Source organism: Macaca mulatta, chromosome 4, assembly GCF_049350105.2.
Source record: "Macaca mulatta isolate MMU2019108-1 chromosome 4, T2T-MMU8v2.0, whole genome shotgun sequence".
NCBI classification, from domain to species: Eukaryota; Metazoa; Chordata; class Mammalia; order Primates; family Cercopithecidae; genus Macaca; species Macaca mulatta.
This window is the reverse complement of record NC_133409.1, coordinates 131,400,067-131,461,014: the sequence shown is the minus strand read 5'-3', so window position 1 is coordinate 131,461,014 and position 60,948 is coordinate 131,400,067. Positions and strand designations below refer to the sequence as shown.

General features: G+C 41.1%; 1 protein-coding gene and 1 pseudogene across 2 annotated transcripts; one reads left to right on the top strand and one right to left on the bottom strand.

The window, feature by feature from the left end:
- Window positions 1-3,745: 3,745 nt before the first annotated feature.
- TFAP2B (transcription factor AP-2 beta) lies at window positions 3,746-28,398 on the top strand. 2 transcript variants are annotated; one of them, XM_001106196.5, is made up of 7 exons: window positions 3,746-3,952; window positions 8,352-8,810; window positions 13,525-13,585; window positions 20,955-21,174; window positions 22,887-23,005; window positions 25,104-25,245; window positions 28,039-28,398. In XM_001106196.5, the coding sequence occupies exons 1-7, from the start codon at window positions 3,872-3,874 to the stop codon at window positions 28,337-28,339; spliced, it is 1,383 nt and encodes a 460-aa protein (XP_001106196.2). In that variant the 5' UTR covers window positions 3,746-3,871; the 3' UTR covers window positions 28,340-28,398. The 2 variants fall into 2 exon arrangements, with proteins under 2 accessions (XP_001106196.2, XP_014992012.1); XM_015136526.3 differs by lacking the exon at window positions 3,746-3,952 and adding an exon at window positions 6,940-7,118.
- Window positions 28,399-42,225: 13,827 nt separating this feature from the next.
- On the bottom strand, window positions 42,226-42,634 carry LOC144340669 (small ribosomal subunit protein eS17 pseudogene; annotated as a pseudogene).
- Window positions 42,635-60,948: the final 18,314 nt, after the last annotated feature.

Sequence of the window (60,948 nt, the reverse complement as noted above, 5' to 3'; positions counted from 1 at the left end):
TGTTTCCCACCTCCACTTTCTAACCAGGAGCTTATTGCAAAGCCCTAGTTGTTAGAAGCCTCCACTTTCCTGACCCCCTCCTAAGTGTTTTGAGACAATGATAACAAGTTAAATTGCTTACGAAGCAATAGTACCACATGTATTTTTCCCCTGGTATTATTTTAATAAATTTTCACAATCATTTCCATTTTGTAGTTCAGTGCACTGAACCTCAGGCTATTAAATAGCTTGCCCCACCACCTAGAATGAGAAAGTCCAGGGTGCGAACTTGACACAATAATTCTAATTCTTGACTTTTCTAACTTTATTATTTTTGTGCTTTGGGTAGATGGAAAGGGGACACCCAGGGAGATTGTGTAATAGAAAAAGAAAAGGTGGTACAGTGGGCATCTGCAAAGGAAGATAGCTCATGGAGTCTTAACCCATGGGTGCAAAGGTGAGGACTAGTGGAAGGAAGAAAATCAAATAAATTTAGATAATTCATAATTAGATTTTTAGAAGAAAGATGAAAGAAGACATGAAAGTGCTCCTAGTTGACCTTGATTTAATAATGATATTTTTCTGTTACATTTTTAAAAAAACAGTCCTAAACCTACTTCGAAAATCACCAGCAGAGGGCTTCATGCTGGGTGCATTTGCTTTTAATTATACTCCGACACTTACTGAATACTATTCCCTCTATTTGAGGCTGAAAAAAGAGGGTAGAATGAAATATCTTTGCTGTTTTAAACTGAAATAAATATAAATGAAAGAGGAAAGCACGAGTGTTAACTATCTGGGATGTCTCCAGCGCCGTTCCACCTAGGCGAGCATATGCGTATCCTGAAAAAGAAATACGGACATAAAGCAAGATAAAATAACGAGGAAAATGCATATTCTACTCATTTAATTTCCTTCAAATCCAGAGTTTGTTTTGCCTTTGTGTTTCCATTTACTGAGTTCTTGCGGGAATCTTTTCCCTACGTCAAGTGATTGGGTGATAACTCGAAAGGCAATAGAAAGTAAAAGCAACAGAGGTAGGTTCAAGTTAGGAAAAATTATCTCCGTAGTGGCTGAGCTTTTATTGTTCGTTTGGCGTTTGAACTTTTTAGACGCTGGAACGATCGTTTTTAAAATTAGTAAATATCATAAGAAGTCAACTTTAACAATGTTCCTCTCGAGAAATCACAGGTTTTCAAGAACGGAAAGAAACCTTTGCCGAAAAAAAATCAAGGGGCCTTGCAGGGTTTGCGTCTACAAAATTCCGACAGAGGGCGCTGTTGCCCGTTCAATGACGGAACGCTCCGTGGGAACGGTTTACCTTGCAATGTAACGTCTAGAATTTTTCGAATAACGCCCACGTTAAAAAATTAACTAGGATTTTAATTATGATTATGTATTTTGAAGGCTATTCTCTATATGTGTATATTTTTAGGTTTATACCTCATTATTAATAAAACCAGATTTCTTATTTTTCAGGTTTCCTAAATAACTTAAATTTTAACCAAATATCTCAAGATTATTTCCACTTTAAAAAATACCTAATACTAGCATAAAATAAAATTACATATGAAAAGTTTGAAATTATTCATATATAAGGCTATAAAATAGTTATACTAACACAATACATTATATATTTTTAAATTTATATATAAAATTATCTCTTGCAGGTTTTGTTTTGTTAAATCTCAGAGTTTATTTATTTTACACTAGGCAATAATATACCAAAAAGATATTAAAAGCTGTTAAAAGCATTTAGAGAAAAAAAAGTAAGATTTTTCCAAATGCATTTTATTTGGGTTGTAATGATCTTTAGGTAATAACAATGATAGAATTATTGATTTGAAAGGGAGAAAACAATTATTTCCATTAATGAAATGTCTTGTGTCTGGAGAATCTGGATTTCCAAGTCTATAATATTTATCTTTCAGAGTATTGATCTCGCACTGATTTTAGTTCTAGAAGTCAGGGGGTGTGGAACCCGTTTCTAGTCTCAACACACAATAATATCAGGAAGAATCCCTTCCCATCTCCTAACTAGCTCCGAGAGCAAAGAAGAATATCTTTGCTGATGCTCCTAGTGAAAAATCTGTATAGATTGTGTATGATTTAAGGTTAACATTTAAAGGGGAAGAAAGGAATGGAGAAAGGAAGGAAGGAAAAGGAAAATGAAGGAAAGAAAAAAGGAAAACAAAAAGGAGGGAGGAAGAGGAGAAACAGAAAGACAAAACATAAAAAAATTCAACCGGAAATAAAGGGTTTATTTCTGAAGTTCCTTCTGAAGCACCTTCTTTGTGTTCTTTTCCTTTGACTTATCTTTAAAAATTAAATTAAAAATCTGCAGAATTGATTATCCTGCACTTCGTGAAGCTTCTCCTTGGTTTTGATGGAATCGACGTCCAACACGGTTGTCCGGAGCCCTCTACTCAAAGAGCGTCCATCTCTGTTCGCGCAGAGCTGCACACAGCAGTCCTGGATTTAAAGACAATCACCCTTTGCAGATTCACTCTCACCACGCTTAATAACTTCCACCCCAAATTGCCCCATCCCTCCTGGGTCCCTCCTGGCATTTCTCTTCTGTCCCAGGGGCAAAGATCCTCTTGTGGGCGTCTGTTCCCGGCTGTGAGGAGCTTTCTGAACCCTGAAAGGGAGTAGAAAAACAGAGGGGATGGGAAAGGGGGGAACAGATGAGTATTCATTTCATTACAAAATTCAGAATCCCTGCGCCTTAAAAGGTGCCCATTTTTGAAGTCTGGTTAATATTGTTCTTGTTGCTGATGATGTTTTCTTTTTTAAAAAAACTATATGAATCACCTTAGTAAGAAAAATTATACAAAAAAAAAAAAAACTCCACACGCCTGAAAATATTTTTCACTATCTCTTTGAAGACATTCTGCTTAAACCTTTTCAAAGATTCGGGTGGCCATTTCGTGACTCTCCATGATTAAAACCACTTACAAGTCATACACAACAGATGCAAATATAAAATGTCCTTTGCCTCTGCAAAGAAGGCTCAGAATTAACCTTTTGTGTATGTGTGCATATGTTGCCTCTAACATCTGAAAAAAACTTGATAAAATGGAGACTCCAGCCAAGAGGAATGGTGCATGGAATCCCTTGAAAATGCACACAAACAACACCTAAAATAACAAGCAGGACAAACTGAGGTGTATTTAAGTTTCCAAAGGTTTTAGGCAAAACGACCAGAAAATATTAGAAATGGTCACCAATGGTGGCTAGCTTTTTTGTTCTACGGTGACAGAGATAAAGTTAAAAAAAAAAAAAAAAAAAAGTTGTGTAGCCATCAACACAGAGAGATAGTCCTTCAAACCTCCCGTATCCAGTCTTTCAAAATACTCTCCTCCGGAACATACATGAATAGGAAGGAGCTTTTGTGTTTTAAAATCTTGGTAATGGTCCCCCTTTAAAATCTACATAGAAAATAGGGGACTGATGGCCCCTAGTTTCTCATTATGAATTGCAAAGACTTCAGTTAGTGGCTACAATGATTTGTCATTTTCGATATAGAGGTTTTAAAATGTATATATTATATTAATCACCCTGAACAACTCTCTGTTAAATGCACATTTGGAGTCTGCAGACTGTGTGACCCAGAGGTGCTTATATAACTATATGTGGGTGTCTGGGTGTAAATACGGGTTTATGATTTTTATAATATATATGTCTGTGGGTTGCATCTAACTCCTGTGTGTGCAATAATGTTTTTTCTCTTTACTGAGGCTTACTTGTCCAGCCTATTGTTTGAGACAACAGATATAAGTTGCGATGGGAGAGGAGCGTCGGATTTGGTGTGTATCCCCCATTTCCAATTATAGATGGATCATTACAGACAGCGGAGTCCTGAGAAGCCAGACATCTGCTCCTCACATGAATGCACTCACCTCCTAGAGACCAGGCTGCCATCATGCTCTGGAAGCTCGTGGAGAATGTCAAGTACGAAGATATCTATGAGGTGAGTCGACATCCCCAGATGCATCTTAGAGCTTTGCAGACAGAGAATTTGAGCTTCTTGATACCCCAACTGATATGTATTTTAAAGCTATTTACTCGTAGGTTTCCGGTCGGTTTTCTCATCTTTCTTTAACTTTTAGAAAAGCTGGCTAGGGGAGGCTTCGCTGTTCTGAAAAGGGACTTTAAGGTTGGAATCTGACAACTTTAATTTAGGAATTTTTAAATTTATTTTATTTTTCTTTCTCTTTTCTTCGCCTCCCCCCACCCCACCCCACCCTTTTGAGCTCTGATGGGGAATGTGGTGCTACTGAATGGGGGCATGCTGTCAGAGAAAATCGAGATTCTGATAAAGGCAGGGACTTTTCTCGTTTTAAGTGTGGAAGAGAATTGGGTTTTCAAGCCTCATTTGTAACAGACTCGGGCTTTTAATTTTTATTTTCAATAAAATTTCTGAAATTGATAATAAATGGTTCCAAGTAGAGGACAGAGAATTAGCGGGAAAGAGGTAGATAGACGGATGGAGATATGGATGGATAGAGCAAAATCGAAGGAGTCGTAGCAGTTTATTATTTTCTATTTTCTTGTGTTTTGCTTCCTTGAGGGTCAGTGCGTCCAAACAGAGAACGCAGCCGCCCCCTGTTTGGGCATCTTTCACAGAAATTTCTGCCCACGTTCAATGTGCACGGGTCTCTAGCGCTGAGTCTCGCTCAACTCTTCCGCGACAGGAGAAGTTGCGCCCAGCCGGGAGAACGCCAGCCGCCTCCGAGGCCGGGGCCGCGCTCGCCAATGCCCTTTTCTGGCTCGGGCGAGGGCTGAAGCGGAGGCCGGGCGGCTCCGCTACTCGAGGGCCAGGCGGGCTAGGCGCGGGGCGCGCGGCTGGCCGGGCTGGGGACCGGGAAGCCCGCGGAGCCTCGCTCTTGAGCGGAATGGCCTGGGACAGCCCTATGTGGTTGCCAGGGTAAGGGAGGAAGCGAAGGCTTTGCGGAGACGTCGAGGGAGGAAATAAAAACTTTAGAAAGGCGAAAGGAAAGGCGAAGCGTAGTTAGAAAAGGGGAGAAGTCGAGACGGGCGAAGCGGGCCATGGAGATTGCTAAGAGGAAAAGTTGGAGAGAAAAGGGAGGAAGACAAGCACACTCCCGGGTGGCGGGCGTGGGCCACTTGGTCGGACGAAAGGTGGAGGGACGCAGAGGCTCCTCAAAGAGCCGAGAAAGACACGCGACTCCTCCGGATCGGGACAGCTCCTGAAAGCCCAGCGGGGAGCCGCCTCGAAGATCCTAAGAGTGGGCGACTCACAGGAGCGGCCGGCAAGCTCCTGCGGGACTCGGGCTCCGACGAGCGCCCACAGGCAGCGCCCGGCGCCCACACCTCCCGCCCTCCCTGAATCCTAAAGTTGGGGTGTATGTATGGAGGTGTGTAGGAGAGAGGAGGAGGAGAGGAGAAGAGAGGAGAGGGAGAAAAGCAAGAGAGCGCGAGAGCGCAGAGTAGAGAGATTCGTCTTGTTGCTGAATGATGCTTGGGGTTTTCCTTTCCTCTTTGTGGTTGTGTATCGACTGTAACCAAGAGCCGCGCCTACGCGCCTGGTGGGGATTGTTTCGGTTCGGCCTCCTTTTCTTTCCTTAACAGACGGGATAATGGTAGAGTCGAAGGCGCTAGAACTGTCCTAAAGAATATTGGCACCCAAAGTGGGCATGACATTAGCAGCCATGGGGCCATGGTGAAAACAGCTCAAGGTATATGTATGTAGAGGCATTTCAGTGGGTTCTAAAAAGTAACCAGGGTAACGCTCGTTCTTTACAGAAAGTAAAGTAGCTAAATGGCAAAGGAGGGAGGGAGAGAAGAAAGGAGGGAGGGAGAGAAGAAAGGAGGGAGGGAGAGAGGAAGAGGGAGGGGTGGAGTGGAAGGGAGGGAAGAGAGAAGAGAAAAGGGGGGAGGGAGACAGAGAGGAGAGAGAGAGAGAGAAAGAAACAGGGAGAGAGGGAATATTACAGGTAGTCCTGTCTGCCTAAATTTTCTGCTCAAAAAACAGAATCCGCAGCTTGGTGGAAGGAGCCTATTTAAGTCTGGACTAAGGTTGAACTTTAACAGAAATGGCAGTCAGGCCAGTTGAACGGGTTCCTGAAACATCCAAAAAGGTTTTCTGTTGCCCCTGGCTTTGCCTGGAAAGGATAAGTTTAGTGTATTTGAAGATTGATGGCTTATGTTTTAAATTGAGGTAAAAATCGCAAACTATGTGAGCACTGAACAGGAAAAGGCAGCACAAGGAATGAAAAACCTACATCTCGCGTCTGTCCTTTAACAAATGAGCATAATCTTCCACATTTAGCAAAAGTCTGCAAAAGTCACTGTAAATAACCAGGCCCACCAATTTTCTTTTCTCTCGCCTCCAAATGATGAAGCAATCCTTTTTATTTTGTTTTTGTAATCCGCACACAAAGCGCCCAGGGCAATCAATTCCTCCGATTAGGAAAGTCTCTCTCCAGGTAGGAGGACACCTCCATTCTATACAACCTCCCGGCACTGTTCTCCCTCACTGCCTTGTCCAAAGGAGCAGGGGCTGCTTTACTCGTGTCCCCGGCACAGTTAATTGAAGTTCTGCCTCTTTTCTGCTAAACTTTTTCCCCAGTCTGCCTTTGCCAGCCCCCTCGTCTGATTACATCTAGTAATTCTCCACTGAATGAACGTCATTTACAATAGTAGGGGAGCTCTGCGCTCGCTGCTGCTTCACGCTCCATTTGTCCTCCATTCTCCCTTTAAAGTACTCGTGTAATATTAATAGTCATGAATATCAATTATTATGAGGCGGTGTAGGCAAGCGGAGGGAGGAAGGGGCGCCCGAGCAGTCTGAGCCCAGCTTCGGGTGGAAGAGGACTGCATCTGGAGCCCCGAAGAACGACAGAAGAAAAGAGGCCAAAAAGACAGCAAAGAGACAGATGAATAGTTCTGTCTGTGTGTGATAGGCATCGCCAATCTTGTTGGGGTGGGGGGGGGGAGTGAAATTTTTTTTTTTTTTTTTTTTTGATGGCTTGTCCTGGAAACACATCAAGCTCAGCTCCTGTGTCCAGCTCGCTTCTCTGCTGGACTCCTTGATTTTTTTGAAATCATTGTTTGATTTTGAGCAGTAACCAGGCTTTTTTTTCCAGATGTTAGTCCACACCTATTCATCCATGGTGAGTTTGGATTCACGTGTTACCAGAATTGCATGCTCCCTCCTCTCACTGTCTCTCTGTCTCTGCGTCTCTGTGTGTGTGTGTCTCACACTCTCTGTCTCTCTCTGTCTTCCTTTGAGCGCCTTTGGCTTGGTAATTTAGCACCATAATTGGACGAGGCTGCAGCTGCTTCTCTCTGCATTGTGTGTTCTCCGTCTGAGCTCCATGAGTCAGCTGGGAGGGGAGAGGTCAAAAAGAAAAACTTTTTATTTGCCATTGCAGTTTGGAAATTTAGGTGACTATTTCTGCAAAAAGAACCATGGGGAGTTCCACAGAAGAGAGGGAGAAACAAAGTCCACCCCCCGTATACACACCTCCCCCTTCTTCTTTCACTTAGTTCACACTCCAGATAGGACCAGGAATAAGTTGTCTGGGCTTTTATTTCCCCCCACCCCAACTTTAGGTCCTTCATTTTCACACCCTGAGTATAACAGCATTAGATATAGAAAAACAGCCTTAGAAATAACTCCTGTGAACCACAACTCAACTTAATTCAACATGGGCTTAGGATATGATTTCGAATGAGATCCATTTCAGTGAAATACTATTTAAGTTCTTTAATTTCTCCTGGGGAGGGAGGAGTGACGGGGAACTCAGACCAGGCTGATTCCTTGGAGCTCGCGGAATGATCGGGTTGTGTGGAAAGCTCCTCTTGATCAGCCAGCTGCATTTCCAGCGAAGGCAGAAGTTGGTTTTTAATCAGGGGGAGTAGCACAGCAAATACTATGAAGTTTTATTTGTTGTGATTTGGACCTCTGGAAGAGTTAGAAAAAAGTAATTAAAAACACCCAGAGGAGCAAGCACCTTATGTAAGACTCCTACAATTTTAGTTAAGGCATTTAGAATCTCCCTCCATACAAACTGTTCCTGTACCCCTGCCTTTTGCCTGCTTTGCACTCCCCAAAAGGCGGCTAAAATGTTAAAGTGGGTGATTCCTTTCCCATTTTCTCCCCAAGCCTCGGGTTTGAAATTGCTGAAATCATGTGGCCCTCTGAGTCAACTTGGGGGGGGTCTAAGTTTCAGATCCTTGCTTCCCTTGTCCCGGGAAGAGCGTACAAAAGCCGGGCTCTTCCATTTGTCACTTGTATTTTTTTTTCTTCCTCTCTGTCACTCTCTGTCTCTCTCTGCCTCTGTCTCTTTCTCTTTCTCTGTCTCCTTCTCTCGCTCTCTGTCCCTTCCTCTCTCCGCTCCCAGGACCGGCACGATGGTGTCCCGAGCCACAGCTCGCGGCTCTCCCAGCTGGGCTCGGTGTCCCAAGGACCCTACTCGAGCGCCCCGCCGCTGTCCCACACCCCGTCGTCGGACTTCCAGCCGCCCTACTTTCCACCCCCCTACCAGCCGCTCCCCTACCACCAGAGCCAGGACCCCTACTCCCACGTCAACGACCCCTACTCCCTGAACCCACTGCACCAGCCCCAGCAGCATCCCTGGGGGCAACGACAGCGGCAAGAAGTGGGTTCGGAAGCCGGATCTCTGCTGCCCCAGCCTCGGGCCGCCTTGCCCCAGCTCTCGGGCCTTGACCCCCGGAGGGACTACCACTCGGTCCGCCGGCCGGACGTGCTGCTGCATTCGGCGCACCACGGCCTGGACGCGGGCATGGGTGACAGCCTCTCGCTGCACGGCCTCGGCCATCCCGGCATGGAAGACGTCCAGGTAACCACAAACAAACAAACAAACAAGACCACGAATAAGGAATGCTCCAGGAGGGGGGAGGGCAGGAGAGGGCAGCTCTGTCTCTTTTTGGGGAGTTTGTTCCCATGTTTAGAACAGGACTAGACAGTGATATAGAACTGTTTATGTATGTCTGTATGTATGGCTCTATAGTGGCGATTTCCAGAGGTCTAATTATGGTAATCCAAACCATGAGAAATTAAATCTTGAAGAAGAGAAATATGTATTTGTTTTGGTACCTTAAGATTATTAGAATAAAGGCAAATGCTTTTGTCCTGCCTCAGCTACCATCTCCTGCATATTCTCTAGTGCTTTGTGGAAGCAAGCTTGGTACCCCTTCTTTACCAACACACACACCCCATAGTGGGGCTGTCCTGCTGACTTGACAGGTGAAGACCTGGCTGCCTAGAGGCTAGAGCTTCAGCCTGAAGGTCCAGGGGCCTCTGTAAGCTCCAGAGGTTGCTGCTGGATGTGCAAAGATTTTGCTAAGCATGACAATGAGCTATGATCATCTAAGCCAGGTTTTGCCTTGGATGTCTCATAAGCCACAGAGCTTTTTTTCCAAGATAGAGGTGCAGTCGTCATCTGAGAAATAGAACATATGTGAAGGAGAAACTTAGAAAGCCATACTTCGGGAGTAAATGACGGTAGATACCATTTTGGAAATTCTTTTCACTTTTTGGTTCATTAAGTGACTGTAGTCACCTAATATTCTCCACCTCCCTCTCCTGGCCTCCGCCTATATTAACACTCTTCTCTCCCCACTGCCATCATCCCAGTTGAGAGGCATCACGTGTTTATTTCTTAAAACAAAAGGCTCAAAACACTCCCCCTACCCACCCACTATCCCATCTGCAGTCTACACAATGGAGCCTGATTTGGTTGAGAATACTTGGTTAAACTAAACAAAGAAACATCAAAGAAATTATTCCTAAAAATTGTTTGGGTGATTCTGAGCAGGTCTGCTTTTTCACCCTAAGTTAAATAGTCTGCAGAAAAGATAAGTATAGTTTACAGGTATGTAATTGACACTTCAGTTTCATTGTCCTAGTTGTATTTATTATGCATCCTTTGACATACTTCTGAAGTAAAGGAAAATAAAATGGGAAAGAGAAAAGGGTGCATGAGTGATTCTTCTGTACCTTGCTGAAAAAAAAAATAGTTTTAAACAGTTAAAATGTGGTGACAGCATCAAATGCTGTCTGTGTGGTCTGTGATTGTTTATTATTTTAAAAGAAATTCAGTTATTTATTTTTTAGAAAAGATGGAATTACCTGATTTGTGGCTGGATTTACCGATAGTAATAAGAGTAATGATGGTTTTGTTGATTTAACTGAGCTTGACTGTCCCTGTCTAGAGATACTGCTCATTTCAGAATATCATATGAGAAAGGAAATATTTAATAGTTTTTTTTTTTAATGCATGGGGTAATATGTGTCTCGGGGGGAAAAGTTTTTAAATTAACCTTTCTGAGCATGGTTCAAAGTGCTGGATAATGAAAGTAGATCAACTCATCACCATTACTGTTGGTGATGCTAATGCCGGTCCTGTCACCACCACCCTGCAGGCTGAGTGACTCTAGCGAAGAACTCAGGAATTTTTCCCCCAAAACAAGGAGCAGATTTCTTTAGTTAAATGTTTTTAAAGAAATAATTGAGTGAGTTTATTGTGTTTGGTGAAATGCAAAGTCTGAGAGAAAAACAGGGCCAGATCAGTATTTGGGAGAATAGTCTTGTCAAAGCATCGGAAAGGATTTAGAGTGTTTGTGTGAACAGAGTACCTCAGGGCCAAGTTGTTGCTGTTGGGAATACAGACCACAGAGGTGGAGAGCTGAAAGGAGAAAAGCAGCAGGCAGCAGACCGGGGGCACTTGCAGGCTCCCCACTCACCCCACCCCACCCTGTTCCTCCCCTGCTTAATCACATCCCATCACCTGCCGGGAGGTCCTCAGGATCTTCTTGGGACGACCCCTGTAGTGCAAGGGACACACCCTGTTCCTGTCCCTAGAGGGAAACAGCAAAGACAGGGACGCTCTGTGTCTCCGCAGTGATGACAGACCTCCTGAGGCCAGGGTGAAGTTGACTGATGCAGGGCAGGTGACAAAGACCAGGGATTATGTTTCCATGACCACAGCCTCAAATCCAGAGGCTTCCACTCATCTGCTTAATACAGAAGGATCCCTTTCTGAGTTAGGGATCTGGGGTACGGGGGCTAAAGTTACACAAGCAGGTCGGGATTTCAACACTCCCTGCAGCTATAGAATGGGTAGCCTGTGCTGGTCCAGTCTTTAAAAAGACCAGAGAGTGCCTAGGCCTGGATCTTAAAGTCACTTGTTCTGATCTCAAGGACCTCGTGTGTGTTCCAGATCCCCCTGAGCCAGGGAGCAGGCAGACCCTGAGGGTGCTGCCCTGTCTATGGGTTGAGGGTTTTGTTGTGTGACCCAGATGCACACACTCAGGGCCACAGCCCCCACCATGAAAGAAGAGAAGGAGGAGAACTAATTAACCAAATGCTTCTAATATTTTTTTAAATGAAACTATAAAACCCTGTCAATTTCTATTTCAATTTACTCACAGGGGCTATTAAACTAGCAAATCGCTGTTTGGGTTCTGGGTATGCTACATTTCACCCATTGTGCATGCGCGCGCGTGCGTGTGTGTGTGTGTGTGTGTGTGTGTGTGTGTGGTGTTGGGGAGGGGGCTACAAGTGTTAAAAACTCAGGAAAACACCTACAGAGAGAGAGACAGAGGGAGTGAAATGACACCTAGTTTGGGATTTGTTTAGTTGCCATGTACACCTCTTTTCTTCTTCCCACCTTTGCTCTCTTACCTCCCATTACCTCTAGCACCCAAGAATATGAGCATATAAGGATGTTAAGTCAACTCCCCCCCAAACACATACACACACTCAAACACACCCGAGTGTCTTAAAGCAACCCCTGGTATCACTTTTAACTAAAGAAGTCTAGTAATTACGAGTCTGAGTTGTTTTTCTGCGCTTCCGCATGCAGTCCTAATTAAATCTTTACGATCCTCCCTGTGACGATTAAGCGCCAGCATGCTGCGTGAATATCCTGTACAAAAACCCAGCAGGCGGCCGTAATTAGATAGAAAATCAGACAAGAGCCTTCTCATTAACTACCACAACTACCCCACGTCGCTGATGAGGCGTTTATACATATTTACGTACAAGAGTGAGGGTAAGGTGTGGGGGTTCCCGGGTCCAGGTCAGTGTAAGTCAGGGTCTGGCTGCTCACGGCACAGGAGAATATTTCTGTCGTGCCTGGAAACATTGTCACTGTATACACATGATCATAGAAAGGTGTGAATCGTGTGTGTTTGTGTGTGGCAGGGTCCCCTGAGGATTTATGAACAACTTACATGAAATATTTTTAAAACACCTTTTTACTATTTCTTAAGATGTGCATGGCATGTTGCAGCAAGGAAAACAGTTCCTATAGAGAATAACAATTTTGCTCACCTTTCTGAGAACAAAAGAGTGACTATTAAAAATGAAAAGAAACAAATCAACATGCCCCCTCTACGATTAGATCATCTCATTTCTAAAGTGCTGCTTGTTTGGGGTAGACAGTCTTTTTCTTGTGATGAACTCACTCTCTGAGGATGCAGCATGGGTGGGTGTGAGTGCTGTGAAAACACCTCCTCACTCTCAAGCCCTTTGCTTTTTACTTCTCTATAAAGTGGGTAACAATTTGGTCCCAACTTAGGTTTTGAAGGATCAAGAAAGTAGTTGTAGATTTTAGAAAGACTTAGTATTTATTTTCTTGGTGGGAGAGAAAGGGAACTCACTGCTTTTGGACGCCCTGGGATGCACAGCCAGAACTGTTCATGTGTATTCTGACAGTAAGAAACTTGCTCCAACAGCTATTTCCTCTCAGAAGTGCTACCAGTGCTCAGAGTTAAAACTTTCCTTCTCTGGAATGAAACTGTGGCACGGAAGATGAACATTCCTTGCAATGACCTAGGCACTGACTGGGAGGATCTAGACCTTTGTGTGTGTCTGCTTGTCTGTAGTTACTGCCTTCATAGCAGGTGTGCTCCTTGCTGGGAAGCAGCATCAGCAGGGCTGGGAGGAAGGGTAAATTGTGAAGGTTCCTCCAAGAGATTGTCATTGTGCAGCAAGAAGCTCATAGTCTACAGGAACGTGTATGGACTGTAATGGGTGTGCAGTCCTAGAGGCTTGCAAACATGTTCCTATGTGTTGCTGTTTGCATTCCATTCCAAATTGCTCAGACTTTAATTAAAATCCCATAATGTAAACTATTATGTATTTGTAAAATGGCTCTGGGGTTAAGATGCACTGGGATAGAATGGAAAACACAAATTGCTCTTACTAATATTGGTGAAAATCTGTCAGCTGTTGCCAAATTTTTACGATTCATAAGAGCAAATAATGTAAAGGTTTATCTGTCTAATATCTATGTTTTATATAATAACTAAACCAATGTTGCATCCCAGATGTCTCTCAAAGTTTTCTTTCTCCACTTCTTCCATTGGAAAAATTTATAATTTGAGTAAATTTCATTTCTATGTCGATTTTATTAATAATAATAAAACAGCCCTTTGTGAATTAATATAAATGGAAATAACAGAAGTTCCAGTTTGGAATAACATGATTTATGTGTACAATTATTTAATATCCAGTCAATTTGAATAGTGATGTTTTTATATTCACAGTCAGTTGAAGATGCCAATAACAGCGGCATGAATCTATTGGACCAGTCTGTCATTAAAAAAGGTATGGATTATTCCCCCCAAAAGTAAGCAAAGTTTTCTCGTGCATTAATGTCTTTATGATGAGTTTTCACTTTGGGGGAATTCATTATTTGACAAGACATAAATGTTCACAATCATAGGACAATGGCTGTCAGACTAAGGGAAAGGGCATGTTGGGAAGATGGAAGTTGGGCAAGGGAGAATGAAAACCTCAGACACAAACTCAGATGAGTGAGACAGACTGTTGCAATTTTTCTTATGGCATATTTGGTAGCCATTCTCGATACATCTTAAATAATTGAGCTATTATCATGTGTGGAATTGGCTGGTAAACACTGGTTTCAAGAAGGTGCTACAATTATTTCAATGATAACTGGAGTTTGCTGAGTTAAATCCTACGTTATTGAGACAGCTCTTTCTTCGTTTTGTATTTGATTTTTTGGTGGTAATTTTGTTCCCAGTTCTCTATGTTTTATATGTTGTTTTTTATTTATTTATTTTTTCATTGTGCCAAATGTGTTGCTAAATATGCGCATCCTGAGAAGCTGAGACAGCCTATGCACATTTCTAAATCTTCCTACATATGCATTCATGATTTAGTGTGACTGTGGAATCACCCCATACTGTTAAAGGGCATGTGATATTAACAAATGTTTGCAGTCTCTTGTACAGCTGTAAGCAAAATAATTAACTAATTAAACTAATTAAATGTAATTACAATAACTCATTTTGGGCGTATTGCAGCTGCTTAATTTTTTTCTCCTCTTCTCTGACAGTCACTGAGAGAATTTCTGGCGATTAGTGTAGATGCTGAAAGGCCTGAATGTCACTCACATGCCACACATTTAGGAGCTTAAATGTGTAAACAGGGCAATCTTTAATTATCACAGGAACTGGCATTTGAAGATACAATTTTAATACTGTAACCGGTTCTTATGGATGCTGGAGAAATTCTGTCCCTATATTTAGTGTCAACAATCCCCAGCTTTCAATCATTTATGATTCACTTGAGCCACTTGACATTCAACAAAAACAATTAAAAGAAAAAATGCTTTGGGAAGTAATTCATCCAGACTCAAATGGGATAGTAGGAGGGTTGTGGAATAAGGATTCCAAACAGGGTGAGGTATTCTAAATTGTCTTCTTTTACAATGGCAGGAAGAGTAGCTTTGAAAGGTAGCTGGGTGAAGCTGTACTAAAGATGCCATTGGGCCTTGGAATGAATATCCCGAAGTATAGTAAGGTTTGGGGAAAAACTATTTATTTTAATGGTTGCTTCAAACATCTCTCTCTCTGTCTTTAAATAATATTGTTTTGGCTTTTAATGCCAGCTTTTGGGTTTGCTAGGATACCTAGGCTCGGTGCTTAAATTCGCAACTGTGCTGACAGCTCACTTTTCCCATTTTCTCTTGGGTCTCTTCTTTCTGTTAATTGCTGGTTGATTAGGGTGGGGTCGGGGAGGAGCTTCTCCATTGGCTTTTTTCGGTTTGTTTTAGTTCCTCCGCCCTTTTCATGGAAAGCTAGAACCACTTAGCTCAGTGTTCTGTATCCTAGCAACATCATTTGGGCTGGTAGGGGAACATGCCCAACAGATGACCAATCAGAAATGTTATTCATAGCCGGTCCAATAAAAATATTTGTAACTTAGCTTGCCTAGCAAAACAGAGCTGGAGATATTCTTAGATGTGGGATGCTTTGGTTTCAGAGCTTGTATATGTTTGTCAGTGAAATGTGAATATCGATGTGCAAGGTTGTCTCCAGGAATAAGAAAAGGAGAATGACGACTAAAGTTGATGGCTCTGTTTTTGGAAACACAAGAGTACATTTTATGTCCTCCCAAATGTGCAGATTTTTTAAAAATGTGCAGCTTAAAATATTTAAGTAGCATCCCAGTTACTTTAATTGATTCGGGGGTGTGGTATGAATATGATGAAATGGTAGGTCAATTCCATTATTTAATATTTGACATATTTGCTTTATTACATTAAGAAAAGATCCTAACGTCATTTTTTTTCTTTAGAGAGCCATAGGCAAAACAAGAATACAAGGTTGATTTACTTTTCTAACTCACTATAAGCCACTTAAAGTTGTGGTGGGTTCATTGGCCCCTTCCCTGCACCCTAGGCTCCCGTCTTTGCTCATCATCTCCCCAATTATGAGAGATGTTTCCAAGAGATTAATTCTGTAAAAGAGGTGAGAAAGTTTTGTGAACTAAACATTCCACATTTCAGCACCTGGAAGAAGGCATAGTTTCTTAATATATTTTCTAATGGGCTTTTAGGCAGATAAAAAAAATGCTACCTCATTAATAAAAGATTGGCAAGTGGTCTAGGTTTGGGGGTCTCTGACCCTGTGTTTATGAAGCTGGAAGACTTAGGCATAAATGATACATATTTCTATCTCTATATCTCTTTCTCCAATTATGGCAAGGCCCCTTCTAAAATTTAACCAGTCTAATTTTTCACCTGTGTTTATATCACCCCATAGATTATGGGCTCCCTCTCTTGTTATGTTTGCTATCTGGGCTTAGCTGACATTTCTGAAGTAATTTAGTTAAGAGGAAATGAGTTGTTCCCAGTAGAGAGAGCAAACGAGTGGAGTGAAGGTAGCCAGCGTGATAAATGGCTCTTTCATTTGAAGATCTCCAGAGCTCGTTTACGGCTAATTTTCTGTATTGGCCCCCTTTGAGCTATTAATGCAATCGGCAGGGACCGTGGCCCCTCTCCTCTTAGCTGCCCCATTAGAGCTCCCATTAAGCTGCCTAGTCTCAACTCCATGGCAGAAGTGGGCGGGGGGTGGGGGTGGGGGTGAGGGGGAGAGTAATGAAAGGTGCTTTTTAAACTCTCCTAATCTAAACCGGCAGAGGGTGGTTAATACGATTTGAAGGGGGCTGGTCAATGAGCAATCAATAAAGTAATAATGAGAAGGATTCGGTACATAAACAGTCTAAAAATCCAACGAGACATTAAAAAATCATTCTTAACTCTCAGTTCCATTGAGATTAGAAATCTGGGGGGAGGAAGAGGGTGTACCCAGCTAATAAAAATCATCACTGCCACCATCATATTGCTTAACTCAGAAAAAGGCTCACCTAAACTTTAAGAAAAAAGTTTTTGGTGCAATCAGAGGCCACTGTGCAATCTGTTTAACACCTTAGACAGCAGAAAATATGCTGGGATTTCTTGGAAAGGCTAGCGTGGCTGGAATCCAAGGTTCAAATGTTGTGACTGTGGGGCATTTTCATTGGTCTTAGGGATATCCTGTTTGGTTAGTTTCAGTTCAACCTCCATTCTCTTCCACTTTTTTTCCCGTTAGTTCTGGCCCCTTCCCCACATAAACACTTTGATTGGTGTGGATTTTCTTTCATGGGAAGTAAAGAAATTGCCAAATTTCTGTTACAATTGATTCTGTTGGGATTCTTCTGACCTAGAAGGTAAAATGCTCTGAGAGTCTGTCAGAGTTTCTGAATGGTATGAGTTTCCTCTCAAAAGGAAAAGGTTCACGTTTCCAGGGTGGACTTGGATCCCAATAGCTATTTATCAGCTAGAGACCCTGAGAAACACTGCAGCCACTCTTTCAAAGTCAGGCAGATTAGACATTCTTCTTCAACACTCCAAGTGCTGAAACTGAGAGAGACAATAAATGACTTTCTCATGGTCCTATACACCATGTAAGTGATGAGACCCAACTCAGTTTCCAGCCTCTTAGCCTTTTAGACTCTGTCCCTACAAGATGCCAATACTGGATGTTTGAGTTTTTTAATATCCCTGCTTTATTTGTGGAAATTATTTTTCTTTCCACAATTCCAGTCCGCACACTTACACACACGCTATAGCTGTGGAATAAAATTTTATGCTCAGGTACATGAGAAAGTGTTCAAATGTGAGGAAAGGGTGCTCTGCTGGAGAGAAAGAGTGCTAACTTTCAGGGGCCACTTTGAATCAATGCTAAGCCTCCTGGTTGTTTCCAGCATCATTTACATCTTTAGGTCAAGAGTGCCTTTCGGAGGGACTTACCCCATGAATCTATAAGATAGGGCCATTTCTTCCCTTCTCCTCACCAGCAGATCCAATCAAACACAAAAGTCTCAAAACTATAATTTCACGCTTAAGTTTAAAGAGTAGAGAATAAAAGCTAGCCTATTAACATTTTAGCTCTTCTAAAGAGCTATAGTCCACTAATGAATAAAATTTTCTCTAATCATTTTTCTTTCCTCTCTCTTAACTAAAACTCCAACTATGTTAATGAAATATTGATCTGCTTTTAGCCATTTTTTACTTCTCCCCAACATAATGCAGCAAAAAATGGGGGGAAATGAGTTTTGTGGGTGTTACATCCAGAACTTGGGCTTGACACCCAACTGGGAACTGAAGAGGAAAAAAAATACTTTTAATATATGCACAGAAAATTGTAAACATGTAAAGAACTGAAAGCTTCATGCTGAGTTTCGCCATGCCCCATTTCCTTACTATTTCCTGCTGTCGCTTTAAACCTATCTCAGTCATCTCTGGGTTCCATGAGCAGGAACAGTGTGCTCATAATTACTAACAAATCAACCGGGCCCTGTTGAGCGCTGGGTTTATTGATAAACTGGAAGAAAGCAAAAGGGAAAAGACAAAGAAAATAAAATATGGGGTTAATCAGGTGAGCTAAGCAGGTGTGAAAGTGGAAGGGAAAGTAGTTGATGATGGAGTTATGGACCTAAAGGAAAGCTGGGACAAGAAATGTGTCAGATCTAGTCTAGGGGACCAATACTAAGGAGAGAGGTTTAGAACATGAGGCTAGGAGGCTAGGAACACAATTGTGATACTTAAATTAGAAAATGGAAATATAGTCCAAAGCACATCTTCTGACATTGTCCATGCTTTGACTGCAGGGAGAAAAAAAAAAAAAAAAAAAAAACCCTTCCCAGAGAGGGCAGTGCACTAACAGAAGCTGATTGGATTGGGGATATGCAGGTGATAATGTATATGCAGAAAGGTATTCAACCCATGGCAGGGAGCAATATACATTCCCCAAAGGAAATAGCTCTTGTCAGGTGAATCAGGCAATTAACAATAGTGAAATTACAGGGTGGTTTATAACATTTCTTTAAAAGGTCCAGCTTTTCCAGAGGTTTAGCTTCTGGGATGGGGAGAAGCAGGTAAGAGTCCAATCCTCAGTGGGCATTTGGTTATCCACTGTAGGAAGCAGGAACTGAATTTGGTACTTTCAGCTTAGTGGAGTTGGTTGTTGTTATTTAAAAAAATATTCTAAATAGTATTTAGAGATAAATATGTTGCTGAGTATCGAGGTGAGATTTTTATATAATTTATTTCTATAATTCACACCATGTTAAAATTACAAAGGGTCATCTATATTTTGGAAAATGAACTTTTCCAAGTTTTCATAATGCTAATTCCCATGATTGTCAATTATTTGTTTATAATGCCTTCACTATGAGTCTGAATTATGGAAATCAGCACTGTTGTGAAGAATAAGACAGATGCCCCCACCAATCACCTATTAAGTGACTTTAAGTTCACATTTTACTCAAATTTGATTACCATTCACACTTCAACTTTTCATTGATTCATTCTTAAATGGGAAGCAGATTCACTGATGAGAAAATGAGGGAAATCAAAAAGAAGAAACCTCTCTATATCCCCTGTCCCCACCCCATGACAGTGCAGAATATTTACTCTGTTGCCAACATCATTCATCCATCTGGGACAAGGTCTTGGGCTCTGTGGACAGATCTATAGATCCTAAAATGCCTACCAGGGAAGGCTTTAGTCTCCTCATCCACTCCTGTAATAAAGCTTTTTTCCACAAGGTGTTTATAAAGGATCTAATGAAATTCATAGTAAATAAAAGATTTGGGACCAACCTGGCTTTTAGGAGTCTCTAAACAACTATGGAGGTTTGTATACTGGAATCTGTGGTAGAGAGAATAAACTGTTAGAGAAATACTCAGTATTGGTTAGTCTGTTCCATAGAAGGGAGGTTATGCATCTTGTTTGATATATAGGGTTCTAGGCTCCAGATGATAGAAACAGCATATCTTTCCCCCACACAATTACAGAGTGAGATAGACTTTATTAAATGGTAGTGTTGGAAACCTCTTTTTTTCCACACTAGATGCATGTTTCCATAGATTTTTTGGACTGGTGATCAACAAATACCATGAAGATTTGGAAGCGTCATATCCCAGTGGAAGAAGCAAAGTTACAGGGAAAGTCAGGAGGTATAGTCACCTGTTCAGGGGCCTGTAAAACCTACATAAAGAAAATGGGCTTAAGCAGTGAAATCCAAGGGGCAATACTGCCAGGGAACTGGGAGGTTGACTGTTCCTCATTCCCAGCCTTCTGGTTCCACTGAGCCTAGCCTCTTTCTGACATGCAGATGACACTGAAACACAATTAAGCAGAAATACAGGCTGGAGAGGCTGAATGCGCCAGGGTAGCAGTGGCAACCAGCTGTCAACTCTTATTAACTTCTGCATAAAACATACCTTGAGTGCGGTTTGTTATCAATTACTTGCCGAAATGAAACAACTGGGGCAAGGCAAGACCGCCGCTCATATGAATTAGAGTGATTGGTTGATTGATCAGGGCACCTGTTGTAAATCATAACTGCTCCAAACAATCACCAGCCGGTGCTTTAATTTGTAAACAAAATTCATGTCACTGCAGAATTGCTTTCACTGAAGATGAGCATTTGGGTTCCTTTCTAAATGAATCTGTTGTTATTATGTAGGGAAGAATGGGGCCCACTTTAAAGAGATGAGCAGCTCTTTTGGGCCCAACTCCCCAGCTCAATGGTATTATTTGTCTGTTCTTGGGCATAGTATCTGATGGGGTCCACCCTCATTATCCTTTCTAGTGATGACCATAGATCTGGGTCCAATAGGAAAGGAGGAAGGGGTTTCCGTTGGGATTACCATTTTCTATCACTGCATGGTGATAATCACCATCAGACTTCAGCACCAAATGAGATAGGCATTATTATCTTCAGGAGACAGACAAGGAAACTGAGGAGGTTCAGAGAGAGTCAATCAGGTGTCTAAGGTCACAGAGTTAGCACACGATGGAATAGGATTTGCCTGGTTCACAGCACAGTCCAAACTCTGGATTGTTTGATTTCTTGATTTGTGTAGTGAGCAGGACTGTAGCAAATGACACTCATATGTCTACACACGACGTAAGTTTCCAGAGGAGGTATGGCTTTGCCCTCTCTTTTTGCCGTCTTACAGCCCTCTGAACACACTGCAGCCCCACTGGAACGAACACTTCCTCCCTCAGCTTTCCACTTGGTGTCTGTCCAGTGGCCTCACACAGAGACTTATTCTATCAGCCTGTCACCAGGATCGAGACTTTGTCACCTTTATGGCAATTTTTCTCTCTTTCTAGTTCCGGTTCCTCCCAAATCGGTGACTTCTCTAATGATGAATAAAGATGGCTTCCTGGGAGGCATGTCTGTCAACACCGGCGAGGTGTTTTGCTCCGTTCCAGGCCGTTTGTCTCTGCTCAGTTCAACTTCGAAGTACAAAGTAACTGTGGGAGAAGTTCAGAGACGGCTGTCGCCCCCCGAATGCCTCAATGCATCTCTCCTCGGCGGAGTCCTCAGAAGGTAACCCCACCACCAAAAAAAAAAAAAAAAAAAAAAAAAACCCAACAAAACAAAACAAAACGAAAACGAAAAACAAAAAAACACCAGTTTTTATTGGACAGGGAGGAGAAGGTTCCAGCAAAACCCAATCTGCCGGCTGACGCGGTTGCCTAGCAACCAGGTGGCCCGCCGCGCTTGCGAGGATCCGTGGCCGCCACGTGCTCGCCCACAAACTCTGGTGCCCTTGCACCCAGGCCTGCCCGCGCCGCCACGTTCTACCGCAGATTTTGCCGCCCTGGAAATGTTTCACTTTCCTGGCCCTGCGCCTGGCGCCTCTCTCCCTCTCACCCCTAGGACATCTCAGGGGGCATTCTCTAGCCTGAGTACAACGCGGAACTAACACCTCCCCTTACCCCCCCATTCAAAAAACCCATAAGTTTCATGAAGCAACTCTCTTCATACCTCCAGGGTACTCTTTCTCTTTTGCGTGTTTTAAATGCAGTTGGCACCCAGTGAAATTGGTCTTTCAACCTGCTGATGCACCGTAACCCAGTTTAATAAACTCTTTTTCTAAATTTCTGATATCCCTCCTCCAATAACACCACCACCAGTAATAGCAATAATACCACTTTAGAAGTATTTATAGGTATTCCTTGGAGCCATTCAGGTGCTTCACAGTATTCCATAGCCCAGAGACTGACTCCTCCTCATGGAAATGGGAGAGAATGTGGCTTTTATGTTAAGATGTAATGCCTCCCTTAAAGTCCCTGCCAATGCCTGAACACTTTGGCAGTGTCCCTGATATGAAAGTGACTTTGTCTGAGGCAAAACTTTCTAAGATAACCCGTTTTGGGGGTTGACAGTCCTTTTCTTTCCTAAAAGTGACTGTATGTACAGCAAAAGAGATTATAGTAACTGAGGATTTTTACTTGTACTTTTGTCCATACTTTAGCACATACAAGGAGAATCTTGGGGGAAATTAAGAGTGTGACCCAGGAACTTTCTCATTTTGAATCCTCTTGCTCTGACCTCCTTTGATTCAGTTTTCAAGTGAGTGCGTTGAGCCTCAGAGTGTGGAAGTTTTCAATCACCCCTGAACATTAAGCCTGTGTATATAAACTTGCTGAGATGAAGTAAAATAATCAATATAAAGTGCTTATCACATAACTACACTTCCAAAAATGTTAGCCTTACTGTTATTATGATCATCACCATTTCATATTTCAGTCTGCCCTTTCCTTTTAACATAACACCATATACAGCAACTCTTGACCCCTTCCTCACAAAGCCCACCTGTTGCAGTAAGCGTGCTCCCCTCTCTGAGCCACCTGGCTCTTTCCCTCTTTTTAGCAAGGTTATGCTTGCCCAGTTTCTGCTCACCTCACTGACTCCTTGACAAGGAAGCAACATGCACGTGCGTGCATGTGCAGCTTCTACTTTCTCTAGACCCATAACCTACACCTAATTATTCCCATCTGGTATCCTTTTTTTTTTTTTTTTAATTTTCTTACAAGATAAAAAAAGAAAACTCAGTTTAAAAAAAAACTCTCTGTATTGCAGAAATTAAGCAAACCTCAGCAAACTATCAGCAAATAACCAAAAGGAAGGGGGAAAAATGTGCTAACCTCAAGTTAAAACCTCTTCAAGCTCCACTGGGCTTTAGATTGCTAAGTCTAAACTTTGTTTCAGGAACACTCTAAGGTTAATCAGAATGTTAATTCTTGCAATTTCAGAGCCAAATCGAAAAATGGGGGGAGATCTTTGCGAGAAAGGCTAGAAAAAATCGGTTTGAATTTACCCGCGGGCAGGCGCAAAGCAGCAAATGTCACGTTACTCACCTCCCTGGTGGAAGGTAAGCAAGACGTGTGGCCATTTCACGAAGTGGCTGAGCTTAACTGTCGGCTGGAGGCTGACATTTTACACATTTCATGATTAACTGGAAATCATTGTGATTGTTGTGCTCTTATGAGCTGGATGTCAAGCGTCTGCTTGAGAGAGGTTCAAAGGTCCTTTTAGTTAGAGGAAGCCAGCAGCTGTAGAGAGGACAAGGGAAGTGCTCTGAAAAGTGCTCAGGTCCAGCCTCCAAACCAAAGCAGGGGTCACTCCTGCTGCCATGTGCAGGACATCCTCTATGTGAACTCTTGCAAGAGTAACTCTTTAAGCAATAATTCAGTCTATACCCCTTCACCTTGCCAGATTTGAATTGTCAGTAGTAGAAAACACATTGCATTCATGACCCCTAATGGTTATTTAAAAACTTTTGTCACTCCTAGGGCCAAATCTGCAGATTACCTGGGACATATTGTTATTGAAATATTGATAGCTTAGTAAGGTCAATGATAGCTAGGGCTTCCCCTAGCTATCATTGGGGAGGAGGGGTGAGGAAATATGTAGGGGAGTCCGGTGTTATCTTCAATGTAGATTCATCAGTTGTGAATTAAAGGGTGATAATTGCAATAAGCACCTTATAATTTGCTCATCAGTTTGGGTTTCGGGATGATATTGATGGTATGTAATAAACAAAATCATCTACACAGTCTAGAACAAGAGGATCTGCAGTTAAATTTGTAGAAAGTAATATGAAATATAGTCAGATGGTCCTAATGGAGGAAGATGCAGAATTTTCTCTAGCATCTAGCTTGTAGGTCTTGTGTTTTAATTCCATTTGTATGGGTGCAATATTATGACGCTTCTGTAGAGAGTTGGTATTTACAAGATGGAATATTAAAATATTTAAGTAGCAACCATTAATAATTATAGTTATAGGCCTTATACTTGGCCATTTTTAAGGCAAAGTTGCTTGGCCTGAACACCCTCCAGAGGGAGGAGTCACTGAATTTCCAGACCACACTTACTAGTGATTGACTCTCAGCCTGGAAGTTTCACATTTTACCCTTCAGGGAATTGCTAATATCATAGTCCTCATGTTGAAAAGCAATCAAGGTAACCTTAGCTCAAGAGAGGGATTTTAGTGGAGAAGGGAGGAAACTGGAAACCCCACTAAAATTCCAATATTTGTTTGCCAGTTTTTAGTTTTGTGACTCCTTGTAAGCACCATGCTGGAAGTCTTTTGTTATTATGATGATAATAATGATTAAAAGTAAGTCATCCTCTTTAAAAATAATGTAGCTATGGGGTCTATGGTGTATTTCAACATATCTGTTTTTCATGTTTGGGATCTTTCCTTGAACCCCAACAGGCTGTGTTTTAAAGGGTAATAATGCTTTACTTGAAAGGGGCTTTCACATAAGCTGAGTAATACCTTAGATACCCCAGTTTTCTGTAGCTGCTGTGTCATCTTTGTGCAGTGAAAAGTCCTGAAGTAGGAGGATGATGACAGGAACCTCTGAAGTGGGGAAACCTGAAACTTGACTAGCAGGAAAAGTGACAAGGAGAATTATTATTTCATTGCAGATAGAAATACTCTTTCCATATACATTTTACATATAGTCTTTAATATATGTGGACATCTATACACATAGGCTTGTTTTTATATATTTGTTGTAATACAATTGTAGCAAGATGACGGTGACTTTTAAGTTTTATTTAAAGCAAGTGTAACAGATACTTTAAAAAGAAAGAGGGATCTGGCTTAAATGTCCAGCCAAATGTCCAGATTCAGTTGTAAGGTGGTTCTTGAATTTATCGGCACGTTTCCCTTAAGACAAAAAGAGTGGGATATAGGAGACCCCTTAGCTATTCAGGAGATGTCTACCTAGGACTTGGCTCAGGGAGAGGCAGGAAAAAGGGGCAGGAGCAAAGTTGGTCCCACCAATTTTAATTACAGCTTAAGAATCATTTTTTTTCTTTAGGCATCTCTCACCTTTGCTTTTGGCTCCAACAGCTGGCCTTCTCTGGAAATACTAACAAAGTTGACAAGGGAATGTCTCCTGCCCTGGGATATTTAGGGCCTGGGCGCTGAATGTTACCTTCACTGCTGTCTTTTTCAGGAGAAGCTGTTCACTTAGCTCGGGATTTTGGGTACATTTGCGAAACAGAGTTTCCCGCCAAAGCCGTCTCTGAGTATTTGAACCGGCAGCACACAGACCCGAGTGATCTGCACTCCCGAAAGAATATGCTGTTGGCCACCAAGTGAGTGATTAGACTCTGGGCCCTCATCTCACTCCCAGCTGGCTGGGCCACCCGACTTTGGAGTAGGTGGTGGGGAGGGGCAGAGAAAGAATCCAGAGGGTTGTCTAGAAGTAGCATTTGCAGTCTGTGGCAAGCAAGGTGGGCAGAGTTGATGGGCTACAGGTTTGTCTCAGGTCTCTTCTCTCTGGGGAAAATGGCTTTGTTAATCTGAATCCAGGCTTCTTACAATTCTCTTTTATCTCTCTGGGAATGTCAGGCAGATCTTTTCTGAGTAGTTCTTGTTCCAGCTCTTCCCTGGATCCGAAGGTGCATATTTCTGCCTGGGTTTCACATCTATCTCCCTGTCGTAGCCACATAGCCATGTGTGCTCGCTCAGGGTGTCTATAAAACCCACGTGTACCCATCTCTACACAGAGCTCTAATTACTCCGTTTCCAACGTTGCTGTTTGTCATCTTCCACAGACTTGTAAAATTTACTACAACTCCAGAGGGGAAAATAGTAAATCTCTGGCTAAATTTAGGTCTAGAGCTCATTTGAACTTTTACAGTGGGTTTTCTATTTATTTGATTTACTCCTGTCTTTGGCTTCGGTGTCATATTGTTGGTGTTTTATGGCCGGCTCAGGCCTGCAGTGGGCGGCACTGCGTGCGCCTGCACGTTTCTCTTGCAGCCGCGGCCCAAACAGCGGCGCTCATTTATTTAGTGCTCGAGGACGCGGTTTGTCCCGTTGACAGCGTAATTTAAAGAAATATATGGAAGGCTGAAAAATCATTTGCTCAAATTTGTCCAGATGTTTTTGAGACGTGATTGGAATTTGATTGCCCCTTTCCGCAGGGTCAAAAAATATTAATGTCCCAGAACTTTAATTGCTTACAGACTCTGGTTTGGGCTTTGAAGATTTAAAATGTTTGACTGTAAGCATTTGTTCTCCCCAGTTCAGAATATCTTTTTTGGCACTTTGGTAATGAGTACAAACTTAAGGAAAGACTTTACCCATCTCTCCCAATGATCAAAACCTGGCATCCACCCTCTTTTTAAAAGGTTTTCATCTGCTGTATCAACCAGCAATATAATAAATATTTGTCAGTAGATTGCCCTCCTACCCCTTGTGCTGGTGTCTGGTGTGTGTGTTGGGGGTGGGGGGTGGGGTGGGGGAATCAGTTGTGCTTTATAAAAGAGGAAGGGTATTTTAGGGAAAAAAATAAAACCAAACTGTATAAATCAGATAGGACCCACACATGACTCTCATTTCCCTAAGGTATGCATCTAACTGCCCCCTGTCCAAGCACTGTGGCTTCTCTTAGGCCAGCACTTCTGACCCTGGGGTATCGGAATTAGCTGGCGAGCTTTTCCAAGATATTTCTGTATGGGGCTATCCTCAAATCTTCTAAATTGGAATTACTGGAGGTGGGAGCCTGGGAGTGTGTGTTTGAACCCCACAGGTGTTTCTAAGGTGTACCTCTTAAGAGCTTAAAAACTGCTCCACTTTGGTTAGAACCCTTATCTATTTCTTCCTGGTTGTGAGGATGTATGTGTGTATTTCAAAGGGAGAATGGAGGGTGCCTGTTAGTGTTCTCTATCCACCTGCCTTAAAACCAGCAACTGTTTAGCTGCTGTGACTGGGTGGTATTCCTCATCAGATTTAGCCACTATCCCAAAGTGGCAGCACCCTAGGAAAGGATGCCTCAGGGTTCTTTGAGTCCAATCACCTGCCCTGTTTACCTGTTGGCTAGGCCAGGTGTGGCCAGGTATCTGTCAGGCCAACCCATTGGAGGTCTAGGACTGGAGTGCTGTGGGTTTGTTTTTTTCTAAACCCCACAGACCCATAGGCTGGGTAGAGGCAGGTGGACATGAGAAATCTGCCCATCTGGGAAAAGCTGTGGCCTTTGGGATGCTGTGTGTCTGCCTGCCAGCCATTTGACCTTCAGGGCTAAAACCATCCCATCCAGCTCCTATATTAAAATTTCTCAAATAAGCTCAATCCATTGATAGGAACGCAGACTTTCTAAGGCTGGGAGATTCCTCTAAATTGTAGGTAGCTTGAGGAAATAAAAACCTTCAACAAATAAAAATCTATTCTCCCTAGTGTCTTAACAGCCTACCTTTAAGTTTTATTTAAACTATATGGGAATCCTTTTATATTGACAAGTCCGGTTATACAAAGATTTTCAGTAGCCTACACTTAGAAGAAAGAAAAGGGGGAAGGCAGAAACTACCTCCCTCCCCCAATACTGCAGGTAAACAGGTTTTTGCTTTGAATGGAATCAGCATTCTCTAGAATAAACAGTTTCTTGCCCTGGGCCATGGAAGGCTCCAGCAATCTGCTTCAGTGCCTGGGACAGGCCTGTGGCCGAGGGGCCTAAATCTTTCAGGGCTTTTTGCGCCTGATCACCAAGAGGTTGGAGAGGTGGGAGGGACGCGGGGGAAATAGCTCAAAAGAAATGCCAGGTAAGAGCTCAACATTATGAAGTATTCAAAATCAACCGCTAAAGCCTAGCGAATGTCCCAAAGCAGAGTCCACGCGGTCCTGGAATGGAAGGGAAAAAGGCTGAAGTCGGGGGAAGGCAAGGCTTTGGGGTGGAAGGGGTGCATTACCTCCCCACCCCCGCTTTCCTTTCAGTCCCAGCTGCTCGAGAAGAGAGAGCGCTGGGAAAGGAAACAGAGCGGAATCGCCCACATTAGCCTCGCTCTTCGGTGACCCGGCGCCTCTGGGCTTGTATGAGCGTCTCCTTTCTAATGCCAATGACAACGACACTGAGGGTGATTTTCTGTGCCTCGCCCACCCCTTTGCAGGCAACTTTGTAAAGAATTTACGGATCTGCTGGCGCAGGACCGGACACCGATCGGGAACAGCCGACCCAGCCCCATCCTGGAGCCGGGGATCCAGAGCTGCCTCACGCACTTCAGCCTCATCACGCACGGCTTCGGCGCCCCGGCCATTTGCGCCGCGCTCACGGCCCTGCAGAACTATCTCACCGAGGCGCTCAAAGGCATGGACAAGATGTTCTTGAACAACACCACCAGTAACAGGCACACGTCTGGGGAAGGCCCAGGTAGTAAAACTGGCGACAAGGAGGAGAAACACAGGAAATGAAAAATTTTTAAAAAAAGAAGGAAAAATGTTTTAAATACAAAAGGAAAAACAGACAAAAATTTAATTTTAGCTTTAAAATGTTGGATTGGCTTTGGAAGAATTATATTAGGTAGAATACACATACAATCAAAATTTTAAAAAAGCTAAATAACTTAAAAAAAAAAAAAAACTGAGGCGTACAACGGAGCAACAATATCGGTTCTCAGTGTCTATTTCAAGATACACTTGGAGACAACCGTCCGGATTTTCCACTTCGGTTCTTTCGAGCTTAGTAATACTGATAATAAAAGAAAACTATGATTTCCCCTTCCCTTTGGAAAATAAACATAAGACTAAACATGAGAAAACGCTAACTTATTGGAAGAAAATCGGAGAAACGTTGGTGTCAATGCTTTGAGAGCTGGTTGACTGAGACGCACGAACTTTTTAATTTTAAATATATTTTTAGGAAACTCTCTCGCAGTGCCCGCCCTCCATCTCACTTCACCCCTCTTCCAGCCACCCTCATCCTCCCTTCCTCACGTTGTTACGGGAATCGTCTGGGATGAAAATGAGTGTGGTTGGCCCTTTTGCGTTGTTTCAGTCCTCTCGGTACACCCCCCCCTCCCCCGCCCTGCGATCTTAACTCACCGGGCCCGGCTCCCCTGCCGCTTGCATAATTAGGGAGGGCGAGGGCGGGGCGGGAGGCCTGCGGAGACCAGGCGGAGGCTGCAGTTTTTGGTGCAAGCCGGCCGAGCAGGTTCTGGCGGCTGAGGAAAATCCGGACCAATAAGTTGATTCAGACTCATCATCACTTCCTTTCAGAAATGTTACTAGCTCCCAGCTTTGACAGCATCTGCATAGAGAGAATCTCACATTTGTTATATTTGTGTCATCTACTAATTTTATGAACTATAGTAAAACACACACACACACAATATGAATACGTTGATTAGTATGTAATTCCTTCGGAGGGGTATGTACCATTTCATTCTCTTCTGTTTTCCAAAGCTTTGCCCGCATGGTTTATGAGCTTCTTCAAAGAGGACTTGGGCTTCCTACACAATCTATAAGGTACAGAGAAAAAAAAAATCCGATCCCTTTTTAATCAAAGCCTGTGTGTCAGAATTCTGCAGGTGCACTTCTTTAAAGAAGCTCAAAGGGAATAATTTAGAAAGTGGCCAACATGATGGAAGCAGCTTTGAATCTACATGCTAACATTCCTCAACACTCCAGTTCCGATGGGGGTGGCGGGGGAGGGCGTCTGCAAAATGAATTTTAAGGGAAAAGAGTAAAGATTCTTAGAGCCCTATATTCTAATAGTATTGCCCTGCATTTAAAATTGATTTGATTTCCCTGGGTTCTTTGGTGATTGCTGTTTAAGCGAGGAAAGCAGCAGCTTTGCGAGTGGACGTGGGGAGGAGGGCGGCACAAGCGCCCACATTTCTGTAACAATTGCTTTCTTACAAGATGCTTTATGAATGAGGCATTTTTCCCTCCCAGACGTGCACTTGTTTCGGCATATAATGGCAAAATAATGCAAAGTGAAGGGAGATGTATTTCAGCTTTGATTTTTACCGTCTGGATATACTGGGACTATTCCCAGTGGATAAAGTTTCATGCATTTAATATTTCTCACTTCTGGCAGCCCAGCTCCTTTCTTGGGCTCCATCTTAGCATTATCATGAAATAAGATCTGGAATCCATTGTCTGCACCTCCCCAAAAGCAGTGAGAAATTATCCCGTAATAGGGGTGAATGAGAGACGTCTCTAAATACAGTGTAGATACACTCACCTATTTAACAAAGTAGACAGGATCTTTGCAATACTCCTTGAAGATAACGATATAGATGTTGTTCTGCAGGATTTATAGTTAGGACCCACTCAATTCTCCAGGACTCTCAGTTTTGCTCCCCTCTCGGTTTGCCTTGGTGGGGGTGGGGATTGGGTGGGTGGGGATTGGGTTGGGGTTTTAGGAACCTGCTGAGAGCTTTGCCCATTTTTATTAAAAGAGGAAGGGGAAGTTAGGACACTGGTCTCAGGTCACCAAAAGGGCCCAAGCAACTGTTTGGGCCACACTGCAGCCCCTCTCCAACCCCTAGCTTCGCTTGGCACCTCTGATCTTCAGGGCCCAGCCCTAGAACTGTTGAGAGGAATACAATGGCCAAGAATCAGATGTTATGGAGAGTGTAGTCACTCTCTTTTCCCAGTCCAGAGGCCTGCGCCTTCGTCCTAGAGCCTGGCCGATCGCATTAGATGTGTTCTGATTGCACAAGGCCAGGAGAGACCACACTGAAAACGATCGTCTCCTTTCCTTGCAGGGCAACGCGCCCCACGCGTGTGACGTGCGAGAGACGCGATGGACGCGCCTTGCTCTTACTGTGCAGGTCCTGAGAGCCTGTGGGCCACAGGCGCCCAGTCGTGTTGAGGACATAGAATCAGCCGCTGGAGGGGCTGCCGACTGCGCGGGCCCTTCCCGCTCTCGGTCTCACCCTAAGGGCTAAGGCGACCGAGAAAGCCCCATTCACCAGTAGGTAATGGGGTGGCGCCCGGTGGGCTGCAGGTGGGGAGGGCTCCCAGCGCTGCCAGCGGCCTCCCCGGGCGCCTGCTCCTGGAGGGAGAGAGGCCTAGAAATATCCAAGGAATCCGAAGCTTCCCCTCCTCCACCTCAGCCAGTACGGAAACACCCCACCGTCACAATCCTAAAGCGGGGAGATGGGATGGGAATTGTTTTACTTGGCAAGGCAGGCTACCTTCATTGCCAGGCGCCCTCATTTGTATGTTCCTCCTTGCTCCAGCGAGATAGAACCTTTTGCGCCCCCGACCCCATTTTGTGGAGTGAGCCCACTACCCCTTCTCCCTCCCTCACTTCTCCTTTCATGTAGGACCCCCGTCCCCTCGCTTTCCTTAGCCAGGCCCGCTACGTTTATCTGATAATTGAGTTATTAAAAGATTTGGTTTCCTTGGGCCTATAAATCAATAAACAGTAGGATTAACGCAAGAGTTTGCCTTTTAAGTCAAGGGAAACGTTTAAGGCAAGCCCCTTTGAACTTTGTTTTCAAACCAAACAGGTGAGTTGCAGCTCTCCCTCTGACCCCTTCACTCTTCAGACATTTGGTCCCTGTCGAGTGCCCACTCCTAAACGCTTGGTCCCAAAACAAAATAGCGAAAGACAGGAGGAGTCAGGATGTGGCAGTGCTGCCTTCACACTTTCCACTTCGCAAGTTCTTTTTAAGGTTCCAAATATCTCCAGACCATTCTCTGCCCAACCCTGCCGCCTCCTGCACGTATTGTGGGTCTCTGGGGAGCAAGAAATGTCCTGTTTGGGTGAGGATTCCGTCATCTAAAAAGATCTTTAACTTCTCCCCCAGAGTGAGAAGGTAACTTTCTCCCCCCTTTCTCCACCACCTTCACTCCTACACCCCCAATTACCTTGCATTTTCTTTCCTTCTTTCTGGCCTCCACACCCATAGCTTCCTCCACCCCCACTTAAAGAACCGAAAAGGCTTTCAAAGACCTGGCTGCTTTGTTTTCTTTGGCCAAGGAAGCCACTTTCTCTCAAGCAATTATTTCATATCCTATGAAAACTTTGGTCGAATGGAAAACTCGAAACCCCGACCTTATCTACACACTGTTCCTCTGCTACAATGCGTTACTAGTTAAGAGTGTTTATAAAGAATTTGTCATCACATCTGATATCCTGTACTTGTAATACATTATGTGGAAAGGAAATAACCTTAAACCATCTGATGTTGCCTCAAGAGCCCAAACAGCGTTTCCCCACCTTTGACAATGTATGTGAAATTACTGGCTTAAAAAAAAAAAGTATCAATTTTTTTTTTTTTTTTTTTTTTTTTTTACGGAATGAACACTATCCTTCTTTAAATGCCAAAATCGACTCCTCTTTTGAGTTGTTCTCTAATTCTCTAACATTGTTTTTGCCACACAATCAAGAAATATCAATCTATTGACTCTTCACGAGAAGAGCTCTAGAGGGTATTCATGTTAAGTTTGTATATATTTATTTATGCTTAATTTAATGGGAATGTGTAAATATGGCGAGCAAGTAGTTTGGGATTATTTATCTGTGAATCTATACCTCTGTGAATGGGTGGTTAAAAAACCGCTTGACCCTAGGTAGAATCCTATCTGAATTTTTCTGTTCTTTATAAACAAGCTGTTATGGTAATGGGTAGAAATTGGTTTATTGTCCAGTGTTAATCTGATTTACATAAATAAAAAGATTGTTGTGTTTTTGTTGTGTTTTCATCTTCAGTTTCTTAAATGTGGACAATGTTTTTAATTCTACAGACAGAGGAAAAGTATACCAAGAAGCTTTTTTCTTTTTGTCTCCTCTCATTGAAGCACCCACAGCGTTTTCATTACAACAGAAATACAATAAATTTTGCTTCTCAGAAAAATGAACACCCTTTTTTCACTAGGAACTGTTTTTTATTTTTTAAATTCCAAATTTACATTCTTCTCTCCTATTTCTAACCAGATTTGCAATAAAAGCTAATGTTAACTGAATCTTTTGGTTTATTTTGCCCTTTACAAATCGAGGAGTCAAATTTACTTCCCAGGTAACTAGAGGACTCTGGGTCGCTGTCAAAGATGATGCTCCCTTCCCACTGTTCATGGGTTGGCATTCTGGCATCGTGTTCTAAGGAGATGGTGCACGGTGCAGGAGAAGTCTTCACGGCTGGGTGTGGGCTCCTGCACCCCTCAGCTTGGGATATGAAGGAGTTAACCCCCATTTCAAGACTGAACCTGACCCTGACCTCATTAGCAGTGCAAGACCCTCCCTAAACAAAGGAGGAAAAAGCTCCCTTAACTGAGAAAAGTAAAAAAAGTGTACATGTCTTAGGAAGTTGGGGGGCTCCTACCTTAGGCTCAGAGGCTCCCTAGAGAAGCCAGAGCTTTTCACACCTGGGTTAATAGGCTTCAGCCCGGCCCTAATGGGCTGCAGTGATCAAACATCATCTCAATCTGTATTTTATTCCAAGGCTTAGGTGTCTTCCTTGAGGCCAGGAAAGCAAAATCATTCACGATGTTATACAGTTTGGATGAGTCACTGTTCCTTTTTGCGCCTCAAGATCTTTATCTGTAAAAACAAATATGGACCTCCTAACATCCTTTACTTCATCAATATTGCCTATAGTTTATTATAAAAAGCAGAAACAGCAACCTGTATATGAGTTCAAGGAGAACTGGAAACGTTAAATCGTGATGATCCCAGATTTATATATGAGTGCTTAGCATACAGTTTGTTTTCAGTTAATATTCCTCCCATACCAATTTTCTGTTTTTAAACGTGAATCTTTTTCAGTTGGACTTCCCTATAGGGAAAGGCAGAAAGAACAATGGAATCTGCTTTATGTGACATTTCCCCCTTTGTGTCCTATTAATTAAAAGCGGGGAGATCATGGCTAGAACTATAAATAGTGGAATGAAAGAAAAGAAAAAAAAGGGGGGGGGGGAATAAAAGGAAACAAGGAAGCAGAGAAAACCAAAGGATGTGTGCTTATAGGGACATACATTTATCTAGAAAAAAATAGATATGTCTTAGTCTCTGGTTGAATTGTTACATTGAGTGTCCTTTTCATTGGCTTTACAGAGGATGGGGGTTGATTACCACTGGGATTATATAAAGCAGGTGGTGTGTAATTTCCATATCCTATGGCAATTTTTCCCGCCCAAGGTTAGCTCGAGCCCTTGATAAACCGACCTGCAATCTATTATCCCGCAGGTAAGCTCCAGGCTACTCCTACCCACCACCACCACTTGGTAAAGAGAGGGTCTGAAACAATCACCTTTAGCAAGTAAAACCCAAGATTTTGAGGAGCCTGAAAATAACTGGAGTAAAGAACAGGCAAGATGAACCAAATAAAGAAAGTAAAGGGGTTAGAAGCTGGACAGCCCTGGGCTGCGTGTCACAGCCCCCCCGGCTCCTTTGTTATGGTGTTAGGAGGCTGTAGAGGGAGTAAGGAAAGAGCAGTAGCTAGAACCTCTAGGTCGTTGACCGGCCCAGCGCGGGGACCCTGGGTGACTCTGGAAGAGGGCTGCTGCGGTCCCTGACTGCCAAGAGTCCGCAAGATCCGGTAGGCGGCTTACGGTGACCCAGAACGGGTGCGTACCCGCCGGCCAGTGTTAGCGGGTTAAGGGCTTGATTAAAAATAGTGCTGAAAGGAAGACCCGATTATTTTTTTATGAAGACACATTCCTTTTCTTCATTTGCAAATAACAGTTCCGTAGGGTCCCTCCCCAGGGACCCCGGGCGCCGAAGTTAGGGGCCAACTGAGAGTTGTTGGCCCGGTGGGAAGTGTCCCTTTCTTGAGGGCGCTCACGGCTTCCCGAGGCAAGCTGCTTTCTACGCTTGGACTTCGAGGGCGGTTGTCTGTCATGTTGAAGCCTCAGAAATTAAACGTGCAGCTCGCAAGTCCATTAATTTTAGCTTCCCATTAATCTATTTATAAGTGAGCCAGCGCTTGCTCTATAAATACAGTCCTATAAAATTGAACTCCTTCCCATAAATCTTCCAAGTTGTTTATTTACATGTATTCCCCGGCTCTCTAACGATCCTCGTGTAAACTTGGGGAAGACTCGGGCAGACCCTACCCACGACGGGGGAGTGCGCTCTCCTCCCGTTCCTCCCCGTCGGGGATCGCGGCCTCCTAGGGGAGGGAGCAACTGCGCGCGGTCGGAGGGAGTGGCTAGAAAAGAGAGGGCGAAAACTCATTTTTCCTTCTTGACTTTGTTTCCTTGTTTCTATCCTAAACTCGCAGTCTCCATATTTCCCATCACACGCTCCACGGTGATTTATATAGTCATAAACAGCATTCTTGCGACTGTAGCTCCTCTCATAGCTTGAGGTGAGCTCTTTTTCACTTTCCTGGCAGCCACTACTTTAAATCAGGCCTCATAAATAACCCCATGGGCTTCCTCAGGATGCGGTCAAACATCTCCCCGGGTCTACTTTTCAGGCTTGGGTCTCGCCATGCCCCTCCCCTGGGTCACATGTTGGCGCATTCCCACTGCCTTTCCTTCAGGTTTCCAGAGCTCAATCGCCGACTCCAGTTGGGAGACTGGGTAACAACACACGCTCTGGGCACAGGGACCGCGGGCCAACGAATCGCGCGTGCGCCGCGCCAGCCTGCGTCGAGCCGACGCACACGGCGCCCGGGGCCCGCGTCTAGGCACGCTCTCCGGGTTGCCAAGCAGGGTGTCAACAAGCGCGCACGCGCAGATGCCCACGCAGGCGCACGCGCCGTGGCGCCTTCGGGCGTAACCCCAGCCGCCGGGACTGGCCAGGGCTCGCAGCTCGCCTGCTAGAGTTTGTGGCACGCCCTCGGGATCAGGGCACTGGGGTATGAAGGGGCTGCAGCGTGGGAAGCCTTTATTTATTTATTTATTTGTTTATTTATTTATTTATTTATTTATTTATTTATTTATTTGAGCTGCGTGTGCCCAGATTGAGGAAGCAGTTTTGTCACACAAGTTCAACACGTTCCACGCTGGTCACAAGCTAACAAGGTCAGGTAGTGATTTTTCGCCCACTTGCTCGTAAACCTATTAGTTCCTGCTCACCCTGCTCTTCGCTTTTCCTCCTCTCTCCGAAGGGCTGCAGCCTTCTGTAGCTGACTCAGGCGAGAGGCGTCCAGGGCCCAAATAGGGGTCACACCTGCTGTCGAGAGAGTCCTCTGCATAAAAATGCTCTTAAAATTTTTTTAAATCAGCATAATGGCCAATGGAGTTAACAAAGCGTGACTTGCCCAGGCTGCACGGAGGGCAACTCTGGCAGTCATCTGTAACTCGACCAGTTAACGTCCCGAACGTGCCTGTTCGCAGAGATATTAGCAAACGTTTCAAGGATGTGGCTGTCAGATGTCATTAGCCAACGCTTGCTTACCCAACCATTTGCCTAACTGGGAGGAGGGCATGACCACGGCGTATAGGCGTAGAATTTGGGGTGGGCAGGAGTGTCACAGTTTGTTCCCTGTAATAGCCGCATGTTCCGAGCTGTGCAGACATTTATCAAATGACTGGAGAAAAGCTGGCACATGACTACTGGGCTACAGAGACGTGGAAAGGGAAGCTTCTCTGAGACTGGGACTGAACATGCAAGTCATGCAAGTCTTCTCTAGTGTGGAAACTCCCCAAACCAGGCAGATCTACTGCCTAGAATAGGGTGGAGGATCGAGTCCAGTCATTGAGCCCTAGCACTTGCCATGTGAACCATAAGGCCCCGAACACTGGAAATTCAGCGTCAGGACTCTCAATCAGATGCCCTGCAGCTCGGAAGCACCTGATTGCGCGGAAGGCTGGTGGTGGTTACTTGGGCAAAGAGAGTGCGACTCGAAACTCGAGTTTCTCGGATTTAGGAAATCCGATCTTTAGTTTCTACACAGCGTTGGATTTTACTTATAGTCAGCTGCTTGTTCTAAGTTTGAAAAGGGTCAGGTAGGTGTTGTACAAAATGACTGAGAAAGTGCTAGGCAATGCAACGAAAACAAGTATAAAACCAAATCAAGGCTCAGTGCTCCATTAGCTAGTCCTCGCCAAACAAATAAAAAACATACAAAAAAATGCCAGTACTAACTTTTGAGATTAAAGCATCAATCTTGGGAAGAATTTTTGGCAAATGTTATCCTCTCCGATACCTGATTTGCCAAGTGACTAGGTGAAAGGCCCTTTTGGGGGACTGTAGTTAGGGCTACTTACCACACTCATACACACAATATTGCAATATGGGAACTCCCCAATATCAGGACTAAATAAAACTCAACCACAACAAAGTAGTGTTTGCCGATGTGAATTTTCTTTGCCATGAGAGACCCATGTGTTAAGCAGAAGGGATTTTTGTTGTTGCTGTTTTTCTCATTGCTTAGGTTTAAAGACTCTTGCTTTTCTTGCTTTCAGTATAGAATTCTTTTGGCCAGGGATTCCTAAAGATGGGGAACTATCAAGATTGAGGCAAAAGCAAGGCTTTTAAAAAATAGGTTGTTTCACATGCTTTTCCTTTTGTTATGTTTGGAGGCAGAAGAGGGGGGCCACAGGCATGAGCCCTCCCAGTGAAATGAGCCCCCGAATCATGTGTTCACTTTTATGTTCAATCGAAATATTCTTTTCTTCTTCAAAGATGAAGACCATTCAAGACAATGGGGCCAAATAATCTAAAGAAGGATCAAGCTGATCTCGGTCCCTGCGACCTTTTACCCTTCCTTTAATTCTCAGGAGTGAACATCTGTGTTTGGAGCCAATGTCTGAAAGTAATAAAGACAATTAGAGCATTTTATTTTTTCTTGGGGAGGGGGAGTTGGGTGCCAGTGTGCAGAGGTTAAATCTTTGTCTATGACACTGCTTTTCAGGATGAAACTAGTGGAATAACATCCACTAAGCCTTGCTGCTTCTCAGGCCCTGAGGAATGGAGTGTACTAATTATGTACTCTCAAGATATAGGTAATTCATATGTTTCTTCCCCATCTTTATTAGTCTGTGGGCATTTAAAAAACGATCCTATCATATGTCACCTATACACCAGGAACAGAAGACAGTCTGCCTCTCTTCAACCTTGTTTGGGGTTTACTTTCAGGTGTGAGGACTATTAAATTAGGTTCCGGAATACGTTCTCACTCTCTCATCAGTTTTGTGAAGGCGCTTCCCTCTTTCATTGACCTAAAAACAAACTAAAGTCAAACCACACCCAAACCTTGACAAAACACTAATACTCACTACGTTTGTCAATTTTTTGAAAAGTGTTTCAACCTTTAGTGTGTAAAACTGCAAAGTCCACTAATCTCAAGCCCATTCGAAAGGGTCAAAGATCTGAAAGAATAAGATATTGCAGAGATAACCAATTAGAGAAATTTATCTCCAAAACAAATGTCAACAGTGAAATAACACATTTTCTCAATACATGTTGTCCTTATGGCACTCTGTTGTGGGTTTTTGATGATCCAAAGCTTGTCTCTTGGAAAGGATATACCTGCGATCTTGAACGAGCAAACCTATTACATATGCATGCAGAAAACTCCATAACAACTTAAAACTTTTGGGTGAAGTTAAGGTTGAAAAGTGACAAAATATCTCTCCATAGCTCTATCCCTCTGTATGTATCTCCTGGAATCACAATTGCAGTGAAACTTTTTTCCTAATGGAGGTCATTTGGAAAAGCCATCCTATTTTTAATGTTTTAAAATTTGTAGAAGGGGATGTGTCTAGTAACCACAATGTGAAACCTTAAAATGAGGGAAGAGTTTTCCTGTCAACTGGATACTGGATAGCTTCCCTGCATGTCATCACTCTAATGTCAACACAGAAACATGAGTTTGCGGTTGAATCATTCTACATTTAATCACATATGTGCACACATAGAAGACTGTTATCACTCATCGTTTCTCCTTGATGTTAAACATGTGTTGGGAATTTTGGAACTCTAACTTCTCCAGGTCATTCGTATTTGTGACTTTGTTCTTACACATGCAGTTTAGAAACCTACAAGGTGATAACTAGGTTATTCTTCTGTTCCGTTTTTTTTTTTTTTTTTTTTTTTTGCTGTTAATAACTCTGTCCTTCCTTTCCTCTCCCTCACTGACTCCCCCCACCCCAGCATTCTGTCAAGCAGTAGGCTGTAAAATAGTTATCCAGACCAGCAGCCAGGCAAGTGCCGTTTGAGAGTAATTTCTGCCCCAAGCGTTTAGCCCAGGGCAAAGCAAGCGTGCTCTCTAACTGATCAACCTGGATATTTCATTATTCATTAATTTACTGTTTAACCAAATCCCACTCATTATCAGAGGCAACGCTTGGCAGAGCCCAGCGAACAGTAGCAGTTGGTGTCAGGCGTGGAGAATTGGCCCATTTGATCCTGGGCTGTTTTATTATTCAACACCACTGACTGAGAAAAAGGTCCATGAATAATAAAGAGCCAAAGCGTGTTTGAACTGAGAAGCATGACACAGCCTTACAAAACAGCAGTTAGAAAATTAAAGGCAAGGTGGCCCAGACTTTGCATTTTTTATCTTGGCTGTGGGCACAGACATTTATATCCCTACATTGTTTTCAATGATTTTTTTTTCAAGTCTTTAAGACAGAGACATTTGTTTCAGTTGCACCCTTTCAAAACAGGCCATTGAAGAACTCAGGAGCAAACTTACACAGCAAGAAACAAACATGCCTCCAGATGGGAACTTGAAAATGTAATTTCTAACCTTATAATCAGTTAGGTCCTTTGTGGCCCTTCTCAGCTATAGGGAAGATTTGGGTGATTTTAATTCTCCTTTGGGCCTGCCATCATCCATACCCTGGGTTGTTTTAATAATATAATTCATCATGCCAATCAAAAACATGTTATATTCCTTTTCTATCCAGCTGATTCCTTGACAAGTCTTTGGGTCCATAAGCACCTGGCCACACAGGGCATATAGCAAGGAGTTTATGGGCCTTATAGGTAATATTTAAGGTCTCATTAATACGAAAGAAGGGCTTATGAAATATATATGGATGGAGGCAGTAGAAGCACCTTTTCTGAATCTACACCGGCAACAGTGGTCATGAGTTCTCAGGCTCTTGTTAGGTCTGTAAGTGTACAGTTGAATTGAATACACTTGTTGGATCTATTAGTGGCAGGCCTGAAAGTATGGTGTTGTAGGACTGATCTATCCTGTCATTTGTTCTACTCATGCATCTTTTTAATCCATTGCTTTATAGTTCTTGAATAAGTATGATGGAACTTAAAACTGTAATGATAGCAGTACCTTTTTAATGTTTCCTTCTACTACCTACTAACATTTATCCACACACAGCTTTACTTAGGCAGAAAAAACAAAGTGCAGGAGCTATGGCTCTTTTATTTAGATAAACAATAGCTGTGTAGGAAAAAGTTTCTGACTACCAACAAAGTCTACATGGGCTACCTATACCCATCAAAAGTAATATATAGCTGGGCATGGTGACACACACCTGTAATCCTAGCTACTCTGGAGGCTGAGACAGGAGAGTTGCTTGAGCCCAAGAGTGCAAGACCAGCCTGGGCAATGTGGTAATACTCCTGTCTCAAAAAAAAAAAATGTAATATATATAACCTTCATAACTTGGCCAGGTAGAATGGCCTGGGCACTAAATACTTAGAATGACATGTAAAAGCTCCTGTTCAAAGGTGGTAGTGGTGAAACCAAATTTCAAGTGATTTTTAATACTGGCATCTGTAAACCAATGCCGAAAGCACTAGAGGGATGTTAACATTTTTTACCTCAGGACATTTGCTTGCTTATATGGTTTGGCTGCGTCCCCACCCAAAGCTCACCTTGAATTGTAATAATCCACACTTGTCAAGGGCAGGGCCGGGTACAGATAATTGAATCGTGGGGTCAGTTTTCCCCATACTGTTCTGGTGGTAGTGAATAAGTCTCACAAGATCTGATGGTTTTATAAATGGGAATCCCCCTGCACAAGCTCTCCTGCCTGTGCCATGTAAGACATGCCTTTGCTTCTCCTTTGCCTATTGCCATGATTATGAGGTCTCCCCAGCCATGCTGAACTGAATTCATTATACCTCTTTCCTTTATAAATTACCCAGTCTTGGGTATGTCTTTATTAGCAGTTTGAGAACAGACTAATACACTTGCCTTGGATGCATTTGGAAACTGTTGTTAATATGTTGAATATAAAATAGGATGCAACATTGGCTTGGAAAGCATTCTTTTAACATCATAAGATGTTAAAGAATGGCTTGTCCAACATCATGCATGTAACTCTTGACAGAACTGCAAATACAACTTTGATTTCAAAGTGCTCTTTCCTCTACAATAGATGTTAGAGCTTAGGTTTCTATTTTAGATATTAGTGTCAATTATTTTCTACGTAACTTTCTATAGTTTTGAAGGAAGAGAGCTTAAAAAAATTCTGATCCCATTGGACTGGAGTACAGTATTTTTAAACTTATAACTTTTTACTTTCATTTTTTATTTTTAAAATTTCAACTTTTATTTTAGATTACGAGTTACGTGCACAGGTTTGTTACGTGGGTATATTGCAAGATGCTGAGGTTTCGGGTATGACTGAACCCATCATCCAGGTAGTAAGCATAGTTCCTAGTAGGTGGTATTTCAACCTTGACCTCCCCAATCCATTTTATTTATTTATTTATTTATTTATTTATTTATTTATGACAGAGTGTTGCTCTGTCACCCAGGCTGGAAGTGCAGTGATGTGATCTCGGCTCGCTGCAACCTCTGCCTCCTGGGTTCAAAGGATTCTACTGCTTGAGCCTCCCGAGTAGCAGAGATTATAGGCGCCCTCCTCCATGCCTGGCTAATTTTTGTATTTTTAGTAGAGGCCAGCATCCACATGTTGGCTAGGCTGGTCTCAAACTCCTGACCTGAAGTGATCCACCTTATACTCATCAAAAGTAACATATAGCCGGGAGCCACTGTGCCTGGCCTTCCCTCCCTCCCCCGTCTTATTGTCCTCAGTGTTTATTGTTCTCATCTTTATGTAAATGTATACCCAATACTTAGCTCTCACTTGTGAGGATATGAAGTATATTTGTTTTTCTGTTTCGGTATTAATTAAGTTAGAATAATGGCCTGCAGGTGCATTCATGTTGCTGCAAAGGACATGATTTTGTTGCTTTTTATGGCAGCATAGTATTCCACTGTGTATATGTACCACATTTTCTTTATTCAATTCACTGTTGATGGGCATCTAGGTTGATTCCATGTCTTTGCTATTGTGATTAATGCTTCAATGAACATTCAGGGACATGTGTATTTTTCATAGAATGATTTATTTTTCTTTTGGGTACATATATCCAGTAATGAGATTGCTTAGCTAAATAGTAGTTCTACTTTTAGTTCCTTTTTGTTGTTGTCCCAGATTTATTGAAAATAATACAGCATTGCAGAAAAGATTTAAACAGGTCCCCAAGGCATTTTGAAATTCATCCCAACTGTAGGCTGAGTGACCTGCAGGTTGGACAGACTGCCGAAGTCCAAAAGCTTCAGCATTTCCTTAGTGTCAGAATCTACTTCAATGATCCCCTGATCCAGGGCTGAGACCTCAGGAACATAATTGTTTTTCCTTTCTCTCACCTCCTCCTGCAGCTTGATGGAGATACCTCTTACTGGGCCTCTCTGAATCTGCTTCATCTGATAGGTGACATAGCCTACTATCTTGTTGTGGAGCTTCTTGCTGGGGATAATGGTGATCTCCTTGCACATGCACTTGTTCGATTGGAAGTCGTTGCTCAGGCGCATGTAGTACTTTTTGTGTGATGATGCAGGCAGCCTTCTTCACGGTTTTGGTGAAAACGTGGCCCATGTTGGTGGGTCCTTGGTAAAAGAGGTAGTTCTTTGAGAAATCTCCAAACTGCTTTCCACAGAGGTTGAACTAATTTAAATTCTCACCAACAGCGTATAAGTGTTTTCTTTTCTCCATAGCCTCACCAACATCTGTTATTTTTTGACTTTTTCATAACAGCCATTCTGACTGGTATGAGATGATATCTCATTTTGGTTTTGATTTGCATGTCCCTGATGATTAGTGGTTTTGAGCATTTTTTAAATATGTTCATTGGCTGCTTGTGTGTCTTCTTTGAGAAGTGTCTGTTCATGTCCTTTGTTCACTTTTTAATGGGGTTATTTGCTTTTTGCTTATTAAATTGTTTAAGTTCCTCATCGATTCTGAATATTGGACCATTGTTGGATATATATTTGTGAATATTTTCTCCCATTCTGTAGATTGTCTGTTTGTTCCTGAGTATGTTATTTTTAAAAACAGATCCTTTATAATGGATACTCTTTTGGTACACAATTTTTGGCATTACTTGCAAGAAGAGGGAAAAATTTTTCTTCCAACTTGGTTGGTATTGGAAAGTCAGGGTAATAAGATAAAGAACCCTGTTGTTTCCCTTCTCAATATGGGAGACCAAGTTGTTCGCCTACTATTATAAATAAAAGTTAGTATAAGTTATTATAACTAAGTATGAACATGATTGAAACTTATGACAGATAAAGATAATGCTTTGACTTCTCAAGTCATACTACTAGCCCTGATTAAATCCACACCCTTGGGTTTGCCCACATGTGAAGAACTCTTGAAGTGAAGAAAATTAGATAAATATCAAACATTCATCCACTTGAGAATCACAAGGTCCTTGTTCTCGGTTTTTTTTTTTTCCTAACCTTGCTCTAGGTTGAATTGAATTTTTATCAATTCAGTATCTTGAATTGATCCAGATATTGAATCTTTTTCCAAAGTGAGATGTGATCTAGGACTTTTAAGATTCTTGGGTATCACTTTAAGTCTTTGGGATTTAGAACTTCAAAGGGTTGGGAAGAGCAGCGCATGAGAGGAACTCGTCTTCATAATCCGTTTAGAAGAGAAGGTCTGTTGAACATTCGGAAGGGGAAAAATTTGACATTTTTTCTGGACTTCGTGAATCATAAAGACAAAGAGGCTTAGTATAAGTATCACTTCACCTGAGAAAATGTCCTTTCCTAACTCCTCTACCTGTTATAATTCCTCCTTTTTAACTTCTCTATCAACTATTCTATTGCTGGCTGCACATTAGAATCACCTAATTAAAAAATAAATACTAGTGCCCCAAGCCCCATCCTCTGCTTTATTTGATCTGGGACACTGATATTGCTTCAAAAAATCCCTAGATGATTCTAATGTGCAACCAGCATAGCAAAACAGTGCCGTATGTTCCCAGAGCACTTTATTTCATAACTGGACACTTACTCTGTTGTCCCATAGTTCTTTAAAATTCTGTCTCCCTGGTCGCTTCATATGATAAACTGAGTATGAAGACCACGTCTTAGTCAACTTACATAAGACATAACCTCTAGGAGTTGCTTGTTCATTGAGTTCTTCTCCTCCTCCTCCTCCTTCTCCTCCTCCTCCTCCTTCTTCTCCTCCTCCTCCTCCTTCCTCCTCCTCCTCTTCTTCTTCTTCTCCTCCTCCTTCTCCTCCTCCTCCTCCCCCTTTTCCTCCTCCTCCTCTTCCTCCTCCTCCTCCTCTCCCCCTTCTCCTTCTCCTTCTTCTGATGGAGTTGCACTCTGTTGTCCAGGCTGGAGTGCAGTGGCACGATCTCGGTTCACTGCAATCTCTACCTCCCAGGTTCAAGCAATCCTCCTGCCTCAGCCCCACTAGAGGCTGGGATTATAGGCATGTGCCACCATGCCCAGCTAATTTTTGTATTTTCAGTAGAGATGGGGGTTTTGCCATGTTATCCAGGCTGGTCTCGAACTCCTGACCTCAGGTAATCCACCCGCCTCAGCCTCCCAAAGTGCTGAGATTACAGGCATGAGTCACTGCGCCCGGCCTAATTGAGTTCTTCTTTTTAAAAATCCCCAACACATTCTACTGAACAATCACCAAGTTCTACAATCTGGGGCTACATCAGAAAATAAGACAGACCTAGTCCTTTACCTTATGAAATTTACAGTATTTTTTCCTTGAGGGCAATTATATTGTCCTTGCATTTGCAAATCTATCTAGGGTTCGCTAATAGCTCACCAAGAAACATCACAGTAGAACAAATAATTATTAAGTGCTTTCTGTTTGCTAGCCACTGTGCTAGGTCTTGGCTACAAGAGGGCAGATGAACCAAGCTACAGAGGTCTTGATTGGGACATACTGTTTTATCTGCCCTTAGGACTGACCCATTCTGTGTTTTCTAAAACTTGTATGTTTGTGAAATTTTCATTTAAACTCCACTTACTTGACACATTAAATCACAAAGATTTTTAAAATCTAGAAGATTTCTACAAATTACTAAAAAATCGTATGGTTTCAGTGCCTACCCCTGCACTCTAAATGGTAAATAGAATGAATAGATGTTTGTAGATTGCTTCAATTTCAGTTTTACCCCAAGTAGGACACAGTACACTTTTTGGGTAATAATGAACATAAAATATATATCTGGTTATTTCAATATGGTATGTGTCATCTTCATTTCCTTCTAAATCAAAGATAAGTATCCATTATGCAGAGAAAATAATTAGAACATATTTGCCTTTCACTTTATGAAGTACTTTCATTAGTTTAAATAACATCATCTGATTTGATCCTTGCATCAAGTCTGAGATGTAGGATGGTTACCAAAGCACTTCTCTTGATTTTACAGTGAGGAAACTTAGGCTCAAGTTGACACTCAAGCTCACCTTGCAAGATAGTGGCAGAGCTGATAAGTTCAATGCTCTTTCTGTCATCCCATGCTGCCATAAATGTAAGTATGCATCCATAGGCATCATATAAATATGCCAATACCAAGTTTTGCTAAAGTACTTGAAAAGCAAAAACAAAAAATCTAGTACATTAATGTGTTATAGCATAATATATGTTTTAACAGCTTATTAGTTTGCATTAGCTAGAGAAAGATGTGCTTCTCATATTTGTGCAAAATTTGAACTATCGAATATTTTTAAAAGGATGAAGATTTACCTCTTTCAAGTATATAAAAGAAGTGGACCTGCAATAATTAAAGATTTCTTTTAGAGGTTCTTAGAGTGCCTACTTTGGTTAATACTTAAGAATGTTTTGTAATTATACTCTCAATTATCTTTGTGTAAATGGGTGTTCCTCAAGTACTTGAGGATGCTAACAACAGTGTATTCTCTTAAACAGTCTACATATGCTCCCTATAAACTTTATTTACACTACAGATTTGTTCAGCAAGTCTTTTGTCTGTTGATATGGTAACGGAAAACTTCTGCTTAGCCAGACTTTCAGTAGATCAGAAATTCCGATTTAAGGTGAGTCTGAATTAATGAGGTTTTACTTTATTTGCAATTTAATAGGTGTTGCCCCATATATCTGTCTTTACATACATGTATAACTTTATTAATATATATGTTTTTATACATTTAACAGTACTTTGCAGAGCTACTGACTTGATTTATCAATGAACCTGAGAAATTTCAAATTATTTTATAGCTTCTTAGCATAGATTTGTCTTAGTCTGTCTGTAGCTGTGGAGGAAAAATTCTGTTTCCTTAAGTCCTTTTATGAGGGTGCCAAAAGGTATAAAAATATGAAGCCATTTAATAGCCAGGCTCTTTGAAACTACCAAGCACACACAGTGTGCGTGCTAAGTTTAATCACAGTGATGGATTTACACATAATGTCTCAATTCCAGACTCCCTCATTAGTGCAGTCAATCTTGAAATTCTCCCCGGTGAGAAGGGTGAAGGTGACTTCAATACCCGTGAGGACGGCTGGATATTGACAACACCCAGAAAAAGACAGTGGGAAAAATCTCTACCATATGAGGCTATAATCCTAGCTGTGGTCAATGTGTTGAAAGCTTTATATTTCCTGACCACAGGATCTTTCTATAAAATGAACAGGGAGGAGGGATATTCCTAGGATTAGCCAGCTGGCTATTCCTATATGCTTATTAAAATTTCTGGAAGAAATGGTGGGGCCTTTAAACCCTTTTACAATAAAATGACTATATCCGTTTGAGAAATTATAACTTTTCCCTCCTCCAACTATTTCATGCAAGAGGGCAGAATAAAATATTTTCAAACTTAAAATTTGATAGTTGCAGCAAAGAAATGGGAATATAGAAAATGGTGGTAAAAACAGCAGTACCAGCAGAAGCAAGGAGAGAATCCAGATGTCACCTTTGCAGGAAGTCTTTTTCTCCTCTGAGGACCCGCAGGTCAGGCTTTTAAATTTTGGGCAAAACACAGTTTTATTCCATGCCATACAGAGTGTGGAGACAGCCTTGTCTTTTGGAGGCTGCATTTGGAACCTGCTGCCTCTTTTATTCAGCACCCACATGTTATTCCTCTAGCTTGCTGAGTGAATCCCTGCACAATTGTGGCATTAAAGAAAGCAAAGCACTGGCAATGTATCTGGCCTCTTTGTTTAGGAGAAGAAAACCAAGTAACTTAACACTTAACATTCATCAGAAGACACTGGGTCATCACGAACACTGTAGAAATAGCATTAGAATTGGGTCCCTTTTATACGAAATCCTCAGGGTGTTTAGTCAATAGTACCAGACGCCGGAATATTGTGTTTTATAGTCTTCTTTCTCCTCTTCCTTCTTCGCCCCCCCTTCTTCTTTTTGATAGAGATTTAGTAAGTAAAGCCAAGATGCGTGCGCGCGCGCACACACACACTCTCTCTCTCTCTCTCCCCCTCTCTGTGTGTGTGTGTGTCTCTGAATATATAAGTAGATCTCCATTTCCTTCTTCCTCTCCCTCTACTTTAAATAGATCACTAAGCCAACTAGCTCTTCATTTTCAGATGAGGGCCCTCAGGATATACATAGAGGATATCCAGTGAACCTTCAGTATCTTGACATTTTATCATTCCATTTGAGACTGTGTATTTTGTTCTAATTGATATTTTCAGAACTTGATTGGGGACTTGAATGAACTTGAAGGAAAATCTTTTGTTGAAAAGTATAATTAAAACAATAGTTTATATTTGTTTAGCTTTTGTACAGTTTATAGTGTGCCTTCATACATTTTATTTAATTCCCCATAACAATTTATCTAATATATTATGAACTACTTAGAATTAGTTAAGCAGAGGGCTGTTGAGGAAAGTTAATAGGCTTGTTCAGCAATAAGAAACTAAAGAGATTTAACCTGACTTTCTGGAAGTCTTCTAATTGCCATTGGACATCCTGCCACACCAGAGTCCTCTAAATCGTAATAGACAATCCACACTTATCAATTTGACTACAATAATTTAGGTGGATTATGAAAGAATGAATTAGCATATTTTAAAGGGGTGTGTATATCTGAATTAGCATATTTTTAAAGGGATGTGTGTATAAGGGACCCAATTCTAATTCTACTCCTAAAGTGTTCCTGATGACCCAGTGTCTTCTGATGAATGTTAAGTGTGTTTCCAACCCTCTGGTTTCTGGGGGTGGGGTGTATATATGTAAGTCATGGGTGGTAGTGTAAGATGAAGAGAGGGCACTGAGTTTTAGAAAGATGTCTGCTTTCTGGCATTTAATCATCAGGATTTAAGAGCATGAAAAGACAAAGGATATGTTAAATGATTGTCCAAAGGGGGAATGAGGAAAGGAATATAAGGATGGAAAAGAAAGCAAGATAGGACAGAATGGAGAAATAAAGGAAAAAATAGATTAACAAGTGGGAAAGTAAGTGAAACAGCTGGTAATACCACTGTTCTTTCTGACTGAAGGCTAATTTTGGGACCCTCAAAGATGATGTTGAAATTGACTCAGCCAGATATTTAACATGAGTTCGAGACAAGAAAAGGCTGCCTTCACTCTAAATATCTCTTCTACCTGATTCTTGAATGGCAGAAATTCTCTTAATATGAGGCAAAGTTTTTCAGTTCTCTATTACAAATTAAAGATTTTTAAAGCACAAATCTATAGGTAAAATAGTACATTAGTATAAATGATTTTCTGTCAAAATATAAAGGGTAATTTCAGCTTATTTTTTGTTTGGATATACGAGTTGTATTCACAGTAAAATATTCTTTGTGTTTTCAATAATGAGGTGGAGCTACCACTACACAAAAAATGAATGGAGTCACTGGAGACTCTAAAGAGATATTTTACAATTTGCACCTGGTTATATCCATGCACTTGCGTATGGGCAAACAGGTTATTCATAGCGATGTCTTAGTAAATGTGATATGTGTAATTAGACAGTTTACTTTGTAGTAGCCTTTCTGATCATCTCTCAAAGGTATACATCTCAGATATATAGTCAGATGACGGATTTAGAGAATGATGGTTTTTCTAAACCAAAGAGAAATTCCAAACCCTAGAGAAAGATTCAGAAAACTTTGTCTTGCAGGTAAATATTTTTATAAGTCTGAGCAAATGATTCAATTAATTTCAACATAGTAAACTTTACTATATAGAGTGCAATGCACTAGCTTCTGCAGAGGAAACAAGGTGAAGAGACACAGCTTTCTAGATCCAAAAGAACATAAAGTTGAGTTAAGGAGGCAATGCTATTTCTTAAGTTGGATAAGATGAAGAGAAATAAAAAAAATGTATAATTTAAAGCTAAGTTGAATTTCCCTTCCCTTCTCTTTCTTTCTCTTCTCCCTACCTTCCATCCTTTCATCCGTCCTCTTTTTAAATTTCTTCTCACGTGTCTTTTTTCCTTGAGTGCCAGCTTTGTTTTTACTCAAAGCAAGTCAGCAAGTCTGGCATTCATCAGTTTAGCAGAGATAATCCTTAGTTCCTAGAAAGGCTGATTTTTTTGTTGTTGTTGTAATGAAATCAAGAAAACAAAGGCCTAGCATTCCAGGTTTATACATGCCGATGTATCCAAGTAAAAGAGGAAAGGCATGAATCTTCAAGTAAAAAGTACTAGATAATTAGAGATAGGTGACTTTACTCTAAATTCAATTACTAGCTACTTGTGGCTTTAAGGGACTGTATCTTAGTTTATTCATTTATAAAATGGAAATATCATTTTACACTTGCCTCCTAGAGTTGCTATGATGGTTAGTATAATTAATATATGAAAAAGTGTTCTGTTTCAGTGCTACAAATGTTAGTTTACAAGGAGCCTGGATTTTTTCATTAACTAATATAGCACTTCACGTGAAATGAAAAATAAAAAGGAACCCTATTCTGTATTTTGCATGTGAAAGAAGAGAGACATAAATTGCTTTCATTAAGGTTGCACATAAGGAAAGCAAAGACAGGAAAGCAAATCACCTTTATGTGTTTTATTGTCTTAGCTGGAGTGGGTTGAATTTTGTCCTTCAAAATATATGTTTAAGTCCTAAACCTTGGCATCTGTGAAGGTGACCTGATTTTTTTTTTTTTTTAAGAGTTTTGCAGATATAATTAAGCTAAGGATCTTGAGATGAGACCATCTGGGATTAGGGTGGGCCCTAAACTCAATGGTGGGTATCCTTAAAAGAGACACAAAAGAAGATGCAAAGAGACACAGAAAGAGAAGCCATGAGAAGACAAAGGCAGAAATTAAACTGCTGTGTCTTCAAGTCAAGGAATGACGGAAATTAAGGAGAGTCACCAGAAGTTAGGAGAGAGGCATAGAATAGGTTCTCTCCCAGAATCTCCACCAACATCTTATTTTCAGACTTCTGGATTTCAGAATGGTGAGAGACTACATTTCTGTTGTTTTAAGCCACCCAGAAGATTCTAACGCGAACTAAGTTTCAGACCTACTGCTTGAGCATTGAGGGAAACAAATTACCAAACTAGAGCTCATTATTTCTACTTAATGTCTGGCAGGTTGTTTTATAGGAAACTCTCACCTTACTTGTAGGCATGATTGATACCAATTAGCTTCAGATAATGCTAAGAAAAATTTCATTTCAATGTCCTTTCAAGGAAATTAGCTCTAGAAATCAGATAATTTCATTGATAGGGTAATAAGTACATACTAGGGGAAGTTTCTGGTTTAATTTGAGAATGTCGTCTGACAGAATACATTAGATTTAGACCAAAATGTGTTACTTTTCATTTACTCTCTAAACCAGAACTTGTTGGAAGTAAGAACATTCTTTTTAGATTTAACTAATTTATCATTAATAAGCTGTGTTCTTCAGTACATGGTCCTGCCAAATGCTACATTAGAAAAAGTTTCCTTTGACTTGAAACCATTATCAGGATTTTCGTCTCTTACAGCTTTAAGATGCATGGTAAATGCTCTGAGAAATCTTGCAATAAAAAAACTATTTATCCCTGTTTAAGAATTACTGAAATTTATTTGAAAATAGAAGGTTATTTTCCTTCTCTCGTATAATATCAATGGATAATACACAAAATAAGTGATCTCCAGAAAATTGTTTTTTAAAAATATATATTATTAGAATTTTGTCTGGTTGAGAAGAGACTGTTAAATGAGACAACTTAAGGGGTTCACATTTGACAAATCTGGGACAATTTGCCATCAAAATGAGTAAGGATAGTAATGGGTTATAACCCATGAAAAATACAAAAATTGATAATTCCATACTAATAATCAGTTGATTGATAATTAAGTAGAAGGAAAGGAGAAGAAAGCTCTTCCTGGTCGTAGGATGCCAAATAATAAATGTAGAGAGACACACACTCATCCTTTTCTATGGCTGCATAGTATTCCATGGTGTATATGTGCCACTTTTTCTTAATCCAGTCTGTCACTGATGGACATTTGGGTTGATTCCAAGCCTTTGCTATTGTGAATAGTGCCGCAATAAACATACGTGTGCATCTGTCTTTATAGCAGCATGATTTATAATCCTTTGGGTATATACCCAGTAATGGGATGGCAGGGTCATATGGTACTTCTAGTTCTAGATCCTTGAGAAATCGCCATACTGTTTTCCATAATGGTTGAACTAGTTTACAATCCCACCAACAGTGTAAAAGTGTTCCTATTTCTCCACATCCTCTCCAGCACCTGTTGTTTCCTGACTTTTTAATGATTGCCATTCTAACTGGTGTGAGATGGTATCTCATTGTGGTTTTGATTTGCATTTCTCTGATGGCCGGTGATGATGAGCATTTTTTCATGTGTCTGTTGGCTGAGTTTGTGTCCTTTGTAGGGACATGGATGCAGCTGGAAACCATCATTCTCAGCAAACTATCGCAAGAACAGAAAACCAAACACCGCATGTTCTCACTCATAGGTGGGAACTGAACAATGAGATCACTTGGATTTGGGAAGGGGAACATCACACACCGGGGCCTATCACGGGGAGGGGGGAGGGGGGAGGGATTGCATTGGGAGTTATACCTGATGTAAATGACGAGTTGATGGGTGCTGATGAGTTGATGGGTGCAGCACGCCAACATGGCACAGGTATACATATGTAACAAACCTGCACGTTATCCACATGTACCCTAGAACTTAAAGTATAATAAAAAAAACAAAAAGAAAAAGAAAAGAAAAAGGTTTGCATGTTGTATAGATGCATACTGAAGTATGTGGGAGTGAAATGGAATGAGATCTGAGATTTGCTTTGAAATTCTTCAGTAAAGTAAAGGAAGGAAGGTCAGGAAGGAGGAGGGGAGAGAAGAAAAGAATGACAGAGGAAGCACAAATGGCAAAATCTTGCTAATTCGGGAATCTGGGTTATGGCTATAATGAAGTTCATATTGTACTTTGGTCTTTTGTGTATGCTTGAAATTGTCTATTAAAAAATATTTTTTGCCGTAAAAAAACCAGAAAAACAAAAAACAAAATAAATGTAGAGAGAGTGATAAGAGTTTTTAAAAATCACCATTTTGCAACCATCATTGTAAAAATTGATTTGGATGAGAGTCATCAATAGATCCTAAAATTAATGAGCACAATATGATGGATGTCAAGTTATTTATATAATTTCAAGGCATGCACCCAACTGATTACTTATTAATTGTAAGAGAAAAATTATTATCAGTAGAAAATGTTGACTACCATTGTTTCAACAAGTACCATGTGTCTCCTCATAAGAAGCCACTTAAACTTTGACACTCTGCTGTTTGAAACTTGGGGAAAAAAATGCATAAGTTGAATTTAATCACAAAGAAACATCAGGTAAACCCAAATTTAGGGACAGTGTACAAAATAAGTGACTTTCACTCTTCAGAAATATCAATGCTGTGAAAGATAGAGACTGGCCAAGGAACTCTTTCTTTCAGATTTTAAAAGACTTGAAACTAAATGCAATTTATAATCCCAGAATAGAAGCTGGATCCAAGAAAAAATTGCTGTAAGGATTTATTGGAGAAACTGATATATATTAATCAATATAATCAATATATTAGAAATATAATCAATATATTAGAAAATAATGTTGCACAAATGTTTTCTAGTTTTGATATTTGTACCTTCATAAAGTGACATGATATGTGCAACTTATTCTTTTTAAAAATTATTATTATTTTTGAGACTGGATCTCATTCTGTTGCCCAGGCTGGAGTACAGTGGTATGATCATAGCTCACTGCAGTCTCAATCTCCAAGGCTCAACCATCCTCCCACCTTAGCCTGCCAAGTGGCTGGGACTTCAGGCCTGTACTACCACACCTGGCTAATTTTTCAAATTTTTAGTAGACATGAGATCTCGCTGTGTTGCCCAGGTTGGTCTTGAACTCCTGAGCTCAAGCAATTATTCTGCCTTGGCTTTTCAAAGTGCTGGGGTTACAGGTGTGAGCCACTGCACCTGGCAAAATTAATATTACTTTTGATTGACAAATCATAATCATATGTATTTATAGGGTAAAATGTAATGCATATATATATATGTATATATATACACACACACTCACAGGGTAGAGCTTATTTTTAAATATTTTAGGAGAACATGAGAGAAGGAGAAAGGAAGGAAGGTAACAAAATGAGGTAAAATGGTGAATCTGTGTGAATATGGGAATGATTTCTTCTGAAATCACTTGTGTAAGTTTGATAATGTTTCTACATAAAAATGTTGTAAAAAGTGGAAAAAGCATTTTTTTTTCCAGAAAGAATTTCCTGCTGCTAAAGAGAGGAAAATTGAATTATGCATTTGGGCTGTGTTTCTACAACTAATAACTTTTCATCTCTCACTAGTGAATAAGAGTAACAGGCTTAGATGCTGTCATATTTATTTACATTAAATACAAAAATCTAGCAGTGTTGAAGGTTCACATTGGTCAAACAACATAGCTCACGCATTTGTAATATGTAATATTATGTTTTCAGCATAAACATATAATGCAAGATACTCTACAATGGGTTAGGCCTAGGTCAGATATCATTTTGTTTAATATGCAAACACAAAAATCTTGATTGAAAACCTGATTTGTGACCATTTGGTAGAATTTTCTCTCTTTAAAAGTGATCAAATGGAGTTATTTGCAATATATATAAAGACACTTTATAAAGATACAAAAATATTAAGAATAATTAAATGCTCATAATAGAATGAAATAGATGTACTTACTAAATCATTAAATTACACACAACTGTAGACAAAACGAACTTTTTTTTTTTGAGACGGAGTTTTGCTCTTGTTGCCCAGGCTGGAGTGCAATGGCGCGATCCCGGCTCTGCGCGATCTCACCGCAAACTCTGACTTCCCGGGTTCAAGCAATTCTCCTGCCTCAGCCTCCCGAGTAGCTGGGATTACAGGCACGCGTCACTACGCCAGGCTAATTTTTTATTTTTAGGAGAGACAGAGTTTCTCCATGTTGGTCAGGCTGGTATCGAATTCCCAACCTCAGGTGATCCGCCCGCCTCAGCCTCCCAAAGTGCTGGGATTACAGGCGTGAGCCACCGCGCCCGGCCCGACAAAACGAACTTTAAGTATTATTTGGGAATAGTGATATTATAGTTCTGTGTTATTTCTTCATTTCTTCCCACCAAAGCCAGCAGCAGATGTGGCTAGAAAAACATCTCTGTTGTGGTTCAGGTCCAGACACTCAATTTTTCTGTTACCGCCGGAGTCCACATCAGTCCATGCCCATGTACCCATGCTGATGTGTTGCATCTTACAGTGGTCCATAGAGGCCTTGTCATGCTTCTGTCATATTTATATATGAATTATGTAGAATTCTTTGTCTCTCTGCCTGCGACAACAAAGTTTAGCATTTGAAGTGCAAAATCCTTATCTACTGGTATCTGTTTACTGGTAAATAAAGCCTTATCTGCTGGCTTTAGCTATTTGCTTCCTATCTCCTACTACATGGATTCATGTTAATGCTGGAAATGTGATTAGCCTCCCTTTTGGTACTTGTTTGGTTATTCTATAGCTGCCTAGAAACACTTTCTTTTTCTATTCTTTCTTTCTTTTTTTTTTTTCTGTAGCTATGGGGAGACTTTGTAGATATTCCTGGATTTTAGGGGTGGGAAACAGAACAAATTTCAGGCTGAGCACTAGTTAAAAAGTGTCTCCCCCACTACTCAGAAGTAATTTACTTTATTGTTACTTCCTGTGTTTTGCTATCAACAACCCCCCATGACATCAGCAGCCCTTGGTTAAAAGCTGTTCACTGATTCCTTGACAGGCTTTTGCTGTTTAACTGTTTCAGGCTCACTTAAGTATGTCATACACACACGCCTCCCAGTGATTTCATTGGGTTTTCCCATGAAAAAGGTCCTAGATCTAAACTAAAATCTTCAAAGACACACCCTGTTTTAAAAAGTAGCAGGTTTAGAATTTAGCTAGAGGACAAAATGTGAAAATGCACAGACACCATGGGGCTCTCTTGAAATTCTTTACTGTCGAGATTTCATCATAACATAGGACACAGCTGGGTAGTACAGTGGGAATAGGAAATTTAGGATTGAGAAGGGGGAACATGGTTTTTTTTTCTGCTTCTATATAAACATTCTGATCCCTGTCTTGTTTCCTGACAACTAAGGATTGTACAATGGTCCAAGCCTCCACCAAAGAGTGATTTCTGCCGTATCTGAGTCAGTGCTGTAGCAGCATCAGTCAGAACATAGCCATTAGCAGGAACTGTCACAAATGTAGGGGCAGCAACATGGTAAGAGAGAGTCTCCCTTCAGCAGCAGTAGTTCCTTGGGGTCTCCATAAACATAGCCTCCTATCAGGTTGGCTTACAGATTGCCATAGTGTTTACAGATTGTTCTGGAAATGAAATGTCATGTGAGGGGGATCCTGGGGTGCCGCTCTTGAAATGAATTCAATATGAAAAATTAAAGCGATGTGAGATCTTAGTACAAATCAAAAACCTATGCAGAATTATAGATGAAAGGAAGTTAGTACTGTAAATTATGTTATCACAGATGGGGAACATTTATATCAATCATTAGGGCTAGAGGATGAATTTATATAGGGTTAATTGATGAGCCACATTAAAAAAAAAAAGCTAATGTAGATAATAGATGAGTAGAGAATAGTACTCCTGGTGTTTGGGCCTGCAGCTGTCCTCTGGGTCATAGTAGGTAACAGTCAGGAAATTATTTTTAACTGTGTGTGTAAGAAAATGCTGAGTACCTTTTCCTCTAGACATCCCTGAACATCTTAAGTCATTACAGGTGCCACAGCCATGCACGGAGTTTAAAGCACTGCTTTACAGATTCCAGAGGAGAAGGCCTGTGTGGTCTATTTTACTGCAAGCACAGTAAAAATTAGTGGGCCCTATTTATTCATTATTAATCTGGTGGCAGAGATGTATCTTAATTCCTGATGGGTTTTACATGCTGCTGCTATTATTTGTTGGGAAATTTCCCTTTTTTTTTTCCCCCTATTAAATCTTCATTCCAGGAGTTGTGTTTATTTGGCACCAAGTTAAAAGGAGAGGATGTTGTTAAAAGAAGGGACCACTTTACTGTTTCTTTTAACACAGCATCTCAGTACTTACTACTACTAAAATTCAATTGATTCAGTCTCTGAAGTCTGTCATCAAAGATTAATTCAGAAACTATTTAGAATTTGCAGATGTAATTTTTAAATCTAAAAATATTTATCAGAGTCAAATGGTAGGAGTTTTGTACAACAAATTTCCGTTCTCTAGGTTTTGGTAATAGGTAGTTGCCATATTGTATTTTGATTTCATTATTTTTCAATGCTTTTCATAGAGTACTTTAGACTTCCCATCCTAGAGGTATAAGGAATTTAGAAAAGAAACAAAACTTCTTCCAATAAAGAATTCTGTCTACACTAATATGTACAAATAAGAGCATTTCAAATTGGTGCAACTGATGAGCAATGTCTGAAGTATCAGAAGACTGAAGTGTCCAGACATTGGCTGTAATGTTATCTATCTGCTCTAAAATTGAAGTATGGTGCACAAATAGAAATTTAATAAAATTCAAAGAGATAATAAATAGTACATTCTCTTCCAGAAGAGTAATAATTTAATTCTTAAGATTTTCCCTTTTCCCCAAAGAATTCAAGGAACTAGTAATGTTAAGTTCATTTGAAGCATTTGTACACTTCATATTATATAGGCATAATTGAGTGAACACTCCCTAAGATAACCCCGTTTCCTTTTAAACCCAGAACCCAAATAGGTATTTCTTTCTCATATGTGCAAATATGTATTAGGATATGTTATACTATGTGCCTGTACCTAACTCCCTGATCCTTTAAGGGACTCAGAAAGACCATTTGTGGTATTGACCTATTTTGATTTCAGTTGAAGATTCAGATGTCCTAAGAATACTGGAGTTTAGAGCTGGAACTTTATTGAGGGTACCTGGAGAGTCAGGTCGATATTATAGTGCTGGCTTTCCCCTCTTGTTACAGGTATTCTGGAGGTGGGGAGCAATGGCCATTCAATGTGCCCAGAACAACTCTGGACAGAGAACCATTTTATGACTCTCTAGAATGAAAAGCTAATTTTTACTTAAGTTTAGGTACACCCTACATTGATTTGACTTTCAGCCCTTTTACTATTATTATTATTATTGTTTTGCAAAGAATTTCGATGGTAGTGCAAAGCAGTATAGATTGTGTTAACTCATAGTTTTTCTTTCATTCAGCCATTTTCATTTTGATTTTGTTTCTGGTTTGCCTGAAATAGACTCCCCAAATTGGGCTGCTCTGAAGCTTGATGTAGGGGCTGCTGAACTCATGGGTACTCCAAAGACTTTTATGGCTCTGTTGTTTGCCCCTTCCTGTCTATCTCGATATTTAAACCCTCAGGAATACTCAAATGTTTTTGAATATAAGGCTTTGTTTTTGTTTAGGTAAGTCTTGTATAAGAATTCAATTTATTCCAACTGAAAAAGAATGCCTGTTACAGGTCAAGGGCTATGCATTAAAGTGAGGATCTGATAAAAGCAGGAGGGGCATGCTGTAACTCAAGAGAAATATCAGAGAAAAATAGAAAACGATGAAAACTAGATACTGGTACGGTCTGATGAGTAGTTCCTTTTCCTTATTGTGAGAATTTTTGAGAGCGTATACACTAAGACTTATGATTATCATATCAACTTTTCCTCCTCAGGAAAATGGGACCACCACATTTTATTTTATTTTTATTTATTTTGTAGAGACAGGGTCTTGCTATGTTGCCTAGGCTCATCTCAAACTCCTGGCCTCAAGCAATCCTCCAGCCCTGGCCTCCCAAAGTGCTGAGATTACAGGCCACAACACATATATTTTGATGACATTACAGTTGTTTCAGTGGATATCTGAAAGAATAATGATATAGGATTAGTAGGTATAATTAAGCTCTTGAGAAAAATAAAGCACTACATTAGATTTCCAAGCTATGAAAACAATGGAATAGCATATTATAGATTATTTTTATCAATGTAAGAAGGACTCCAGATATGTGTTCATGATACTTGGGTTCCAGTGCTGGCTCTATCACTAAGTAGTCACATGACCTTGTAATTAGTTAATTCTCTTAACCTCCTTGGGAGTTGGTTTCTTTGCCTATAAAATGAGGGGGCTTTGGTAGACAGTTGAACTTTATAGACTTTGTCAGCTCTTTAACTCCATGCCTTTTGAAGGCATTTTGAGAAATAATCAATTAGCCTTCTTTGTTTTTTATTTTTTACAAAAATCTCCTGTTGGAGTATGTACCCACATGACAGCTGGGGGCTCTATTTAGTCAACTTATTAGTGAAAATATTCCTGAGTTTGTTCAGAAGATCTACAGATATGCTAATTGGCAGCTGCTCCATTCTTCTCAGGGAGCAATTCCAAGTGAAATATTTGGAATTGGGTTGGAAATACTTTTTCCTTATTTCTGCCTGGGGGATTCATGTAAAAGAATAAAAAATTTACCCTAAGTCAGAAGATTCTCTGGTCTGTTCCATCTCTTCTAGGACTTTATGAGCAGGAGGGAAGGTTATGGCAGTTTTTCATTTTCTATGAGAATGTCAGAGCTTGGAACAATAATGGAGTCTGGAATTGCTCTTCATAAAAGTGTAAGAATATTATCAGCAGAATGGGAGGGAAATGCAGCAGGTGAGATCAGAGATAAAAAAATAATTTTCCCATTACAAAGTAGTTTTCTTTCTCCAAATGGTATTCAGGGATAATCCTCCCTGATATCCATGATGGGTATTTATCTGGGTATTAATATATTTCACTGCAAATAACTTCATACTATACTATTATTGTGATAAACTCTCCTCTATCTGGAGCTTTCCCAAGTGGTGTAACACCCTAAGCAAAGCTGCTTCTGTCAACAATGCAGGTGACTGTGGAGTTCTTTAGAACTCCAGACCATGGATGAGGCATTCCATGAAACATGACATCCAAAGGCTAATAAAAATCATGAATTTTAAGTCTTGACTAAGTTTGCAAGAGAAAAGGGGATAAGGCAACTCAAGTATCCCAGGACAAACCAACTACAGTGCCTCTGAGGAACTGGCATTCGTATAACCCTAAGAATGTAAATTGAATAATAATTTTGTAGACTTTAAAGCCACAGCAGATGCCTGAGGTCAATATTAAATGCAGAAAAGAAGATACTGTGCTTAAAATTCAGCTATAGAAACTTGAATACTTTGTCAGATGTCCAAGGCTTTCTCTCAGTAGAAAAAAAACATATTCTGTTGAGCACATGCATGATACATTATACATGCAGACATTCTAGGGGTTTATGAGTGGTGGTAGAGAGAGTAATTATGGACTACTGTTCGCAGAAAAGGCAAGAGGAAAGACAGAATTGCATTTTAATGTCACAAATAGTTCAAAGACAAGCCTGAGACATTTTTAGAAAGGGAAGAATTTGAGCAGGAAGGAAGATACAGAGCCATCCCCAAAGAGACTTGCTCGGAGCAGAGAGCCCTCCAGATCATTCTCTGGAGAATGGTCTTAGAGTTAGAAGGAATCATTGAAGACCTGGAGCTTAAATTTCCTTTCTGCTGAATGTCTGTGTGGAAATACTGCTTCTTTTTTTTATGTATTTGCTTTTTCTCTTTTAAAAGAAAATTATGAGTCCTGGGTATTCATTCCTCATCAGATTTGTTTTAATATACAATGCCCACCAAAATTATTTGTATTCCACGGTTCTTAAACCTAGTTCAGTCAATTTCTATGTAATCAATTCCATACTAAAACAAGGTCTACATTTCGAAATGCAAGCATCAATATTGGAACAAAAAAAATTGCTCTTCTTGTTATTAAGCTAGTGAGATGCTTCTGTCAATTCTGGCATCCTTGTAGGGAAAACACATTACTTTTCCATTAATGAAAGCTGCGATGTAAATTAATAGCTTGGTAATTATTTGTCTTGATTCATACAAAAAGGATGATGAGCAGCCTAGTGTTGTAAAAAGAACAGCAGCTTTGTAGTCAGAAAGGTCTGTCTATCCCTACCACTTACTAATTTGTTTGGTCTTGGGAAAGTTGCTTAAAATCTAAGCTTCAGTGTTCTCATCTAAAAAGTACAGTTATAATACTTGCTTTATAAAAATATTCCAAATGTTAAAGTGAGTAGTGAGTAAGGAGTGTAAATCACTTAGCACAAAGCCTGGCAAATTACATAATTCAAATCAATATTAGTTTAGCAAATCCCCCCGCTCCAATTTCCCCCACCCCTACTAAGAAGTGCACTCACATGAATGGAAATGTATTCTAGGAGTTGTTTTCCTCAGCTATCCTTGACTCAGTGTACTGGCAATGCAGCTGTATTGAGCACTGAACTGTGGTGCTCCCATCTTAATGGGCAGGGCTCCTAACATCTCCAATCTTTTTTTTTTTTTTTTTTTTTTTCCTGCACCTGCTTCTTCCATTTCTCTTGCCTCAAGACAATGGATCTCT

Coding starts and splice junctions, on each gene's coding strand:
- TFAP2B (XM_001106196.5), top strand. CDS start 3,872: ATGCACTCACCTCCTAGAGACCAGGCTGCCATCATGCTCTGGAAGCTC. Junction 3,953..8,351: donor AGTACGAAGATATCTATGAG/GTGAGTCGACAT, acceptor CTCCGCTCCCAG/GACCGGCACGATGGTGTCCC. Junction 21,175..22,886: donor CTCGGCGGAGTCCTCAGAAG/GTAACCCCACCA, acceptor TTGCAATTTCAG/AGCCAAATCGAAAAATGGGG.